The 72,089-nt window shown below is 40.1% G+C and overlaps 1 protein-coding gene across 1 annotated transcript; it reads left to right on the forward strand.

The window, feature by feature from the left end:
- Window positions 1-27,167: 27,167 nt before the first annotated feature.
- On the forward strand, window positions 27,168-56,326 carry LOC119649091 (fibrous sheath CABYR-binding protein). The gene is made up of 3 exons (XM_038051094.1): window positions 27,168-27,570; window positions 52,207-52,470; window positions 52,579-56,326. The coding sequence occupies exons 1-3, from the start codon at window positions 27,502-27,504 to the stop codon at window positions 56,029-56,031; spliced, it is 3,786 nt and encodes a 1,261-aa protein (XP_037907022.1). The 5' UTR covers window positions 27,168-27,501; the 3' UTR covers window positions 56,032-56,326.
- Window positions 56,327-72,089: the final 15,763 nt, after the last annotated feature.

Below are 72,089 nucleotides of genomic sequence, written 5' to 3' on the forward strand. Positions count from 1 at the left end.
GGAAACAGTATTAGACCACCCTACCCCGATGATATGTCTTAGACAAGTGTCAAAGAGGGCTTGAACCTATGAGTAACAGTAGTCCTGTGCAACAACCACAGAGCAACACTGAAACCGCATTAACACTGGATGGTCTGAAGTTGATCTTGGTGAGATAACTGCATTTCCACATTTTAGACAGGAGAGCGGCGGCGGATTTGCAGCTGTTGATGTGTCGAGTGATATCCAGTTCAGTGCCACTGTCGGTAGAAACCACTTTTTCTAAATATAACACGTGATCCCTCCATGGACTATTGATTAATGCAGATAGGGAGAGTGTGATCATCCGTCAAACAGAGAACCTTGATTTTGCTGGTGTTTATGTTGTACTTATGTCCTAAAATGATCCGTAGGGTGTTGACGTTGCAATAAAGATCCAGAGCGGAAAGTTTTTGATGCGTCTCGGGATTGCTTTAAATATTATCTTTGCGGCAACGCAATTATTCCTCCAGTTGTCGCACTCAAAACGGGTGTCCTATGTGGAACCTTGGCGATCATCCATCACCTCCACTCTCTGGGATTTTCGTACGAACGGAAGTAGCACATCTGTAGTAACTGTAGGTGCAGCGATGATGCAGCAGTGATGAGTATGCCGTAATCAAATCGTAATTGTTTGCAGCAACTGCTGCTTGCCGGACCAACATAGGAACTAATTGCATTTTGCAGTGGCATACACCAAGCTGCGGTAAGGTGATGATTCCATGATTCCTCGGTCAGCCAGATTTTGTGGTGCCTCGTCGGGACGTTGCCGACAAACTGCATACCACCCGGGAAAATTTTTTATAACTGTCCAATGGTCCTCGAAATTTTCTGATAATTACTCAGGGCAATCACCATCCGATCAGGAAAATAGCTCTGCCAATGTCGGACAAAAGCTTAATCATGCTAGCGGCCCATTTTGTACTTGGACGGTTGCAGCTCTCCAACACTGCGAGAATTGACAAACGCAATACGCAAGCGAAGGTAAGTGAAGGTAAGCGACCATCAGATGGTGATTCCTTTCGACGCTTATGTCACTACCCTTTTGTTACGCGCATCCAGAAGAGAACTCCTAAACCTACTACTGATTAAAAAGTGATCAACGTAATTGCTTGCACGGTTTCGGTTAGTTGAAATCTAACTGACCGTATGGCGTGCTCTTTGCTACAGCAATGGGCCACCAATGACAAAGCGATGAAAGTTGCAAAAATCCGCAAACCTGCTATAATTATCATCACATGTTCGAACCACTGGAATTCAGATCTTCCATCACGATCATAATGTCACCTTATCGAGCTTTCCTGAACTATGTGTAATTGCAAATAGAAAGTATCCTTCCCCGCTATGTGGAAAGTATCCGTTGGTGCTTAGCACAGTAAATTGCGATGCTCCTTAACCTGGAATCAAATTCTACCGTCTTTACAACAAGCAGGAAATACTTCGAGCCTCTTCTTAAACCTCAAAAGGTCCAAGTGGCAACTACCCCAAAGTTGGAATGTTAACTGCAATGAAAATGTAGTTAATTCCAATAAACCTCAATCATTGCTGAGTTGGACGAGATCCTACATAGTATACCACAAGCCCGAGATGGGGATTGTCATTAAAAGTAAACACAGCAGAAACCTTGACGGTGGTGTATACGCCGGCTAACAGAATAGCATTCGACAAGCCATATAATATACCTGGAGTCAGTCGGCTGGAAGCTTTGTGTGGGCAAAATAAGCGATATATTCGTGCACTGTTGGTATGATCATTTATTACAAAATATTGTTTTGATGTAAGAGGATGAAATTAAAGGATGATTGCCGGTGTCTCGAGTGAAGGAACAAAAAGCGGACGAAAAGGCACACAGATTATTATGCCAGTTAGATATACCACTGGACAACGAAGCTGATGTAAACACCTATCGGAATAGGGATCTGGTTCTTTTTAAGATCTGACTGTTGTCAGCCTTGGACTTGCACGTAATATGTCATGGGAAGTAAGCGATAACTATAAGGGGGGCAACACAGCAGAAGACTCATGTGTAGAAAGTCAAAATCAAAAAGAACGCCAAGATTGTCTGCAAAAACAATGAATGAGTGACCATTCACGAAGGTGTGGTTAGATCAACATGCCTATAAGGAAGTCCGCAGAAGTTTCAAGCTCTGCCAATCCGAACACGGTTATGACCATCGCGCAAAAAGGAAGAAGACGCAGATAACTCCGGCAAGTGTAATTTAACCTAATGGTTGTCTCACGGGGTAGAAAGGGGGGGGGGGTGTGGAGTTGGATTGGTTTTAACGGGAAAAAATTCTACACACTGGCGAATCCAAACTATTGTCTTTTGAAGATTTCTACCTCCTCATCAAAAAAGGTCGTAGAGACAATCCACCAAGTCTGTCATTTTCAATTCTCAATTTAAGGGCATCATACACAAGAGGATGAAATTCAAAGACGCCTCTACGGAATGAGTATTTCTGCGTCTGTATTGACCGCGATTTGGTCGCTCGTATTAGATACTCATTGCCACTAAGTACTCCATGTTCTACTTGCGGCTAACCGCTCTCCCACCTGACAGCGTCTACGACAAAAAGAGAAGCACGCTGTCGTAAGCTGTTGACTAATCGTTCCATATCTTGTGAGCAATTTGTAATGGTCTACTTGCGTTGTCATTTTTAGGGTTAAACACCACGAACGCTCGAACCACTATGCGTGTCAGTGGTTGCTAGTTGATCAATGTTCAGCTAAACTTGTTAGATGTGCATGTGATCAACTATTAGAAGGATTCCATCAATTTATCTTCAAAATTTTGGAAGAGGATTACTAAGTGCGGAAACCAAAAACATAGCATGGACTGGATAAAACTGTGATCCATATGCAAAGCCCAATAAAACTAGAGGATTATTCTTAAAACCTGTCGCAAGTGGCTCTCTTTCACGTACCGCTCCCTTGCTCAGCTTAGAAAAAACGATTTAAGACGCTATTCTGAGTATTGGCATCATCAAGCAGGCGACGTGGGCAAGACAAAATACATCATGGTTCCGAAAGCAAATAAAAAACCACAACAACTGGTCAGTTGAAAGCAATGAAAATAAACGACTTCAACTGAAAGCGTTTAAAATCTCATCCTGCTTATCCAGCACACTTTCTATAGTATTTGAAGACGTTGCCAACCAAAGACTTATTCGCGTACTTCTTCAAAAATACCGCAACATCGTTACTGAGCGTAGTCTCTCCGAGCCCGTTAAGGATGATGTTGTTCATAACATCAACACTGCTGGCTCGCCTACCTTTTCTAAAGTGCGTCAATTGCCATCGCGAAGTTCGAAGAACTTTTTAAGAAGAGTATTTGTAGACTTTCAGACGGTTGTTGGTCTTCGCCACTTTGAGATTCTGGGGTGAATATTAACATCTAAATACCCAGACGATTCCAGAAGGATACCGAAACTCATTAAAGATCTGAGAAGGTTCTTGGAATGTTAAACTCCTGCCACCATTTCTTGCCCAAGGCCGATCACCATCAGTCGATTCTTAAAGCCTGCTTGTCTGGGCCAAACAAACGCCTGATTGCACGGTACCCAGAGAATATCCAGGCATTTGAAACCACCAAGCAACGGTTGGTGAATGCTATACTTTCGGCATGCAAGATTCATGTCTAATCATATATGTAGATGGCTCAATTTTTAGGCGTTATCCTTGATCGAAACATAAGTCAAATGTGGCAGCTATTCAGCTTCTTTTCCAAGGAAGCTAATCCGTCATCTGAATGTAATTATGCCAACGATTAATTATTTGAAATAATAAAAAACTTGTTGTTTCTTTTTCGTTGGTGTAGTAGACCATCTACACCAACGAAAAAGAAAAAAGACTTGTTAGCACTGATGAAGGGAACAAGTGGTTCTCGAAATATCGGTACTTGCAATAATAAATATCTATACCAACGAAAAGAAACAACAATTTTGTTATGATTTCAAGATAATCCGGCTTACAGCACTTATGATCGTAAGTTTCTAGCGGCGTTTCTAGTCGAATAACTCCGGTATTCCTTTGAAGGCACTCTTTCTTTAGAACTTAATCTCGACAAAGCATCCCCTCGTCAAATTCGGCACTTAAGCTTTATCATCCAGTGCACTTCAATCATTCAGCAAGTGTCTGGAAAAGATAAAGTAGTTGCTAACGCTATGTCACGTGACGTAGGTCAAAACCTTCGCCACTGTCGATCCGGCAACTACGGAAACGCCAAGGGACGAAGCGGGGCTCAACGTCCAGTATATAATCCTAGACTTCAGACAAGGTATAAAAGCCATATATTCCTGCTGGTTTCCGTAAGGATGTATTTCACACCGTTCACGACCTAGTGAATCCAGCCGTGCGAACAATGAATCGGTTAGTCAACGCAATGTAGTTTTTTCCCGCCCATGAGCAAGGAATTTGATTTTTCGGCTAGACAGTACATTGCTGCTAAAAGTGCAAACATTGGAGGGGAAAGAGGTGAGCGTGTTCTCTCGATCCCCAAATGCGTCCACATAATCCACTCTTTGTGAGACTGTCACGCTTTCAGCTCTTGCCTCACAATCATTAATAGGCACATGCGGTGGCCTGAGGCAACACCTCTAAAATACATTTCTGCACAATCTTATGTCGAGGCCTCTGTCGAGAGTGGATTCCACGTTTTGGCGTACTGGCAATTATAATCATCGATCAAAGAATGCAGGATGCTACAGCAGCCTCCTTAAGAAGGTCGCTTCGAAATCCTCGAGCGGAACCCACACCATTTTAACCACAATGCCAGAGGTACGCTCAAGGGGGTCCAACTAAATCTCTTCCTCCAAGAAGAAAGCACAGTCAGGAAGGCGAAAAAGAGCCTACTTAAATTTGCTTTTTTGACGGTAACTGGATGGCGAAAGAGTCAGAACTCAAATCGCGTACCAAAATCTGCCACGAGTTTAGAATTAGTAAGGAAGGCTTTGGCACTATGCGCCACATTGAGTAACAACAGATGTGGTTTAGACGTAATGCACGCTACACATGACATAAAAATAGAAACAATGGACAGACAACGAGAACTACGAATTCATGTTATGAATGGGATACCGTTCCTCTACAGTAACAAACTGCACAATTTGAGTCTTGTTGTTCAGAATGACTTTTCCGAAGGATATCTGCATGAAACTTGTTTGTAAATTTATCTAATTTGGATATCCATTCCCTCCTGAAAAGAAAAGTCAACAAACTAACCTGGTAACGGGATACTACTTTCGGGGTTGTGAGGTCATTAAGTTCTGAGAAAATGTGCGAAGCTTAAGGAACGCTGGATTGAATCTGCTAAAATGTCAACTTGAAACAATTCAAGCTACAACACTTTCTTTCTGGTCGACGGCGGTTAATATTAGCAGCTCCTTCATCATCTGCCGGGGCAACCGCGATATCCGACTTTACTTAATATTCGGAAGACATAAGATGCTATTTTTGGCCAGGTTGAGAACTATTTTAATCGCACAGATTGTTCAACTGATGTAGAAATTGCCGAAAGAACGTCTCATCTAAAAAATTCAAAGCATGATAAAATCTAATCAAGACGTTCTAGTAAGACTACAAACCGTAAGCAGAGAGCTTACGGCAGTACATTTGCCCCCGCCGCTAGACTATTGTCCATGCAGAGAACTGGGTTAGATTGATCACGGCAATGGTATTCTATGATAATGTTTTCTCGATTACCTGCTAGATAGTGCCACTGTTTAACTCCAATGTGAAGATGGCGCAATCACGTATCCATTTCTTTGTGTGTCATCAATCTTTGATCGTTGATAAAGTATCTTACAATTAATAAGTGACCTACAAGAAATAACTCAAAAGAAGTTCTTATCCCTGTGTTTCCTTTTTGTTTTGTTAACGCGGGATGCTTTAATGCAAACGAAATGTTACGAATTCTGCAATCTGGCACAGCCCCTGTTTTGACTATGCTCATACTAATAATATTTAATTGGAAAGATTAAACCGATAATGGCCATGCTAAAGATCAAGTTGATAGAAAAAGTGGCTTTAGGTAGACAACTTTATGTGGTCAACATGTACATCCAATATAAGCCATGCTGTAGTTTCTAATTTATATTATTTAAGCAAATTGATCAGCATGCGATATCGAATTTGGCCCCAGCAACAATGGCAATATTCGCTGCTGTTGCAAACATTCCTCACTGGATGAATTTGAATGCAAACGTCTCTAATAAAAAATTCCTGATATAAAATCTCATGGAATTTTATCCAACATATTCATCCAATCTTCCCTGACAATGTACATATGTACCGTGCAATTACTTCAGTTTTGGAACAACAATTACAACGAGTAGAACAAGCGGAGAAAGCATAACGAGCGCTTGTCACGCAGAACTTTAAAATTGGAAGCTGCTATTCCCCATGTCCATCCACTGAAATCTCATATCAAATTGCACAGGAAAAAAATTGAACTTCATGAAATGACGCAATTTGCATGCGCAAAATTCTCACCTGACTTGAATGAATTTGCTCAATTTTTGGACCTCAAAGACCACAATTAACTGAATGATCGGAAAAGAATGGCAAAATGAATGAATGGAAAGTCTTGAACTTGAGTCTCGGCGGGTATCTAAATCTGCGCTCTTGAAACCATCCAGTCCAGATAATGTTTATTCTAGGAGCGTATTCGGGGTACACATTGAAGAAGACTGTACTAGGGTTTTCTTTTATTTGGCGCAATTCATATCACATTAAACATTTCACACCACGGCCCATGTCATTATGCTTTGTGCAGGAAGTTTATGTATTTGTGACGACGAGAAGCAAAAAGTTGAAACCATCGATGAGGTTCAAGACGATTAGATTGCATGCAACTGTACTTTGAGACGAAACGATAATTTTTTTCAGCCTCATAAAACTTTTATTGCATTTCAAATTGGAGGTCTGATTTAGATTTCAAATGCGCCTGGAATAAATAAGAATATTGCAAATTTCCTACCGAATCAAAAGGAGGAAGACCATGAATTAAGTGCATGATTAATAGCACTGCGATTATTGATCGGCAGCAGAAGAAGAAGAAATGATCTAGTTACTGAACCCATTCGGGGGAATCCACCGTGACACCTAATAGGTAACGGAAATGGCAATTAATTATTGGTCTTCCTACAGGCCTTTTTCTTTGGTTGACTATATTTTTCCGTCATCCATTCGGAGTTGCTGTAAATATATTGCTATGCAGCGCATTTAATATTTAAACGATATCGCGCATCATCTTAATTGCATAAGTGTGTTTAATGAAAAATACGTATTGAGCAATATCGCATTTTAAGTCTAATTTTTGATTGGCTACTGATCACAATCTTCAAAATGTTCATTATGAAAAACAACTAAGCAATAATTTAATTTTTTTCCCATCTTTATGTAAACACACTCCTGGAGGAACCTATATGAAGATAAACTTTCTTCAATTCGTAGTTACCTTCTATCAAGTTGCTCGCTTGAATCTTTCGTTTTTCGCCTCAAGTGAAATATACACACATAATAGGTGCACTTTTGGATGAAGTGTACAAGGTGGCTTTTGCATGGTCCGAGAAAGGAACGGGAAAGGGTGCATTGAGATGCAACATATGTCAAGTTTAATTAGTCTGAAGAGATTTTTGGAATTAACCAGAGAAGAAGTGAGAAAAATATTTCCCTATTGGTCAACCAACAAGTCGTTCACCGCGACCTTCCAGTACTGAATATGAAATATGAATGTTTTTATTAAATTAACATCTTTCCAAGCAAAGTATATGCCACTCTCGTGTTAAATGTTTCATAACTTTTAACTGAACAATTTCGAGGATAGGTAAGAAAATGTTGCATGCAAATTTGTTAATGAGAATAATTAATGATAATCGATTGGTCAGTATCCCAATTCTTATCGGCGATATTCATAACAATGTAGAGTTCCGAAATATAATCAAAACTCGATGTGGCACGCCTTTGAGAGTTAGTTAGTTTGAAAAGTGAAAAAGAAGAACTCCGCTTAAGGCTTTGGGTAGAACAAAACCTTATTAAAGTCGGTTTACTGTCTGTCTGCCACGGGCACTTTTCTCGGAAACAGATGCACCGATTGAAAGGTGGAAACCATAAACGCTGGCGCATGCAGAGAGTTACATTATTCCATGTGGCCCTAAGTTCCATATATGCAAAATGGGGTGTAAAATTGTTTTTCATCAAAGGTCTCGGTTAGTACTTTTCAATCCAGGCTCGGACATATAGTACAAAAGGAGGAGGACGGAGGCTAGAAAATGGAAATTTTTTTAATAACCGATTATCAGAAACTACCCAACCGAAAAATTTGAGAAAAAATCACGAAACTGCCACCGATACCGATATCTGCTCAAATAAAGTTGATAATAGTATATTACTATAATTTTTAGTCATTAATTTAGAAATTAACCATAAATTTCATCCTAGATTCATGAAGTAATACTTCAATAATAGGAGCTATAATACACAGTGCAATCCTCCCTAGTTTAGTGGAAATCGGACTAGTACTAACAAAGTTATAAGTTACAGTTCTGTCAGCGGCAGTAATCTGGCCAGAACTGAGTGATTTAAACATTTCGGTTCAATGCTATTAGCTAATGGAGAAAATTTTTTTTTTCTGATTTTAGAGTTGAGTAGTTCCGAAAATGAGTCCTGTCTCACTTTAAGTGTATCTATTTGGACTCCTTACTCGCGCACTTTACAATTCATGTCAAAACTAATATCAGTTTTGAAAAGTACTACGCGCGACCTTTCATTCGATACTCCACACGACTATATCTCGTGAAAAAAAAATTTTACAAGAGTTTTGGCTCCAAGCACCGAGTGAAGCCACAATTTGACATTTCATCGAAAACCTCAATATGGGATTTTAACTCCTAAATCCATTTCCCACGCACACTATGCCGCGCGAAAATATCAATGTCTATAGATGCAATGAGAGGAGTGAAAAACCTACGAACTTGCTCGAACGGTGATCATTGTTATGTTTGTTGTCGTTACCGCATTTTCATAAACCTCTAACCTTCAAAGCTCCTCCAGAATACAGCTTATGGTACCGCTAACTGCATTCCATACTTCTTGTGATTCGAGCAGTCGAGCGACTGGACTGGAAAACCGAAGTTACGAAGCCACTACAAGAGCCTCGGACAGGATGCATACCACAACGACAAACCCGGCAAAGATGAAGGAATAACGATTTGAGCATTTTCTCATGGAACGTGCGCTCCCTGTATAGAGATGGAGAGAGTCGCTACACCATATAATATAATGGCCATCCAGTAAACCATGTGTTCGGAGTAGGTTTCTTATTCAGCCAAAAAGTGAAACTTGTTGTTATCGGCTTTGAAAGCATAAGCGTTTACGAGGTAAATTAAGAACTATAAGCAACATTGCCGTCCACGCCTCTACTGAGGAGACTGCAGAGTTGGAGAGGGATAGCTTCGACGTGGCAGTAGGGCGAATCTTCGAAGCCTGCCCCAGATATGATGTCAAAATCATACTTGGGAATTTTAACAGCCAAGTAGGGAAGGAGCCCGTATTCAGGCGATACGTTGGCTCCCATAGCTTACATCAAAATACAAATGATAACGGACTGCGGATTATTCAACTAGCAGGGTCACACGAAATGGGTTATCATAAATACAGCCACAAACATACTTGGCCTCAGCCGCGAAAAGGGTCGAAATGGCTGGTTTGACGATAAATCTAAGCTAGCAACGGAATGGAAGAATGCTGCATACCGAGTGATGTCGCATTCTCAAAGGACGCAGGCACACGCGGAGACTTATCACGAACTCTAGCGAGTAAAGAAGCGACTTCACAGACGACAAAAGGAAGCCTGGTCTATGAACTCGAAAAGTACTGGGAGCCGCGATGGCTCCCAGACGCGGAAGTTTTACCAACAAGTCAGCAGGATGAAGCTTTACACACTTCGATGTTCATCCTGCCAAAACAAAGTGAGAAATTTGATTTCCGAAAGAATTGGCATATTAAAGCGATGGGTTGAGAACTATAATGAACTACTGAACGACCTGAACATCGGCGAGTTGGAGGTCCCGCAAACTGAAGACGACGGACAAATACTGCCATCACCAGGTACAGATGAAACAGTCCGTGCAATTCATCGGCCTAAAAATCATAAGTCGTCAGGAGCCGATGGAACTACAACCGAATTCGTTAAATATATAGGCAACCAATTACACCAAGTGGTTCATGAACTTGTGCTCAAGGTGTGGGATAGCGAATCAATGCCTGATGACTGGCAAGGAGGCATCTGTCTCATACATAAAAAGGGAGGTATCACACAGTGCAGAAGGTATCACGTTGCGGAGTACCATCTATAAAATGTTCTCCGCTATCTTGCTAGGCCTGATAACCCCATACGCCCAGAACATCATTGGTCCATACCACTCCAGGCAAATCAGTTGCACCATTTTTTCATTGACAACAAAGCCGCCTATCATAGCATAGCCAGGGTAAAAATGTACCCGACCGTGAGGAAATTAGGTTCCCGACGAAATTGGTAAGAATAACTAGGCTGACTCTGACCAATGTGAGAGGCCAGATAAAAGGAGCAGGATCACTATCGAGACCATTCGACATCAACAAGGGGATGCCTTATCGTGCGTCCTCTTTAACCTGGCCCTCGAAAAATGGATTCATGATACTGAGGTAAATGCGAGGGGTACGATCCTAACCCCTACCCAACTAATGGCCTAAGCTGACGATATCCACATTATGGTAAGAACGATCCGAGATGTACAAACTGCCTTCATCCAGGTCGAGCGGACGATGATTGGCGTGCGATCTCAGGCTGCAGATCAATGAAAGCAAGAGAAAGTATATGGTGGCAACGTCAGCAACCAACCGCACTGCTCAAAAGGGAAGAATAAATATTGGAGACTACAACTTTGAAACCGTTGATAATTTCTCCTATCTAGGGTCGAAAATCGCAACCAATAACAGCTACGACGATGAAATCCGCGCACGGTTGAGAGGGATGTCAAATTGGTGGATCTCGGCGGAAAACCGGGATGTCTGTTCCTTATTAAGGCAGGCCTAGACCGGATACCGGTTGTTGCGCGGTTGATGATGTTGATATTAGGGTAAAGTTCCCCTCAAATGCGATTCAAGGTATTCTCTTTCACAAGCAAGCGTCGTATATGCAAAGAGTACGTGCTCCGTGTCCTCATATTCACTATATCATTCAGGACAAAATGAGGAAAGAAATCCTGATCCTCTCCATGGCCGGTCAGAAACTGAGTCAAGTGATAATCGAAATCTTCATTGTTGTCCATGATCCAAAGTTGGATATTTTCAGTCAGCCTATTCGTTTGTCTGCATGATTGTACCCGATTTCTCCTCCCGCGATCGTTCTTCCCCATTGTAGTTACCGCGTGTCTTCCACAATCTTTGCATCTCTCCAGTCAAAATATCAGTAGGGACCACTGCTGCAACTATAAAAGCTGCTTCTTCTGAGGCCATTCGGAATAAACTGGTCATTTTGAACATATTCAAACGATATACTGCAGATAATTTCCTACTATAAGCCTTAACATTAAGCTCCTCCGTACAAACTGATGCTGCTTATAGCGCAATGGATGAGCAGCAGCCTTCTTCATAGTTTGGACTCTCCAACAATAGGTACCATACTAGTTAGCGCGGCTACAACTTTCTTTCAACTTTGCTTTCTCGTTTGCTTAGGTCAGTTGTTCCTCAAAGGATAATCGCTGATCAAGCACGAGGTGTTTGATTAACAGCTTGGACTCTACCACATGTTGTCCTGCAAACTTTAGAATTTCTTTCAACTTGCGACTACTCACTAATATGGCCTCAGTCTTGTGCTTCACCAACTTCAACCCTCACCGGTAATACCAATCGTTCTTTGATCGGCCTGATCGTCATCTCACATTCCCAGACAACATATCATAATTGCAATGTCGCCAGCATAGCCAATATAGTTAGCCCGTTGTGGGAGTTTGATGGGTAGTACATGCTCATATATCACATTACAGAGTAATGGGTCCAGCACAGATTCTTGAGGCACTCGGTCGGTTACCAAATATTCAACTGGTCCTACGTGGGAATCATAGAGGAGCTTTCTTTCCACGAAATTGTCCCTGATAATTAGCAAAATACACGTGAACACATTCACCTAGCCTAGAGATCATACAACATACTACAATTGTGATAAAGTGAAAGCATTCCTCACACCGAGGGTGACGCTAGCACAATATTTTTTTGGTACCACCCTGTTAGCTTATATTCTTCTGACTTTAGCTTACCATTTCACCTGGACGAGTGACAGTGGAGGAGGTCACATGCAGAAAGCCTATAAATTGCTTTGATTCTTCCACACAGGATGCAAGGGTGTTATGAGCTGAAGCAATATTGTGAGCGATATTTACTGCTATCCAGTATTCGAATTTCCATACACTCCCAGTGCACGCTACATAACATCAGTCAGTTACGAATTTCGACAAGGCATATCACAATTTCATCAAGGTCAACTAGATGACGGATCTGAATTGACCACCTTCTACCGATTCGACAACAGATTTGGGCTTTTTAGCTTTTACGAACATGACGAGATGGGTGATGACGATTCGTCCCTAAGACACCGCGCTTATTTCTATCTTCGCGGATCTTGTCACACCAACAATACGTTATGGGAACTGATTTTTTGTGACATACGATTATCTTTATCAATCGATTAGTTCTTAGTTAGCATTGATTAAATCAACGGAGGATGTCACACTACTGTGACTGGGCGTCCTTTTTTAAGGTTCTTTACGAACAGTTTAAAAATCCATTAGGTGACTTGGGTATCCATGAATTGCAGTGAGGCTGCACCCAAGGTCCATACTAAGACTTTGATACTTACTTCATCTTGGGCTGAGAGTTGACGTATAGAGACAACGCCTGTACGTTTCGGCCAGTCTTATTCATCTCCTGCCTAAGTTAGTGCAGCAAAGTAAAAATGTATAGAAATGTTTCTGGAATTGATCAAGTTTTTACGAAAACGGTTTTGATGAATTATAAGTCTTTTGTATTTGGCTGTATATTTTAGGGCTAATGAGTCGATCTACAGTAGACAGGATCTGATATTATGGCTCGTGATTGAGTGGAATCGATTACTCCTCCTTATCGCTTGCTCAAAAGTTGTATATTCGAGCAGGTTTTAGGTGCAAGATCAAACTCTCACAATTCTTATGTGCATCTTACATATGTTAAATCGGAAAAGTTAGGAACGTCAAAGAACACCAGCTAATTACACACTCATACAGAAAGCTCGATGATGTCATTGGTAGTTTTTATACTTCAACGTTTAGGGCTTATAAGAATAGTTAGACCCACAAGTAATCGAAATAGACGATAACAAACCGCTAGGTGATCAAAAGTGCTGTCTGTATGAGACCCTAGCACTGGACATCCAAAAGAACGAATTTATAATGAATGAGGTGCTTAGGTACTTAGGACATATCGTTAATAATGATTCTGGCAAAGTACACGCAATTTTAGCTTTGAAAAGCCAACATGAAATGTGTGAGTAGCTTTCACGATTCTTTGCTGACCGCGATTTTTTTAGACATGCTTCAAAAGAAGCGTTAATTTCGGTGGTCTAGAAAGCTATCTTGACTTTCGATGCTCTGAAAGCAAATATTTCTTTGGTTCCGGTCTAACGCAGTTCCTATTTCTTAGTCAATATGGTGGAGAAACGATTCTGATGCAAAAGACAGAAGAGCGAGATGAAATTCCCATAGCGTATAGTCGAAGAAACTTACTTAGGTTCATAGAAAGTACACTGTCGTTGAAAATGAGAAGTAAAACCTAAGGTGCATTGCAGTTGCGGTTATGTAGGAATAAAATGACGTGCAAGACGTCAACCAACCTGACTTCTAATAATAAGCACGCTTATCAAGTTTTTCTTCTTCAGCCTTTGTCCCGCTCAGAAGCGGGATCAAATCGTCTTCATTGATCTCGCCTTTTTGCTTAGTCAAATGCCTGTTCTGGATATCATGCCATCGTTGTTTCGGCCGCTCTTTCGGAATGGTTTACTGAATGGACACATGATTTACTGAATGGCCGCTATAATATATGGCGTACCGGCTCTTCTCCGGGAAACTGGTCCCTGTCCATCGCATCTCTTGCCACGCTGTTACATCAGCCTTATATTGGTAAAAGGTATCGGCTAGCTGGTCAGCAGCATTCGGTCTGTACAAGGAGCGCACGTTCCATGAGAAAATGCACAAATCGTTAATCCGTTGTCGTTGCCGGGTTCGTCGTTGTAAGATCCATCCTGTCCGAGGCTCCTTTCGTGGCTTTGTAACATCGTTCTTCCGTGTAGGGTTGTCAGCCCTACCCAATCCCCAACCTGGAGGACCAGTTGGTACATTTTGTCCCGTTTTTAGGTGGGGGAGACTTGCCTTCATGCTTCTCCGTCTGCAGTTTTTCATAAAGAAAGAACTCCCAGCGGTCACCACATGGAGATAGAGAAAGGGTTTGGTAATAAAGCTGTTGGTGTTGGCTCAGCAGGCGTTTCCCAGGTTTTATGCTCCATCGTGGATACCAATCCACGTTTCGCCCTGGGACCTATACTACTCTTTGACCACCAATCCATCAGCCACACCTATTACCTCAGAAACGGTTACTTCTATTAATATGAAATTTGGTAGCAAAGTGTAACCAGTGAATTCCTCGCATTTAGTGAGTATGTGTGGTGTCTGATAAAAGCTCCAGATTAGTACTTTCCGAAGTCACCTCTAGTTTTGACATTAATTGCAATGAGGAGGAGGGGGTGGGGGCTCGAGAAGGGTAAGTACTTTAAGGACCCGTTCTCAGAAACTATCCAACATAACCATTTGAAAAAAATATGGTGGTCCATCTAGCCCTCCAATACTTTCCATACAGATACCTATTTCAATAGAGCTAATAATGGCACAGTGTGCTATAGTGTACCGTTACAGTCTTAAATGAAGTACTCCAGCACCCTTGAAGGCCCTGATCCTATATGGATTATTCCACCAACGATTGTTATTATTAATAATAGTATATTTTCACATCCATTATAAGTGTATTTCTTAGTAATTTGCTGGAATCATCAAATTCAGCGGTAATATAAGCTATACTGTAGAGCATGACACTACCTGGTTTGGTAGAAATTGCGCTCAAACTTTCACTTTTGTGCAAATCAATAGCATTCTAAGTCTTCTGATGTCAGTATCGTACTAAAGTGAATTATCTGATAAACTAAATGCATAAACAATACGAACTAGCTACAAATGGGACATGCCACGAAGCCTACTCAATCGTGATTATATAAGCAACACACAGAACCACCTGAAGCGTTCAGCTTCCGGTTTCCCGACTTGTTTGACAGGTTGCTCGAAATAAGCTTTGTTATGATACGTTAAGAAAAGATCATCTGCATAAAGCAGGATACAAGGCGCTGGACGTTGGATGTGCCGTGTGACAGTGCCCACACCAAGGACAAAAAGGAGTAGTGAGAGGACGCTTCCTTGATGAACACCGACACCAATACTTCGAACTTTACTTTTCGAATCGTGGTAAAATAGTGCACCAGTGCGCCAGTACTACTGGTTGTAGGTGTTGCCGCAGAGAATGCCAGATTAGCTTGTGTGACACACAGCCAAATGTCTTCTTCAGATCACGGGAAACCGCGCGGTGTGTATCGGGTGTATGTAGCTCCCCGGTTCTTCGCAAACTCAGCTTGTTTTACGGTCATTTTAATGATATTGCGAATACGGTTATGAAGACTGTGTCCAAACATCTTCATGGTATGGAACACCAACCAGATTGAACGGTAATTTGAACATCCGTTGGACTACCTTTCTTTTTCTATATTGAAACGGTAGTGCTGCACCTCTCTCAATAACCCGATTTAATAACTCACTGCACCACAGTGTTCGGTCCCTACTTTTGGCTCTTCCAGAGCTTGGATGCGATGTCATCAGGCCCTCTTGCTTTTCCCCAAATATGGAAATGGAGGCTGAATAAATTCTTCCCCTTAAATCTGCTCGAAATATTCCCCCCATCTATCCGTCGTTGCTCGTCGATCGGTAAGCAAAGTACCGTTTTTATCATTAACGCAACACAAGTGTTTGATATATTATGTGCAACGGTGTTGGCTTTCGACAAATCGATATAAGTCTCTCTCGCCGCCCCGCGTGCCCGAGTGATTTCTCGTCTAGAAACTTGTACATTATCATTTCAAACCCAACTATCTCGGTTGACAATTCGGTTATGAGGCTTGGTGGGCCCGAGTGTTGCATGGGCTTTTTTGTGGATCGTGCTTTTAACTTGGTTCTATCCTTTTCCCCATGGCACCTGTCGCCATCTGCCTTTTTACCTACAGGGCCATAAAGATTGCCCGCAATGGCGATTGGACAGTAACGTTACCGGCCTTTGTGCCGAGTGTTGAGTCGAGTCTCTGCATCAGGTCGACCTGTCGACCTGCGTATTCATTGCGTATGCAATGAAGAAGTAAATCGAATGATCAGCTGATATTATGCTGAACTGCATCAGGCGGTCAGTGAGAATCCACTAGGTATAAGCAGCATGCGAGCTAAATACCCGCATAAGTCCACCTCCATGAGACTGTATTTCCTAAGCCCTCTAATGGGATTCGTTTTGTGATCGCTCACGATGACATTCGCTAGAATATACGGCAGAAAATTTCGATTGTCGTGTGTCTAGAATTTTAAACAAGGATGTTTTACTGAAGATTTTATGGTTTTAACAAAGCCATAGTGAAGGTTGAGGTTTATACTTACTATCTATCCCCTTACTTTTCACTTCAAAAACCCATATGGGATCGGACAGCGGAGTTTAGTTTTATTATTCTATGATTGCCTTCCCATATTTCCTCACCTGTTCATGTTTGCTCTCCCCAAATTCTCCAGTTTCATCTACCTTGGACTGTGCTTTCTCTCAATTTTATTTGAAATGATTTATGGATAGGCTGCCACTAAACTTCAGCAAATACTACTGGATGTAACACTTTTCAACTATAATACTTCGCTCTCGAAATTGTCAGTTTCTTAACAAACTTGCGGCATGCGGACTAACCTCCCGGCTATGTACCCTCAATCTCGAATCTTTTTTACTATGTGTACTCTTCTATTCAAGCACTGTAATTGCCTGATCAAAAATTCTGCTTCCCTTCGCACGGCTTTTTTCACTCTTCGATTTCAAGATTATGCGGATGTCACAAAATCACACAGTACATCTTGGTTTCTTTGACTGCTTTTCCACGCAGATGAAAATTTCTGGCTTTCTGAGTATTTTTCTTCGCTACTAAATATTTTGTTCAGATTTGAAACTCATGATAAAATTCTCCAAACTAATATTTAGCAAATAAAGCTACTTCATAAAAATATCTTGAATCACGAGTACTTATTAAAAATATTTATTTTTAGATCACTTTTTGACAATCTCTACCTCAAGTTTGAATAATAATAGTTGAATTTGAAAAAAGATCTCGGCCCACCACCGCGATAACTAGGCAGATTAACAAAATTATTCTGACTAATCAATATTATAAAATGGATATATGATTAGCTATGAAGGACTGGTGTCTACACAGTATCCGTTAAGCTAAAAGTGCGACATTTTTTCCCAAATGAACCTTATTATGTCAAACTACTTCGGTTCGCAATCTCAAATCACAAAAGATTGTGAGTCCTACCGAGTAGACTAACTCTCTTCTGAAACAATTTGTATTTTACCCTATGACTTTAAAATTGCATACGTATACATATATATATCTTCCGACACCTTGATTTACAGAGAAGTAAGTAAGTAAAGCATAAAAAGGAATGGATCCAGAAGCATCACGTTCACTTACAGCGAATATTTCTAAATCAACTTCTTTTAAATGTTCCATCCAAATATAAAATTATTCCCCCATTTAATTCACAAATCTAAAACACAAAAAAAATCAGAACAAACGAATTAGTGTCATTGCGTCACAAATCAGCGATCATTCGCGAATTTGTAATGTTCGTTTTAAATAGTGAGCGCGCAGTCTTTTTCCCATAGCAGTAGCAATCGATTGATGTAGTTTTATTGGGCTTAGCTAAAAATTGTCACATACGTACTTCGGACTCCTTCACTACAGACGACAAAAGATCCGACGATAAAACACTCGCAACGGAGAAAGATCGTAAAATTCCAATCGATTGTCGCCTCCGACACTATATCGGAATACGTAATAAGACATCTGAGGAAGAAGCCACTGTGCGAACTGTTTATCAGAAGCTGAAGCGAAGGTAAATCTCCAGAATACTAGAAAGCTAAGAAGTTACAAATGGTCTGAAGAGGAAGAAGTATTTGCCGCCTAAATTTCAGGACGATCTAGAGGACCTGATATGTGAGTCCGCAAAGAATTTGCCAACGACGATCAAGTCGCAGCTTGTGTTGCACAAAGGTCAAGATCTTGATTTTATATCTTTTCAATAGTTGAAACTTAAGGTAGATGATCCAGTAATGAGTAAGCCGAGCTCCATCGGCATACGCGTGCGCCAGCATACATGGATTATTGGTACTTCTGTGGATATTACCTGAGAGCTTACTGAAAATAATTCGCTAGGTTAAACTACCAAAGTTAGCTCCTCATAACAAGTTAATGCGCTTTTAAGACCAACCAAAAAGATGTTCATGAAGAAATGACCGAGTGAAACAATTCAACTTCAAGAATTTGATTTTGCTGGTAATATAGAGTCGTTCCCCATTTTAAATATATAACCAAGCGCCTTCTAGTCAATTTGCAATTGGAAAGCTGACTCTTTCACGGATCCTGTTTAACCTAGAAAACTTCGATTATATCCCATCGCTCCATCTCAGGCAGGGTCTGCTTCGTCTTATTTTTCTACCATAGATATTGCCTGATTGTGATTGTGATTTTCGACCGTAGATAGGAGAAATTTTCAACGGTCTCAAAGTTGTTTTCTCCCATCTTTATTCTGCCCATCTGACCAGTGCGGTTTGATGTTGTTGGTTGGTTGGTTTTTGGTGCTGGCGTTGCCACCATATACTGTGTCTTGCCTTCCTTGATGTGCAGCCCAAGACGTCGTGCCACCTGCTCGATCTAGATGAAGGTAGTTTGTACGCCTCGGTTTGTTCTTCCCATGATGTCGATATCTCAACATAGGTTAGTAGTTGAATGGACTTAAAAGGAATCGTGCCCCTCGTATTTACCTCAGCATCACGGATCACTTTTTCCATAGCCAGGTTAAAGAGGATATCATCCCTTGTCTTAGACCGTTGTCGTTGCTGAATGGTCTCGAGAGTGATCCTGTTGCTTTTATCTGGCCTTGCACACAAGAAGTCGATGAAAAGATGGTGCAACTAGCGATTTGCTTGGAATAAAGGCTTTTTGGTATAGGCAAATTATGTTCTAGGCGTATGGGGCTACCCAACCGGCGGTACTCGTCAACGTGGTACCTCCATAACTGCGTGATATCTTCCTTATTATGTATCGGACAGATAATAACTCGTTGCCAATCGTCAGGCATTGATTCGCTGTCCCACACATTGAACTTAAATTGATGAACCGCATGGTGTAGTAATTGGTTATAATAATATTAATCGTTGACGCAACAATACATATTGGATCAGGGCTTTGAAGTGTGTTAGAGCACTTCATTCGAGACCGTAACGGTACACTACAGTACACTGTAGGAGGCAATGTAGTCAGCATTACGCTCGCCCGAGACTATTACCCTGATTTGACTCAGGTACTCATTCACAGCTACGTCGACTGGTATCCGACGTCAAATCACGATACAAATTCCACTGCCACCAATGAGATTTGAACCGCGAGCTTCCGTACAACAGCCTTGTGCTCTAACCACCCAGCTATCCGGATTAGTTGCCTCCATATTTAACCAATTCTGCTGTAATTTCATCGGTTCTTGGTGACCTATGGTTTTTAAGCCGATGAATTTTACCTCCAACTCGCTGATATTCTGGCTGTTGAGCTTTTCATCAAAATGATCACCCCATTGCTTCAATATGCCCATTCTATCAGAAATTAGATTTCCCTCTTTGCCCCGGTAAAATGAATATCGAGATGATTCACTGTATGGCCACTCTAATATATGGTGTAGTGGTTCGTCTCCAGGAGACTGATTTCTGTCTAGTGCATCTCCTGCAATTCTATTACATCAGCCCAATATTGGGACAGGATGTCGGCTAGCTACTTGGCATCTCCTTTTCTGTACAGAGAACGCACGTTTAATGAGAAAATGCGCAGATTTTTATTTCGTTCAGTTTTTTTTGGCAGGTTCATCATTGTGTTATCAGTGCAATTCGAGGCTCCTGTCGAAGTTTCGTAACAAGTTGTTTCCCATTTAGCGTTGTCAGCTCTATCCAACCCGCAACCTGGAGGACCAGTTGGTACAATTTGTCCCGTTATTAGGCGCGGAAGACGCAAATGCTATGCAATCAACGGCATTCCTTGCTTTGATCACTTCTAAAATGGCAAATCTGGCCCGAAGTTACGGGAGAAACGTCTTCGATAAAATAGTTATGTCTCCCGCGATAATGATACCTCATTAATTCACAGTAGCTTGAGGTGAAAATTGGCCTGAACTTCTAAGTCAGTAGGAAGTAACTTAAACATTGCTCGAAGCAACGATAGCTTGGCAAACTAGACGCTCTCAACCGCACAGATCCATTTACGATCAAAGTAGCGAACCCGATCCAGACAAGCTGACTTTGCTTTCAAGTGAGTGAAAGGCTAATGAAGAAGCGAAAATTGCCCCAAATTGTAAGCATTCACCCATTTGTGTGGGAAAGAAACGTCATCAGTCAAAATTCAGTACAGCTTTTTTCATGCATAGAAAGTGACACCAAGGCGCACGTTGAGGACATGTCATTATAAACTACATGCAGGCTGGGGAAGGAAGATCTTGACAGTGTGGAAGGCGATATTAGTAATTAATAATAATAATCGTTGGCGCAACAGTCCATATTGGATCAGAGCCTTGAAGTGTGTTAGAACACTTCATTGAAGACTGCTATATTATTAATTACAAAGAAAAATTATTGCATTTGGAATTGTCGCCTAAGTACGTCTGTCAACTGCTCCTTTTATGATTACCATTGGCAGACGGGAAGTATATCCAAAGCTTCATCCAGGACTTCTTTAGAAGCCTACACTCCCTTATTTCCTCCTTTTCTACTCGTTTCTGCTGAATAGGTCTCATTCCTATTTTTTTTCTTTTTCCAACTAACATCGGCCAATAGTACTCCTATTTTGACAGCAGGTGAATAAGCAACTGGTTATCTTTGAAAATTTCCTTTCGTGCCTCCCTGCAATTAAGATATTTCTCAGCCTTGTTGCATTTACTCATTGATTCTATACTCTGCTTCTCTCTCTGATACTTTGAAAAGTATCCTGATCATGAAGCTGGATTCCCCCACATAAAGAAACTATTGAAGTAGATCAGACATTACTTCACGGCGTAAACGAGGGCACTAAAAGCTTAACTCCTTTCTATAATGTGAAATAGATTAAAAGTTCAAAAGAATCATTCCACTTATGGAGGGAGAGGACGACTGTCACGATAGGGAATGTTCTTGGTAAACCGTTGATGCTGCAATCTAGCTTGCTACAGACATTTTATTGCAACCAACAAAATATCGGGATCATTTCGGGCACGCATGTACTGCATCTTTCGATATTATACTCTAAGTGCTTGTAACTCTTAGATCACCCTGACGGTATACGGTAGCCAGCAATCTTCTGAGGCAGACAACCAGACTGTTTCTCCTCAGACAGGTAACAATATGGCGTGGGTCAGTTCAGATAAAAATAATTTGCTAGGTTGCTTTGACCCACTAGTATTTGACATTATGAACTCCCTTTTATTCGCCCGGCCAAGGCTTTGAACGCTAGTCTTTTGTTTTTTACTTCTCCAAGATATTTTATTGAGCATGCTTACGAAATCAGACATTCTCCTTTACTGTTCACTTGTCTTTGTGGGATATTCGACATCCACATATTTTCAGTTTTCGATTAGTCTCCGCTTCTGTTTCATTATCATCACATTTAACACTTTGCATGTGTGATAAGGTTACAGCAGACTGCTTTGATTTTGAAAATTTCATTTTTCCTTCCCGGTAAGAACAGCTTGCGTCTTATAGTTTGCTTGTTCCAAACAACTTGCATCAAATTTTTCTTCGCTAACTCAGATAAATATATTGTACTTCAGAAGTCATCATCACCATCTGCATATCCCACCACGGTCACCATTTAAGGGAACTTCAAGCTCAGCACTGACCCCTGTAAGATTTAACCGGTTGTGCTCTAGATCGCTTTCCCTAATTTGTATTGTATTATAGCCTCCTGGCAGAGAAATAATTTCTGTTAATTTTCAGTAGCCAAGGTCGTGGATTTATTTGATACAGAGTTCCCATTATATGATCCCAGCATTTTGAATTTAAAGGGTTTTTCTACATTTAGAATGTTGACTACATACCTACCTACCTCCTAGTCTTTCATGCTCTTTCAATCATATTTCCGGCGAGCTGGCTTTAAATTTTCAATCATCCGATCCTTTTAGCAACCTTGAATTTGAGGTTCCTTTTTAGTAATTTGTAAGTTTCAGTAACTTGCCCACTTCCTGTGTCATTTGATAACATCCAATCTTTCTTAAGAGCTTGAAGCCTTTGTTTGAACAGGTTGTCCAGAGGGTATAAAGTGTGCCTTTCATCTTCCTTAGTTGCTTCCCCGTCTTTAGTAGGAATAGTTTCATCATCTTCAATTAAAGTATTTTCCCTGTATGCACCTTGAGATGGTGTTAACATATACACTTGCTGCAGTTGAAAAAATCCACTTCTTGTAGGATGAAATATCACCGCAATTGGTTGTTCATTCATAAAAGCTGCCAGCAATGTGGTTTCGAACCTCTGCACAGTAAATTCCTTCCCCTATTCCACTTTGGTTTTATGTTCGAGGTGTCCTCTATATAGCCCCTTTAGTTCGCTATCAGGAATGCAGAAATATACACTCACGCATACTCTGCTACAAATGAGTGTTTAACTTACATATTTACACACGAATAGGTCAATGCACCTATCGACCAGGTCGAGATGAGCTGACAGCAGTCCTGGTAATTTATTACAGGTCTTCCTGCTTGTCTGATCGTCTACCGGGTTTTCAGGCATGCTTTATTCGGAAACCATCCTCTGCCTTCCAATTTGCCTGTAGAATTTTTCCATATTTTTTTCTGCAACTAAATTGGTGATGGGCTAAGTAAGTTCTTTTCGCTCAGTAGTTGTTGGGAATTTGTGTCATTGCCTACTTTTGCTTCTGCGTTCTCTCTACGAGAATTCCTGTTTACCCATAATATAATTGTGGGCAGGGCCATAGGGAGAAAATCCGAACCAGGAGTAAAAATTATGCGGAAAACAAGGTACGGGTGTGGGGTAAAAGTTATGCGGGCCACCTAAAATCCTTGTTTCCGTAAATTTCTATTCCGAGCCCAGGGGGAAATCCTTTCCCATCACCCTTCACCGGGCCTAATTCAAAAGGCTAGAAAATTGTTCCACTGATTCTTGCTAAACTCAGCTCACACTTTATTTTAGATGTAATGCAAACATTACCGAAGATGGAAGTTCGTTACGGTGAGTATTCATATTGGGACGTTTTGACACTGTTTTTAAGAAATACTAAGGTTGGCGCAACAATCCATATTGGACGTGTGTTAGAGCACTTCATTCAAGACCGTAATGGTACACTACAGGATTACAATACCCCGGAAGCATTATGGTCAGCATTGCACTCGCCCGAGATTATTACCCTGATTTGGCTCAGGCACTCATTCACAGCAAATTCGACTGGTATCCGATGTCAAATCCGTATACAAATTCCACTGCCTCCGGTGAGATTTGAACCGAGACCTTCCGTCCGACAGCCTCGTGCTCTAACCACTGAGCTATCCGGACACTAAAGCTAGATTACTTTGTCAAAAGCTGTGACAACTTTGTTTTATTGCCTCTGTAGTCAGTGTATTTTGGTCAATTTATAATGTAGAAAAATTTCAACTTTTGACTTAATTGCTGAACTTCGCTACACCGAGTTGGATGTTTTCGGGCAGCATCGTCGGTTATTTTACATTGCCGACAGGTTGTACTTTACCGAGGCTCTTTTAAAAAAGCGTATCGCGAACTCTGAATCTGTAGCCTATTGGCAGCTATGAGTCCTGGAATAAAAGGGAGTCGTTGCTTCTGGTCCCTACTACTTTAGTTTGCTTTGAATTTCCTTTTGAATCAACTGAGTGGCGGCAGCACCAGTATTGATTAGGGCTCTTGGATTTCTGCCGCTTCCACCGCCTATCATAGGTAGCGCACGCAGTGGAGTCCACAATCACCGGATTGCCGTCGATTGGGACGCTCCAGAAATGGATAGGGGGTGGAAGTTTCTCGTCTTGGAGTCAAGCCTTGGAGGAAGCTGAAACACATTTCATCAAACCATGAATGATGGCGCGTAAATGTGGTTGATTTGCTATGCCCCTTAGGAATAAATGGCAGGCATATAAAGTGGTTTTATTTTCATTCGTAAGGTCAGTATTGCGCTCCACGTGATTATTGCTCTGATTTGGCTCATGTAACTATTTACAGCTGAGTCAACTGATCCTACATCAAATTACGATGCAAATCCCTCTGCTCCGACACGTTATGTTTGTGTGCACCAACCGTTACTAGCTCCCGTTTGTTTAACTTATTTGACTAGTATGATCGGGTATAATCATTCTCACGGATTGAGGATACGAACAGCCGATCAACTACGCCATGTGTGTTATTGCTAATAATACCCTTCTGGCAGAACTTCCACATAAATTTCAAAACTCAAAAATTGATAGCCCCCCCCCCCCCCTTCAATATTCTCTGAGGGTTTTTGGCGCTTCTGGAATATTTCGTCACGTGAGTTGTCATCCTCAATCGGCAGATGGTTGACAATAAATATAAATCTTCTGCGGCGCTTCAAATAGATCGCCAGCGGTACTTGAAATTCGGAATCCCACGGTTCACCAAGGAACAGTTTAACCTGATATCAACTAATCCCACTGGCAATCGCATTAAAGTTGAAGTCGATGATCGCAGAATGGTTGAACGTTATTATTTCATCAAACCTCGATTGGTAAACCATCAGAATTTTGGGTATGATGAAACAATAGTTACTAAATGTTGCTGGCATTTACATTTCTTACATTTACACGTATCGGTATAAACTTCCTGGAAAGTTTATTACAAGGTACTGACGGTAATGCAACGTAAACCTCGCTGACACTCTATGTCTCCTTTCTTTCCAAAGAGGAATAATCAATCATAATGTTCTCAATGTTGTTACATATAGACAACATCATCATCATTAACAGCGCAGCAGCTGGCGTCTGGTCTGGTCCTGTCTTAACAAGAAAATCTAAAGATTCCGATTTTGCACCGAATAAACCAATTCGATATTCCCAATAGTTACCTAAGCCATCTCTTTATCTCAGGCAAGGTCTGCCACGTCTTCTTTTTCCACCACACAAATTTCCCCTATAGACTTCTCGAGCTGGATCATCTTTACCCATACGGATCAAGTGACCCGCCCAGCGCAATCTATTGAGCCATATCTTATCAACATCCAGCGGGTCGCAATATCGCTCCTCAGTGTTGGAAAGTGGGCACTTTCACATGCAACTGCTAATTGTTTAATTAACTTTTCCTGGTAGATTTTCCCTCCTACTCTCAAAATACTCATCAATTTCCAATTATATTCATCGGAAAATCTCTTATTTAAGAAATTTGATAAAGCTCAAAGTGGGCGGAAATCGAATCAAAATTCGAATATTTTGGGTTTCGAAGGCTGCATATGAGTGAGTAGCGTTGTGACGGAAGATAACTTTACTTCTTCGTGAAAATGTGAAAATGCTAGATCTGCCTTTTTCCACATAAATCATTAGGCAGCTGACAGTAAGACAGACGCAATGGTATTTTTTTTACACCACTAAAGTATGTGGAGGATCGGACCACGAAAACATTCTTTCCATATAGGGAAAGATTTAATCATTGAAAGGAAGCGACAACCAGTTTGATATTACTGAGGCAGTTAGCAGTACCCTCTTGTTGGGTTCCTCAAATTTTATGCAGCAGTATATCCTAACCGAGCCTAATTCACTGAATAGGACCTTATTTGAGTTTATTGGCTCAAAATATTTTTACAAAAAGTAAAGTTCCCTCCAAATTTTCTATATTGCACCTATATCTTAAATTCTCCTAGAAGCAGCTAATCACATAATCATCCTAAGTATTCCAGGATTCTAAGCAAAAACTTCTGTTCGAACCTAGTATAAATCTGTCTCAATTGCTTCGTCTTCAGTTTTCCCAGTTAGTTTCTTTAAGACCGACCTTAGCATTTGGATAATGTAAATGGTTATCTCCAAAAATTAAGTTGATGAGCCAAAGGACCCTTCTGTTTTGCGTCTCTAACGGTACATAAGGAAATACACTTCAGTCGATTAGTTTCAGGCATTGAAAATATGACAACTTTTCTATCTTTTCGTCTTTTCTTCTGAGACATATTTGCTAAATAGCATTATTTGAGTTGAAGCACTAAATACTGATTTAATCAATTCGCACTCAGCTCACTCAAATTTCTAGATTTCACTAAAAGATTCAGAGAAGAAGAAAAAATACTGAAAATTTCTTATATTTGCAGATAACGTTTAGATTCCATCTATAAGTCATTTTCTTCTAAGCATTCGATGAAAGTGATCATAATTAAAAAAATCCGATATTTCGCGGGTCGCAAAGTAATAATTTTATATTAAATTAGTTATAAATAATATTTCTAGATAAAATAACGCTTCCTGGAAAGACATTTAACACCGCTGCTCACTACTGGCACATTTACCTTAGTCTACTTGTCTAACATACTCTTCCAAGCTGCTGCTGCTACTTCTTTTACTTAACACCACACTGGCCATCGCTAAGACAATATTGTACCAACTCTTTAATGCGCTTCGTAGTTCAGGTGTATGGTCGGTCTCAGTACAGCAGAAGATAGTGCGTCTTTGAATATTTAATAAATTGGAAGTGCGCTATATAAATTGGGAACCCCGACCCTGAACGGTGCACAGTAAGAGTTGTCCAATCATCCGAGCCGTTTGGGAGCCGCTGAGCCAAGAGCACTTTCAGCCGGTTAACAAATCGATTTCTGGATTTATGCACATTTTTGCAACCGAAAAGGATAATCGCAATCGACATCAACAAGTGGAATAATCCCCCACCCGACCAATAAAATAAACGGAAGTTTTAAGTGACGTTCGAAAAGACTGGATTTATAGTGTACGTTCGCAAGTTCTTCAGCTCAGTTCTAAACCAAGTGCTTTAGTGAGAAAGTTTTGAGGAAAGTCCGTTGAAGACATTAAGAAAAGTGTTAATTTTTTATCGGTAATAATGTGGAGGACTGTGATAGTATTAGGATGTTGTGTGGGAGCCGCATTCACATCGCCACTTGGAGCTAAGGTTGGTGAAATTAAGATTTCCGGTGTAATTTAAACATTTTTGATTCGGTTCGGTTTTCGGTTTTCAAAATTTTTGCAAAATCATAAAAGGAAAGGATATTTTCAATTTAAAGTTATCTGAGATTAAACTTTTATCTAAAATGTCCTCACTGTTTTTCTACAATTTTAGAAAGGAAACAAAGAGCTTTCATGTCCTCTTAAATTTATCTGAAACAAGTGAATTTCATACCCAGATTACAACCTGGTTTTAAAATGAAATTAATTGGGATTTTATTCAAAATCAAATCGTAGTGCTTATATTCGTTTATTTACAAAAATTGATTTCCTGTACTCGGTCGCGAAATTTTTCTTGAAATTTGAAATTTACGGGTTTTTATAAGGCAAATCCTAACAAAGTTAACGCCTTTATATACTTCTAAAAATACAAATGGAAGCAGAAGCAAATAACAAGTTTAGTACAAGATCTGATGCTTTACATTTCCTAGATTCAGAGAAAAATGTTTGGGAGATAATATTCAGGTAGAACCTGAATTTTATTTATATTCTTTTACAATGTTTCCCTCTTTTTCCGCGTACGAGATACATCTCACATTTCTCTGATAATTGACAAATTGAAACATAAATTGATAGGTCTAATTACATGTTATTATGTAAAGTGAACCCTATCAGTTGTTACAATACCGGATGCTATTAATCCACATATTTGTTACTACACTTGTTCCCTGAAATGTAACGAAATCTGAATCTCAACCACAATGTGGTCTGATCATTCAAGATACTTAGAATAGTATCCAGAATTGAACATCGCATTTTGCAATGTAATTCAGCGTTAAGATGATGCAAGTAGATGCGGCTAGTAATTGCATTTAATTTATGTATAGTTAATGTTCTAATTAGTAACGCACTTGATGTAAGTCGATCTTCATTTCATTGTGACGGTTACTATGGTTTTTGCATAAACTTGTTAGTTTTGCCAGGAAAGCAGATTAACGGTTGAAAGATTGTTTTTTTTTTGGCTTTCATATGCTAATTGTAATTTATTTAGACAAATTCGAATTATATTTGATTCCATTTGGATGAATTACTTGATTAATTTTTTTATGGGAATTGCTAACGAACTCAATTTATCTATTAATGTCAATGAACAGATACAAAAGCCAATATTTTCATTGATATAGAAATTATAATTACAAAAGCCGTACATATATGAACTTTACTGCGTATCTTACATTATAAAATGCATTTTACGCTGAATGTTAACCATTCTCCGCGAATTAGTTATGTTTGCATAATTTAAGTCTCTTAGTCAACCAAGTATATGGACACATTTTAGAAGTATTTCCTCCCTCAATTTTTTGAATGAAAAATTCAAATATTGGCTGTTAATAATTTGAATCATGATTCATGTTGGCAAAATAAAGAGTGTTTTGTGTGGTATTCCCTTCAAAGGATGCCATTACTTTTCCAATGGCGGATATGTTGCATGAATTTTTTTTGTGAATTACAGAAAAGGCTTACTTTATTTTAAGGCAAGGTTCACACTTATACTGACAATTTTGGCGCCCCTCAGATTTCTTCTTCTATTGCTACTACTTTTTCAATTAGTTCTAACATCTAGAGAATTGAAGCCTTGGGAAGATTTTTACAATCGCAAACGAAGTTTTATCAACTTCTGATGCCAATTGCATTCACAACCCTTTTTCGTTGTTTTCTAACATCCGTGACCAGAGACTTTTCCCTAAGAAACGCGTAACTTGGCTAAGCATCCGTCCATTATAGATCATCTTGTTCATCATAGAATTTGAGGCAGAAAAGGACTTCATGGACCCATAACTAGATAAATTTTTTCAGCCTCTCCCGCTTTTTTAAAAGTTTCGATAAAATTCAATTTCGTTCACTGTCTTGTTTAAAAAAATTAAGTTAATAAATTCCAGTTTCTCTAGATTCTGACTAGGAGATGTGAGAGGGTAAGACTCCAGTCCCTCTCGTGTCATTTTACAAAAGTTTTTAGTGCCCTTAAACCAACGCGTGAAACTACGCTGGAGTCTGAAAAAACTTAGAACCCGAGTGCCAAAATTGAGAGGCAAGATCCAGGGCGGATCACATCCTGAATCGCTGCTTCTCCTGCTTTATTTTGGGTCCCCTCTTCTTTAGCATCCTCAAGCGTTTCCCGTTAGTCTGATCATCCTGCATTTAAATTCTCCCATTATAAATATTTTGAAGTAATGTCCTCTGACTAGTGGCTCCTGGCTTACATTGTGGGTATTGTATGAGCATGGTATTGTTGGTATACGGCTTTAAATCATTGATTATAAAAGCTACCAAAATTTTTGAATTTTTGAAGAGGTATTTGGTTAAAAGCATTTTTTGGTCCTTGTGGATATGGTATTTTAGGAACCAACTATCTCTTTTCCAGTGTTTTACAATCAGCACGTAATGTTCTGAAGAAGTGAATAATTGGTTCCCGAAATACAGTATCCGCATTCTACATTCAGGTTTATTGTTTGCAATGTGCATCGAGGCTCCGAAAGCCATGCGTGTGCTCTAACTGAGGTCTTGGATGAGGTCATTAGCTCACGGCCAACGAAATTCCTGATTCCACCACTCACTCTAGATGCTTTTATCACTAAATTTGGATAAAACCGCCGCTAATACAAAAATCATCAATCACACCCATGATGCAGTCTATAAGCAAATTGTTGGATAATACTTACTACTAGTATAACGCAGGTAGATTCCTATTCATTTGAAGGTTTCAGTTCTTTTTCCCTAAATATTTCACGTTTTTCAAGAACGGAACTCTCAAAGGATATTCCTGATCAAAGGCTGTAATCATAGGTTCGAAATTTGCCTTAAAATTGCTTTTATACTTATCATCCTACTTCAGACTTTGATAAAAATTGATAATATCTTTATATTATATAATAATAATAATAATCATGGCAGCGCTTTATTTTGAGACAGATTGCTACATTAATACACGGCCCCCGCCTGCAGTGGTAACTCTGATAAGTTACTCAATCCCTTACCGAGTCCGTTAGCATTTGGCATCTAGTCACAGATTTTTGACTACGTAAGCTTCCCTGCAGTGGTACCGGTCTATAAAGACCATCACACCGATGAATATGGCGCCTATCTAATTCTTTCCGGAAACAAATAGGACGGGCTTCATGTCAAAAAATTGCAACCCAAAGTGTTAGCTACAAGAAGGTTGGTCAATAGAAAAGACAACGACCAGAGCCACCATCAAACTCCAACAAACGGAAATGTTTCAAACGATCGGACCAAAAGCAGCCCTTAGCGAAAACTACTCAAGTTCTTATTGGACCAATCGATAAGAAATTTTAGATGGTATAACGGCGAAGTATACTCCGGTTGCCTCCAAACGAAAGCAAAAAAGCTATTCACGTGACGTTTCAAAACAAAGTGGAGTTCTTCTTCAGTGACATATTGTCCCTACCACCCGCAAATAAACAAATCACAAAAAATTAAATATACGAAAAAAGTTTAGCACCGAAACGAGCACTCCTCAAAAGATTTGGCATGGAATAGAATAAATACAGGTTAACGTGAAAATCCGCTCTTTCTTGAATGGAATCGAAAAACTAAATATACATAGATGGGATAATATGCATAGTGCATTATCCCCTAGCACCCCTTTCTTGCACCTCAATATTTTCTTCCAATATTTGCAACAATATTCAGCATCGAACCTCCTAAAAAAAGTTCACTAGAGTTGCCAATAAACGAAAGATGTCATTTATATTTCAAATTTACAAGTCTACGGTGACGGAAAAGCCGTACTGCCGAATATTTGCCTCTGTGAGCTGTCTGATTACGTACGCAATGTAAGATCGAAACTATGTCTAGGAGAATGCACCATTTTTCAGGTCAATCAGGTAGTCCCTCATGATGTATTTGCACCCCCAACACATTATCTTCTCATGAAGATTCTATCACGAAAGCCATTCATCTGAAATGTATCCTAATGTTGTAAGCAGCATCTAAAATAAGTCAAATCCGACCATCCAGCCTTATCAACACAATGCAGGCTAATTTTCGCTCTGCATCCTGCATCAACCACCCCTGGCAGCATTGTGGAGTAGTGTGCAGAGTTTAGATTTCCACTGCATCTACTTTTCATCGATTTATAAAAAGGATTTCGATAAAAGAAGTAAAGAGTTTAGCTGAACTGGTCCATTTTCTAAAGAAACCAATACTAATATCGGAGAAACATATGATAGCGCAAAATACCAACTGTTACATGGTGATAAAATTGAAGTTGAAAGTGGAATCCGCCAGAATTTCATTCGGTCACCGATCCTTTGTCTTGTTGGTGTTGATGATGTGTCGCCTTTGCAGGAAAACGTGCCACTACTGAGCCATAGATCTTGGCCAAATAGTTCTAGACTTGGATGAAAGAAACTAAGCAAAGATAGACTGAAGACAAGTACCAACCGAAACAAGGTTTTCAGTCTGAAACTCGTCCTGTTTGCATTAGCGGGCAAAACATTGAATATGTTAATCACGCTTATCGTAATAGCGTCACTTCTGCATGGTAAGAATTCGCTTTCGTCGTTTTATGCAGGATATTCCCTGTACTTCTGTAAGCGGATAGCATATGGAAAACGACCTCCACTATTATTCGCGCAAATATTGAGGAGGATGGCAACTCTATTACAAGATATGCTACACCGAAAAATCGGAGAATACGATGCAAAAGAAATTTAAATGGAATGTACTTTGAGGTAGTTTTAAAATAGAGAATTGGAATAAGTTCCCTTCGTATGGTTAAGGTAGCAAGAAGTGTAAATGTATGCATCTTCGACAAAGGGTACCAACTCTTACTTTTCGGAATTTTCTAAAGGAAAAAGGATGAAGCACCCAGCAAATCTATACGATTTACAGGAAGCACTTCTATTATACTAGAAATAAAATCTTTGTGCCTTTGAAAAATAAAATCCAATAAATTCCAATTCGTTAAAGTTCCAAAAGACTATCATATTCTCTGTACAAAAGGCTCAGTTCTTAGGTATTTTCACCATCACAGACAGAAATCCTCCTTTCTTATGTACCTCAACATTCCACGAAGCAGTCTTTTGTAAGTAGAATCGGTAGGCATATTGTATATTAAGGACAATAACAATTCAATTCATTTATGACTGAAATAACTAAGTTAGACCTAATAAAAACAAAAGGATGAACGAGCTTTGTTATGAATGTTTTTAGCCTTTTTCAATTCTCTTCATTAATTTTCAAAAAGCTTAGCTTAAACAACATCAAGAAGGTTGAATTCCGCTCTGAATCCTCCTGCACTGACCACATCCACACCCTGCAGATAGTTTTTAAGCAGTGCACGGATTCCAGATCTCCACCTCACCCGTTCTTCATCGATTTCGAGAAGGTCTTCGAGAGCTTGAGCAGCAAGCGTATTGGGGGGCCTATGCAACCTCTTCCAGCTTCCATTATGGAGAAACTGATAGCTACTATCAGAGCGTATATGATGGTGGAACGTATCAAATACTGACTGAGATATCATTTCAGGACAAGTTTAAAGCGATGTCCAAAAAGGTTGCATTCTGTCGTCGATATTATTCCTTGTCACATCTTTCCTCAAATACATCAAGTACGCTGAGAACATTTCTTTGCTCTCTCACTAAACTGAAGATAAATACCAACAAAACTAAGTTTGTCAGTCTGACTGGTCATCACACTCTTCCTATCTACATCAGGAGGCAGAACATCAAGGGTATTGATTAATTTATCTATTTTGGTGGCATTTTTTTTTTTGCCCGCGATGGCACCGTGATTGACATTACCCGACGCATTAACAGTGCAAGATGTGCTGCGAGTAGGGCGCTCTAAAACGACAAAGAACAGAAGAATACTGGATAAATTAGCACACTCGGGAAGACCTGAAGAGAGTGCATTTCGTAGGCTATGCTTCATCTGGGATATTTATTATTGCTATTTTCAGAAAGGAAAGAAGAAAAGATATTCCCAATTGACTTTCATCATTCGTCATTTTGACCGCTAAAACAATTTCACGGTCTATTAAGATTCAAAGATAATTTCGGTAACACATATTCGGTTTCCATTTGTTTAAGTCGTAGAATGCCACCCACAACCTTATATAGAACTTCGCAGTTTCCAAAGCGCCTTAATGGTATTTCTCATCGTTTACATTATGGCCACTCAATACAACCTTCAATATGACCCCTAGTCTAATATCAAATCATAACCGCGTTTCAAGGGAAGTCAACTTAGCTCACGAGAACCGCTGCGGCAGTAAGATTAGGAGAATCAGATGAAATTTAGGGCTTTTGGAAAAAAAAATTGCTCTTGCTGGTCCTTGATTTTCAAGAAATCTAATGTAGAAAGTTAAAAGGGATTGGAATACAAATTGTTCTAGGAAAATGGCATTGTGATGATTCCCATAAATTAGAATTTTAGAGTGCGACAGTACAATCATTTTTGGGATGCCTAGCCAGCTAGTTTCAATTGAAGTAGTATATTTTTATTGAGAAACGCAAAGTGTTAATGATTTTTAAATAAAACAAATAAGATAATGTCGAAAACCTCACATACTTGCCTCTTATTAGTTCTAACTGGGTGATTAACAACAATATTTTCCGATTTAAGTAAGATTATACTACTTACTTTTATCTACTTGTTTTTACCGAGAAAAAGTTTCTAGCAATTTTTATCTCCACGACTATGTTTAGTTACAGAAATTTGTAGAGAATCTATTTGATAACGATTCCGCAGCATAGTATGCGTAAATATCAGAATTAGTTTAGTTTTCATAGATTTATATATGTTGCTGCTATTCTATTAAAAATTTGCATTAAGCACAGTATTTCCTTCAAAATGACCATTACTACGACTTCAATTTTTTAAGTTCATCATAAACTTAAAAAGCATCATGCCCAGTCTTCGATTAAAATAAAACCCTGGTGCGTACTAATAAAGACAATCACACCAGGTCGACGCCTATCATCAATTACTTAAGAGGATAAAGTACTCACAACCATAAATTGTCCCTTGCTCACAAAAAAGTTGTTTCAATTGCCATTACTCCAACAATTTCCTCAACTAACAAATTCTGGGGCAAGGTTACGAAAATAATTTACGCTAGATGCAAAGCTTTAAACTGTAAATACCTTAAAGATTTTTAAATATTTTTGTGACACAGTGCGGAGAGTAAAAAAATCCAACAAATTTTAGGATTGTTATAGCAACAGTCGCTTCCAATATTTTCTTATTACGCAAAGTTCAACAAACCTTGAAGATTGTTTCTACGAAAAACTTTTGCTACGATTTAGTGACCAAATTTGCTCGCGCCCAGGCTTTCTATCCGTCGCCATAATGAGCAATGGTAACTTGAATACGAAATAAGGTGTAATTAGGTCTTGCGAATGAAACAAAAGTAATCGAACATTATAGTATGCTAGTTCTCTAAGTGCCCTCAACTAATTTCGATCAGCCAGATACTTGGTGTGCTGGTACTTAAGTGCATTTGGAATGATAAGTGAAAGTAGCTACATCGATATGTTACCCACGAGGTTCGGTTATTACGATTTCTTGATTGCCAACATTTATCAATATATTTATTTAACGCAAAAACGTATGTCGGTTTACAAAAAATTAATTGGCGTGAAGTAGGCGTGAGAACTCTGGAAAATTCAAATGTCAGCTAATATATCAGCAAATGCCTGAAACCGAGGTTCACGTTTAAGCATTCCTATTTCAACCGATTCGCGTGGAATATAGTATCTTCAATATTCCCAAGCGACTGCAAATTCTTACTTTCCTCTGCAAATTTGCAAAAAAGTTCTGGCGTCAGTGCAATAAATTTCTATTAGGTATCACGGCGCCGATTGAATTCCTAATTCGCGCATTTCATTCATAGATTGGCTCCGACTAGGTCAGTTCAAATAAATCTTCCCACAATCACGCAGTAGATAAAAATAATAGAATTGAAGTATTCATGCGATGCACATATGTATTTCCCATGTTCGATGAATGCTGGCTGGTGTCTCGTTTGCAATCTAATTAGGATGTATGGCGTTGAGCGAGGATGAGCTACGTGAGAAATTATTCTCAAACTTTTTTTTCCAGCAAACATAATGCAGGCATTTCCCCATTCGCTTGGGGGCAGAATTATTGTTCCTACATTCGTGCCCAACCATTCCAAATAGCCACAATCAAATCCAGGCCAGAATTGTCGGAATTGATATTTTGATTGAATGTCACACCTCAAATATTTGAATTAAAATGATAATAAAATATTTGCATGCCTCGTATAGGAGAGGAATTCCTAGTGGGGTTATTTTGGGAAAAATTCTTTTGAATTGCGTAATTGTTCCTTCGCTGGAACTGCTTCTGTAGAATTGATAAATGTGATTGGTATGCTATGTTCGAATGGGGGTTTCCTTAGAAAATAGCCTGTGGGAAATAGAGTTGTGCCATCATGTCTAGCTGGTATTTTGGACATTTGGTTTTCTATAAGAAATAACGGTTAGACTTATTCTTTCCTTTTATTAATTTAAACCTTATTCGTCCGTGATTTTATCTGCCAACATAGAATAGTTAAATAGGAGCTTCATCATGTCCCATCATGGTAATGAATCATAATTAATCTGCCTTGAAAAGTTTTTATGATGAATGACATAATTTATGTAAGCAATGGTAAACGGAATACCCAGAAGAATTTCTACTTCGATTTCTTTAGTCTTTGTCCCGTACTGTAGTGGGGTTTGCCACTTTTCTCGATCGCAGACTTGGTCTGCGAAGAGTCGAGAAGCTCTTACCCTCTGGCACAACAAACTATCGCTGTTTCAGCACTCAAACGAATTTTATTCCCTTAAAATTATTTCTCTATTCTACAATACAAACGATGTTTTCTTTGATTGCAGGCAAAATTGCTTTTTTGTTTTTTTATAAATGGAACGTTTCCATTTGATTACTAAATTAATGAAATATTATTCACTTATTATTATTAAATTTAATTTAAGACAATCTCATTTACAAAATCAGGTAAACAAGAAATTCAGAAAATAACGACATGTTTTTCAATTTTCAAATTTATAAACGCTCACCCTATGCTCTTCGAAAAAGATTGAAAGATAAAATATTTTAAGATATTTTTTCTTATTTTTCAACATAATCTCCTTTCAACTTTGCACAATCTTCAAAGCATGCTCCGATTTCTTCAAGCTGTCTAAAAAAGGAGGAAGGGCCTCAAAATAGGCAAATGTTTCGGCAAAGACCTCGTCGTTCATTGTGAAACGTTATCCTTTGAGCCATTTTTGTAAGTTCGGAAGCTTAAAGAAACGGAAGCCAATTCGAGTGAATAACGTCACATAATACTGTCCAGTTATATTGTTTTTCCATCTTTTAAATATTTGGTATAGATTAGATAAATAGATTCTACGCGCATTCCATGAGGTCATAATTCTGCCGGTATATTTCACCTTTCTTCGCTTTGCCGGAGGCGATTGGCCTTTAAAACCCCCTACTTAGACTGTTCCTTTGTCTCTGGATTGCAATAGTATATCTATGTTTCGTCGATAATAACGTATCCAGCCCGTTTATTTTCTGCTGGTAGCATACACATCACCCATCTTCTTGAAAACCTTCTCATGGATTTTAACTTGAACTCTGTACACTTCTAAGTCTCTCAACAATTCCAAAATATAATCTCCATTTAAGTGGTTCACCTGCCCAAGACTTCCGTTAGTAGTAGACTCCCCCCCACATCCGGACGAAATTCCTCGAGCATGGTTACCTTGCTGATAGAGAAACTTTCCATTTATTCCAAAGCTACTGACAAGTTTTCATTGGTCAAATTCAAATAAATATCCTTCATACTTTATCAACGATGCGAACAAGTCGAAAACCAAAAGCTGGACGCTTCATGTAGGAAAGGTTTTGTGTTTTCCTTGTGTAATTACATTGTAGTGCAGAACTTCTCCAACGTAATATATATGCAATAAGCATGTCAGATTACCCACTTTAGTGTGTTATTGATATTTAGTGTTTTGGGTTGAAGTAAATTTACACGAAAGAGAGAATTTTGAGCTATCGTAACTTTGTTAGTAATAGTTCGATTTTCACTCAAGTTGAGGATATCATGCCCTTTACATTACATTACATCAGTCATCCGATCAAGTGGGAAAAATCTTTTGAATGATTCCCTGAGAATCGTGCCTGTCACTTTCGGTCATTCTGCTACTAGGGTATGAACTGACCCTGCCTTGGATGGCCACCACTGGTCTGTTTTTAAAAATTAGGTACTTATCCCGAGAAAAGAGCGCCAAAGGTCGGACAAAATATGAGAGAAAATTTCTCTCGGAATGATCCAGCCTACTGTCAAGTGAATGTGGACTTATGACTCACTCAATCTTAAAAATGGGAATATTTAGTAAGAGTGTTTTCATTTTTACCTCTCCAGCCAGTTTTTCGTTAGTTTAGATTCATTCGGTCGGTCGTATTAATCAAACCAAGTTTCACCACCAGTTTTGATATTGTACAAGATGTTTCGGTGTCTTTTGGTTCCCTAATGATGTCCTTTCAATGTTGAGTTGACTAATCAGTTTGCGGAGAACCGAGCTAAACAGCCGTTTTGGTCCAAATGGGAAAAATTCATATTTTTGAGATATCACTTTCATCAATTTCACTGAATTCACGCGCAATTTTTCAAAAATGATTTGAATGGTATAACCTGCAATGTAAAATATCGATATATGATAAATAACATTTTTTCATCATTTCGAGAAAATATAGTTTTTTTTGGCTCTTCTGAAAACAAGCCGGACAAAACAACATACACAGTTGAACTGTTTTATAACATGCCGAATTATTATCCCAATACTGATAAAAGAAGCACCTTGCCCTCGAAATATCGGCATTTACGGAAAATAATCTTACTAGCTTTTATTTTACTACGACACTATTTTACATTTTTAGTTACCTTGATGGGGAAACTTACAATTTTTTTTCGCTTCGTTACAACATTACCACTACCATCCAAAGATATCCTACTCTCAAAGCTTTTTATATGATTTTTTGACACTTTAGCATATTATCAAAATTTTCAACCATTACTCGGGAGTATGTCAATGTTTTTTCCTAAATAAGGTTACGTAATTTGAACTGTTTAAATACGAGACATAATTCCTTCCGTATGAAATTAAGTCTATGTTACTTGCATGATTTACTAATTGCACAAAGAAATTTAAAATCAATGCTAACTAATCTCAAAATATTACTGCACCCTTTGCAGTTCTTCTTAACTTGTTCATCATAAGCAGCCATTGAAGCTTTGAAAATGTTGTCACCTTAGGGACTTGGGGGTCGTCATATATATCGTGCAGCTCCCCCTCTCACATCAGGTGCATCAGCCTGATGTTTTTACGTTGGGTCATGATCCTGGCTTTTTGTTCATTGACATGTAATCCTACCCGCTTTACTGCATTGTCAAACTTCATTAAAGTTCCGTTGCTACGGAGAGGGACGAAGCGGGACAAGATATTAATGTCAAGGACATACACTAACACTTGCGCTGAATCATAGAGCAGTATACCTTTGGTATCAACAGCGATTTTTTTGGTTACCTGCACAAGGGACAAGTTGAAGACAATTTCGACCAGTCTGTCCCCTTGCTTGAAACCATTCTGAATGCAGATTAACGAAGTTGACCCCGTAATTGTTGCTTTTGTAAGACAAGCTAGTTTTGCTGCGATCAATACTGCTGTACGCTCATTTGAAGTCGACGAATATTTGATAGAGGATGAAGTCGAACTCCCAACACTTGTTCCACATTGAAGAATTGATACGTTGTTTAGCGCCACCTCTAAAGCCGTCCTAGTGCTCTCCAATACTGCTTTTCACGTAGGACTTTCTTTCAGAATTTTTGTGAATATTTTGTAGGTCAAACAAGGGAGTAAGTTATGCATATAATTGCAGTTTGCCAGCTTGTCCCCTCTTTTATAAATTGAAGAGATGATTCCATCCTTTTCAATGAATATGTAGTTGAAAGTTTTTCGCACACACCCTGTTGCTTTTGTTTGCTTCTGGGCCCTTTATCGTTGAATCAGTCCTCTGAAGGTATATTGATCGACTAAAGTATCACTGTATTTCGTTTGTGGAATTGCCTACTAATTTACATTGATACTGTATCGAGGGGTTGAGGAGATCGGCAAAGTACAGCCTTCATCTTGCGTTTTCCGCTGATGTTGTTTCTTTATTTATGTCTGCACATACCTTAAATACATTTTTGATGTCCAATCTTTACAGTTTTCGCTTTTGTCAAAACTTTTCTTATTACCTAGAAAATCGTCATTAATGTTCACTAGCACTTTGTTAAAATAGTGCATTTCCTTTTCGCTCAATATACTATTGGCTATTCTCCGAAGGTCATTCTATTGATCTCTATAAGTTCTATAAATTATTGTATATATTTTCTGTAAATATAGTTTTTTCTATCCTTTATTTCTCACAACTCCTCGTCAAACCCCCGTTGTTTCCTTTCCGACGACCCGTTCTCCTTGTTGCCTCCGCTGCGCTTTAATAACCTCACTCTCATCCATATAACATAGACGGGTTTATTTTCCTTGTGGTGGGGTATAGGTATCAATTTATTTTTCAAAATAGAAATATGTGTCTACCACTCTGGATTTGAGTCCCTTAATAGAGCTAGATCTGTTTTCGTACAACGTAGACATGGCACATCCAATAACTGGGTTTCACAGAATAGTGATCTGATCGTTATCGGAGCTCACCACCCAAGTATTGAAAGAGTGTTTATAAAATTCTATTGATGATTAACCTGAGGAGAAGATTCTGGAACTTTCGTCTGGAAAGTAGGATCTAGTTTTTATATTAGTGCAGGCATATCCGACGATTTAAGCACATACTATTAGCTATTATATAAATCTGACAAGTGTCTTGGAAGAATGGTAATGTTTCGGGAATAATACATTCAACATTTCCGCAATCAACGATTGTACGGTGAAACCAATGGAATATTATCATGTCTAGTACGCCTTTTTCACCTTTTATCTGTTTAGGTGCTTTGGACACGTTGATAATAGTTGTGGGGGGAGCAGTTAACCAGGCTTGAAAAAAGTTCGAGACGTCATTTTCTTCCAGTTATTCTCTGAAAGAAGAACTCGTTAAAAGGGAAAACCATGGTTAACACACATCTATGGGGAACGAACACCTTAGCTTTAAAGGAAGTTTCTCAATCCTGTGCAAGCTTAGACATATAAACTTTACTTTCTCGTTTTCCATTTAGACTCTTGTTAAGGAAAGGCAAAAAATATGAGGATAGATGAAGATTTATCCACACTGTCGTCTTTCGTGCTGTTATTTATTCGAATTTCATTTTTAATGGGAGTACGCTTCAGGTTCTTTATCATCATACCTAAGACTTTGCAAGTGATAAACTTAAAACAGCAGATATAGCACAAAATTTATCACAAACATCAACAACATGATGCAATTAGTTTTTTTACCAGGGGGCCAAAAATCGCCCAACCAACTCGACAATCGCACCATCATAATACAGACATAAAAAAATATGAATGATTCCCAAGCAACTATGTTCCGCAGTTAAACTTAAAATAACCATTATTTAATTGATGATCATATGTTGTTGGCTGCCTATCCTAAATTAATAATTGATCGGTGCTTGCTGGAAAGTTTAGTCATTAATCTTAGGCATAATCGGAAAAATATAAACATTTCATAATAGAAATGCAGTGAATACTTTGAAAAGTAAAATTATGTTATCGAAACAGAACGAAATATTTTGTACGTCCCACACTTAATGAAAACAAAAGAGCAAATGCAAAATACGAAAATTATCTTGCACACAGACACTTTTTTCTACATCAATGAAAAGATATTGACTAATGGAGAAAATAAAATATTTATCAAAAACAGTAATGATTTGCTATTATGTGAATTAAACGGTTATGCAGAAAAGTCAGATTCAGTCACACAGTTCCTGGTCTTCAGATTGATTAGGTATGTACCATCCTACAAAGAGCTAAAGCATAAACATCATAAAACAATCAAAATCAAATAACAAGCTTTGTTAATCATTTGAAAAAGTAGATGCTGAAAAGTTTATTAAATTACAACATATTAAAGGAAGCAACAATTTGGATATTGGATATTCACTATATTTCGTACGAACAAATTGCGAAAATTACACAGATATGTATCTAAATGGTCAATACCGGAAGAAAAATGTTATAAGGCACGCGTAGGAAATTATTGCAATGTATCTTAAACCAAAGAAACAGTATCCAATATGCGATACTTAAATATTACAAAATTATTAAGTGTAATTTTGCCATGATGTGGATAGGTAGCATATCTCGCATTCGGCCCACAACAATTAATAAAATACATTTCTATTAATTATTGTAATTAATCTGCCCAAGAAATAGTAAATAAAAATAAGGACTCTTACTCAATGAAACTTTGACGCCAACCATGGAATGGAAAAACCGCCCCCAATACATAAATTAGTGTATAGATAAAGGGATCTTCACTTTTTAAATCCGTTAAACAAGTAATTCTTGATAAATTAATTATCTTTTTTTTACTAATCCATCAATGATGACTACATTTGCTATAGACAAATAAGCTGGACCCTTATTTATTATTTACTTATTATAATTGAGGCATATGCTGAGGGTTCATTATTTAGTTACTGCTCTGCAAACTTGCAAATTTAAAGCTGCGTAGAAGATTGATTACACTAAATTTGGGAAAGCAAAACTGAAGTAAAAGCGATATATGGATCTCTCCTTCTTCCTGACCTTTGAATATTGAGAATTTAGAGAGAAAGAGCGATAGTTGCATTCACTACATTTAGATTGGGGTTGGTCTAGTAAAGTGGTATATAGATTGTGCAATAGACGGAAAAGTTTGGGAAAAATGGAGGAATGCTTTAAGAAACTTTAAACGCCGATATGTCCGTGAAACATAATCGCACAAGCACTTGGCCATGGAAGTAGCCCTTCGGGTCGAACATAACGAAGCATTGCCCACTACAGATGTTTTTGTCTTACCCAAGAGATGCCGCTGACATTGGGACCAGCTACGTCTATGGTGGGTCATCCAATGGCTTTCCCCACTTTCATTTCGCGCCTAATTTCTCTAGAAATTGTCACATTATCTTCCGTGTGAAGGGATCTATTTTCACATGATAGCATTAGACCAGTAGCGTCCGCATCACCAGCATTCCTTCTTTCACTTTCCCCTGGATGTTGTTTTCTTCCACATTAGTAGTGGAAGTTTCCTTATGTCGATCCTTCCCCTTTCTGGTACACAAGGTTAGGTTTCAGCGATAATCTATCAGGGAACAGAAACCATTCGCTCTATGTAAATGCGTTTCACTTTCTTACTAATAAAAAAGTAGTTAGTCATTTAACCATTGCAAAATCCTCACTTGATGTCGGTATGATACTATCAAAGGCCTCCTCCACAAAAGTGCATAGGACAATTACTTGGCGTAGATAGCCTGTTAAATGAACAGATGGTACTTGATAATTGAAAGCTTATGTACGATATTTTTGAGAGTCATAGAAATAGGTTTATCTATAGCAGAATATTTCTAAGGGGAGGGGAAGGGTTAGAAATTGGTCACTTATCTTAAAAGTTTAAAAAAGTCAAGGTGCTGTCCGTATTATATTTACCCCTAAAAACACTCTCCACGCCGACATCTGCCTAAAAAGTTAAAAATAGTATATTACCATACCATACCATCTCAGAACTGTAAAGTAAAAAAAATAGATTAAGTAGTAATATATATAGAGGACACTTTATTGAAATTTTTGATGGAAACAAAGTTATAATATGTCCCTTTGAAGTGAAATTATTACACCCCATTTCATTATCACATTGACGCGAATAGACCGACATGGACGCTACGAGGTATGTATTGGCCTGGTGGCCTGGGGATCGTAAAAAATATGCAAGTTTGGTATTTATATATTTGATTTGTTACTCGCCACAAATGCCACTCAAAACGCACTGTCCCATTGTTCCCCGCTAGTTGAAGCTTTGGGCTTGTGTACGTCACTCTCTTCCCGGGAGCGCAGATTATGTTATATGACAACCTCTTTCAGTGTAAATATACCAAGGTTCCTATACTAGCAGTTAGGTATTAACTGTTGTTAGAAACAAATTTCTTCCGAATTTTCTATTAACACGAGACATCGCTGCCCCTTCCTAGTAATATACTTAAACTCTCTTCACGATTTTCTGTGGAACTTGCAATCTTCTTCCACCGTTTAACACCAGACAGTTCCGGGGCGACCCACTCTACAGGCACCTTAGGATAGTGTTCCATAACATAACATAACCGCAATGGAGTCATCGCCTGGCGGAAGTGTGTGACTTATCCTCTGCCACTTACGTTTTGTGATCAACACGTTCACAGGTACTTGATCCGTACGCCGACGAAGTTCTTCATTAGCCATTGATATTGGTAATATTGAAGTCTATATGCACCAGCGTTTCTACCTACCTATTCTCAAGTGATCTGGAGTTATTTTTAAAAGGGTTCCTGATAATATAAGAACTGTAAAGTCCGTCAGTAATTTGGCGCTTGATCAATGATTCCCGGTACTGGGTTGGGCAAATTGATATGCAGCATTAGTTTCCATTTTTGGTTTGAACTAAGGTTGCTTGCACAAAGACTATTATATTTTTAACCCAAGTTCCGAATTTTTTTCCATGGCCTTGCCCTACACGTGTAAATTGAAAATTCGCTAAAAAAAGAAAAAAATACTTACTGGCCTTTGTAGCTATACTACCTTTTGCCCCCTTTATGTTATATTATTATTTAGAAAACTTTATTAGGAGGATGTTATTTGGTTCAAGATTTTTACTTTCACCCAAATTCCTTACATCCCCTTGAGAAATTCCATACCCATCTCCCCGATTAGTTACAGGCCCTTATATGGAAGAGAATTGCCTCTAAGCGTGACAATAATTTTCAGATTTGCAACAAGGGGTACAGTGGGAATTCAAGTGAACTTCAACTCCAATTGATGATCTACGTCTTCCACAAACTAGCATTATAACATTCGTTCTTGAGAATGTTCATCTTCCTCTAATATAGTGCGCGTTCATAAAATCCATATTTAGCATTGATTCTATTATCAACCCAGTCGGTCTTCCACTATTTTAATTTCCTTCCTGTTATAGAATTTACATACAACAGCTATCTGTTACTGCCTCTGGCACTATATTCCGAACACTATTTATTATAGATATGATGAAAGATAGCTTGCTCTGTATGCCTTCATAGTTAAACAATTTTGACGAACCGAGTTGAATGTGTTTGCATTGCAGGTCACCTGTTTTTAAATATCAAATGGCATCATGAAAATGGATCAGATTCATCCTTAACTTTGTTAAAGCTCATAGAACCTAGGTTAGCAGAACGTTATCATTCGCAGCTGCTAATAATCTTTGCATTGGAATTTTTCATTTTGATCTATAAATATTTTTAGAAAGTTACACTCCACTGTAAACTAGCTGATAATGGCCTAAATGACCTCATATTAAATTCAACAAAAAACTGCCTCATTGTATCATGGAAATATGGGATTTTTTAACAGACAGACGAAAAATCAAATGCATCCGATCGAAGGTGTAATAAGAAGATGTTAATTAATTTATAGGTAAAACGTCAAGGACATTGAGCTTCGAACCACCGGTTTACCATTAACACTACAATAGCCCGCTCTAAATCCACTTTTAATTGCCCAATTCTAGTCACTTGAATCATCCAATGTCAATGTTTGGGAAACAGTATCAAGAAGCCAAAAATGTCCTTCCTTCCTCATTGTGCGTCTACAACCGGATATAAATCGCTTTCACGACACTCACCTCTCCAAAATCCAACATGCATATCCGAATTTTCATCTACTTAACTGCTCAGCTATTAGTAAATAAAGTTGGCTTAATTAAACAAATTACCCGAGCAAAGATCATCGAACTGACTTGTCAATAGTGCACGTTTGAAATTCGGGTGAATTTTTATAGCTTTACGATGATGTTTTGCAAATTAGATGGATTACGCGACTCTAGGTGGCTCCTAGAGTTTGGCATCTTGAGAGCCACCTGCTTGATTTACATTGGATATTCCATGGTAATGCGTGGTTAAAAATCCAAGAAACCAAAAGACGTCAATGGCACGTAGAGTGGTATTTAAATTTCATTTGTCTAACAGTAGCTATTTTAAGCAAATTAAAATCTACCCGTGGCAATTATACTTTGAGAAAACAATGAACTTGAAGTTATTGCTTATTGGTATTCAGTGTTGTGTGGGACTATAAAAATGTTCAACATTTTTCTGATGATTTATTTCATATCACTTGATAAGATCTCTGTATGGAGCTAATTGAAAGTAGAGAAATTCAGATTGATAACTAATTGATATTAATTGATTGGTTGGTAGAGTGGAGCGTGTTGGAGGAGTGGAATTTGTTTTTGGCTAGTACGAGAAATTTCAGGTAGTCGTGATTTTTATAAACTTTTACTAGACTTGGGTGTGCATTAAGCATTCAATTGTTTTAGGGTTGTTCTTCGTGGGAATGTGAAAGCCATTGAAGAACGGCGGACATGAATATTAATAAATCATAATTTTAGATACACATACTTCATGGGAACCTCAAGCGCTAGATTACTCGTATACTATTAATACTTTCACTAACGAATATTGTACTATCTTTACATAGCATAAGCACCTCGAACTGTTACTCCAACATTTTATAACTTTGATGCGCACACTATAGCTCATTGATAAAATCAACTTAAAGTCGTTCGCTTTTCAAAAGAGACAAATCAATTTAGAATTGCAAAGCATTTTACAACTTAGAGCTCTTGATAGCTAAGAAACCTTATTCAGATTATACAATATAGAAACTACAATATTCATACCTTCGAATGATTTCATGGCGGGGGGTCTGAGATTTCAAAACCTCACGGCCTTTGACATTACTCCCTGGTAGTGAATTGGAGAACGGTTTCTGAGTGGTTAGGTTAAAGTTTGAGACATGGAAACCCTTCCAGAACGTCAAGTGATCCTGTGGTATCTGTTTACTCAGACAGTTCTCTACCTACTCCCGGGCTCTTACGAATCAAAGGCTATCTCCTAAAACCAGATGTTGAAGAAGCTCCACAGGTGCATTTGAAGTGCAGGGCAGTCTTCCTCTCCATCATATATGCTAAATATAGCCGAGCATATCTGTCCATTTTTTTGCAAAACTGTTCATATTTGACTGAATAAAAGAATTGCAGGTTGCGGGACTGACTTTCAGTAAGGAAAAGTCAAATATTTCTACTCAATTCTTTTGCACGATAGCGTCTCAAATTCGAAGATTAGTTAGTTATTGACGCAATTTTGCAGATGGTTTGGTGCAGTAGTTTTAAGAATCTTAATTGAACTCTTTGACTCGATAAGATAAAGCTTCTCGTTAATCGACGTTATCTAGCTGGAAAAGAAACTAGGTGAAGGTTTTAAACTGAGCCTGAGCGAATTTCATAGAGATATTGGGATGAAAATGTCGGTCTGAATTTCGAGGTATTTACCTAAAAACCAATCAAAGTGCACGATTTTCCGCACTGCAGTTCTACAGTACAAAGCCCAATAATTTATCAATTAATGAAATGACAAAATTTAAAAATTTAAATTAGCTTCTAAAATGTTAAATCTAATTAACTTTGGTAAAAGTTCAGTTGAAAAAAACAACGCTTCTCTCATATTCATGCATTCAGTTTTATAAAACTATCACCGAGTAAAAGAGCTTAGTAGCTCAGACTAGAATTCCGAAAACGAATAGATATTCTTAAATATCGAATTCGTTGATAGGTAGGTTTGCTGTTAAACTGTTGAGTGTAAGTTGTTGACAATCCCAGCGTTCAAATCGGTCCCATTGGTCTCATGCGCACAATATGCCACTGCCTAAGAGTTGGCCATCATTCTAGAATCACATGTGATCTGCTACTCAATAGGTCCCCAATATCGATGCCAAGTGTTTCCGCTGAAGAGCTCCATGTCATCAAAAAAGTATCAATACGCCTGAAACTTGGACTTGAGAACATCTGGCTCCAAAATTTGTTAGTATGCCTCCTGTTGACTCCTTTGTAGAGTATACGGCACCTACAGGGTTTTTTCTTACGCTCTGCTTCAGGTTTATTATCATCACAATTAATCCTGTGCGTGTAATACGCCTACAGCAAAGGGGCAGCACAAAGATGAACGAAGTGGTATTGGAACCCGAGAGAGGAAGGTCGTTCAACCAATTCGTCCATTGCAGCATAGAAACTTTCGATAACACATTTTTTGGAAACATGGGGGTGCGGAAAAGTTGATAACTACTATATTGAGAACTACGAACAACTCATTAAAAATCCCCAACTTTTGTTTATATTCCCAAGCAAACGAAATTCAAGGGAACAAGGTGTCGACATACTCGTAAAGGAAAGATTGCTGTTTGGAAAGAAAAGTCAGCCCAAGTCATGGATACGGGAAAAATTCCTTCCTTTTAGCAGATTTTTATCTTGTTGATGGAATTTAGTGGAACTAAAAATATATCGAAAACTAGCAAACCAGGTGCGACTGTTTCTTTAATGTCTGTTTCAATTTTTCTCAAGTCAGGATGCACGTTTTCTGATGCAAAAGCGCAGAAAGCCATTGACGCTTATTTTTAGACATAGGCATATCCGTAAAGTACCATATATCCGTGGAAAAGATCTTCTACAGTGCAAATCTTCACTACCTACTTGTTTTCTTCAATATCATCATTGTATACATCGCATTTTCCACGTTTATTTATCAGAATCTGCTTTTACTCTGATGTAAATTGTGATTTTAAATTTTTCGAATTAAATTGTCGAAAATTTGAAATTATGAGGTATCCCAGAATATTGTTATGTCAATAACAGATTTCAGTTGTAGCGGCATGCCAAGAACTGAGCAATTTAAATACCTTAGGTCAATGCTATCCACTATCCAACGGCAGCATGAAATTGAATAAAGCGGTGTCCAACAACTACCGTCCTTTGTGATCGACACATCAAAAAACGTCTTAAAATCTACGACAGAATCGTTCAGTCTGTTGCCCTGTATCGGTTTTGATTGCTAATCGACTATCCAAGACAATAAACGCCGCCCCACGGTAATAGGGACAAGATGTATGATCATGTCCGGAATAAGGATGTCCGCGATCGATTAGGAGTTTCACCTATCGTGGAAAATATAACTCACGCTAACGATAACTCACTAGTTAATATTGGCCTAAACATCGAAGTTTATGGGAAATGATCAAAAGGCGATAGCTTGATAAGCTAGATGGTTATTTCAAAGCCTCTGGTCTTCGCCCGAACTAAGCTTATGGCCGAAAAAAGAAGCGAATTCAACCTAGTTGGGCCGCCTCTGTTACTAGACGAAACAAAAGCTAAAGAAGATGTGTAAAACATTTGCTTCTTTATCTCATTGCTTCAGTCTCATTATCATCCTACATAATATTATACATTTACTATAGCAGTGTACAAGCAAAAAAATTGAAAACAACCATAGTACAACCGAGAATCAAACTCAGAACACGAATGGAAGGCTTACCCTTAAACAAGTTGGGCACCGCGTCTCTGCGCCAAGCTGTTCGGCAAAATGCTATTGCACTACCTAATGTCGTTTGTGGAAAATACCTTCTCCAGTGCAGATCTTTACGTTCATAACATCATGTTATAAGTGCATACGAGTTATTCAATATTTTCTCAAAGAAATGGAAAGAATAGAAGTAAACAGTCACAAATTTAGTTATTATTTATTTTCATTCCCCCTTTCCAGCTTTTTCTGTATTTTGGGATTATGATTGAAAAGTTCTGAAAAGCATGTCATTGCTACATAAAAAAGTCCAAGTCTTTTACAAAATTTACAAATTTCAAGAAGCCTTTAAGCTTTTAAGAATTCAGAGAGCCTACTTTGTAAAGGCGAAGGATTGTTTACTCCTTCCACAAGAGGGTAGATCACAAAGTTTCAAGCCTCTTCTAAGTGGTTTTAGCCAGAATTCGTCTTATATATTTCTTCAGTTCGTTTATATTCATTTATAGTCTCCCCAAAGTGAGTCAACGAATGCACTACCTGTAAGGCAAGTTCAATCTATCTACGTCATCAAAACACAGACTTTACGGGCCATCTCCAAAGTTTCAGAGGGAGAACTAGATCAATTCCATTTGGGAACAAGGCCATTCAACGTGACTCTCAAAAGAGGATTTCTTTTTGACGAAGAACTAATGAAAAAGAAAGAAACAAAAATCAACCTAAATTTTGCCAACTTTCATTCGCACTGCAAGTTGATTTTTGCAAATTATGCCTTTTTCTGCCTTTATTCATTCATTTGATAACCTATAGCGAAACCCACGGTAAATAACGGTTACGACGTTTACCACTTAATAATAATTGCAGAAATGTAGTCTTTCTATATGTTAGTTACTCGTAGTATCAATGCTTGACTATCGCCTTCAGTAGAGAGGCGAAAAGAATTAACCTGGAAAATTATCTAATGAGCAAGTGTGATCTTAGCTAAGCTCGCCAAATTGATATCTTGAGTCTACCTGAGGAACTCTAGGTAGACCCTGGATGATTTGTTAATGTTTTGTTTAGGCTGCTTTTCAGTTTCATTATCATCGTTTAAATCATAAAGGCAGACACCGGCATTTGAGACTAACGAGGTTGAAAATGTGGTGACAAGTTAGGCAGACTGACGCTCAACCATTTCGGTGATCGAAACGTCAAAGGTAATAATGAAAGGAAAAGCCTTTGCTATTAGCTCACCTAGAGATTGGTGCGGCCACCAAGCTTAGATGGATAGTAATATGACTTTGAAAACATGAACAGGAAGTCTTTGTAGGAAAAGAAAAAAAGGTACAAAAATATTTTCTGTCTTTTAATTACATTGTCCAAAAATAGTAGAGTATAAACGACTGAGTCCAGGAAGAAATCTATCCACCAAGCCTTTCCGGAGTACCTGTTTCAATCCTTTATCTAATTTTGGACATTTTATCGCATTTATCTAGACACGTGATTTTGTTAACGATGCAATTGAAAATGCAGACCTCATTATGTCTTTTTATGTTTTCTGGCCAGCAATGTCTTCACCTCAACAATATTCAATTTAAATTTCATTTTCCTTCTTCAACCACAAATCCATTAATTCCATATTTAATTTGCACACTTCAATTCCACCATCCGTAATACCATTTAAATGAAACCCCATTCATAAATATCATAATTGTTCAGTTTCAAACATGACAGCCTAGTTCCGTTGCGTATTCGCGAACCGCTTTCGATGACCCTTTCCTCTCTTGAAACAATGCTTCTCCATAGACCGTCATCGTTATGTTATTTGAAGGCAGACATCGAAATGTGGAAGTAAGAGTTTGTTGACTCAACGTAAGTCCGCACATGTATCATACAAATCTAACTGCAGTGGATTGAAATCTGAAGGTGCGATAATTTGTAGAAATTAAAACAAAACCTTTGCATACGAATTACGTACTTTTGATAGATTTCGAGTTAAATAATATTCTGCAAACCAGTAAAGCGAAGGAAACTCTCGACTCGATATAAATCATTTATATCACAGAATCCTAAACAGACTCCATCTCGCAATTGTAGGGTTCCAAAGCACTGTCTGAACTATAAAATCCATGCCGCCTCACCTGTCCAGGCTTCCTCTGATTCTTAGCATTTCCGAGTATTTCCATGTGCATTCGCATACGGAATGAATTTTCGTAAAAGAATTGCGCGCGCACCACTTGAAATGCGATTTGTATTCTACACCTGCGATTCTTGTAAAGTGCCAAACGAATATTTTTCTTTTTTGATTCATCAAATTTGTAGCTTGGCGCGACTCATTGTACTTTTTTCCGGATGCCGGTCACGTCCTTTAGCGTCTGTCTTAGTGTCTACGGGGTATCTTTTGCAGCGCTCACGAGAATTTATATTTCTAACTAATGCAATTGAAATAGCCGAAAGCCTATGAAAATTGCAGAAAAATTTATTAACTCAAAGGAAATTGTCCATCTGCAATTGACGTTTATGGTTCCCAGAAGAATTTATAAGTTTGGTGGAGTGTTACTGTTGGGCGGTGGATTGGTGTGGCGGCAAACGCTATTGAAGTGGGTGGGCAAGCTACCGATAAGGTGGTAATCAAAAATGCAACTACCCTTGCTTGAAGCGGAAGATATTCGCAGAAGCGGCAACTCAAAAGTGATTTTTAAAAACGAAAGACTTAAGCCAGTAACTCGAAATAAAATTTTATAATTTATACTGACGTTTCAAAAAGTGTGTTATTAATGCATTATACCCTACAAATCGATTAATGGCAACCATATAACAAACGACAGTTTCGTATTCACATATAATTAGTCAGGAATAAGTATGTAGTTGCAATTTCGTGCATTTGAGGAAGAGATATTCATACAATAATCCCATGGATCCTACTCAGTAAAAAAATTGTTGAAACGTCTTAACTCTATTAACAAAATATTTTCTATTTCGAAGGCAACCTTTCTAACTGTTTTCTTATTTCATTTTCAGGATATACCAATGGTAGATGACGAATTAATTAGTAGAAAGACTGAAATAGCTATGTCGACACTAAACCTACCAAGTAACGCTACATCGATACGTGCCGACATCACAGACAGATTCAATTGTGATGGCAGATTGTATGGCTACTATGCAGATATCGAAAATGATTGCCAAATTTTCCATGTGTGTTTGCCAGTAACATTTCCAGATGGAAAGGAGAATGTCTTCCGGTGGAGTTTTATCTGCCCTGAGAACACATTGTTTAGTCAGGTAAAAAAAATAAATATTTTAGCGAAAAGCATTTTTAATGTCGTTACTACTGCAGCGGCATATCAGCTAATTTCGAAATATGATATTGACATCGTTTTTTACTTTCAGGAATCCTTTACATGCGTTCGTAGTTTAGATATGGGCTTTCCTTGTGCTGATTCAGTGCGGTTCTATGATCTCAATCGAAACTTCGGCGTTGCACCTGAAATGGAGATGGAAAGGCATGACTTACGAAAAGAAGCCTCGATTGATGCAGAAAAAATGCAACAAGAGTCGAAACCAGTTTTATCAACAACGACTTCTGTACCCTTGCCAACGAAAAGGCGTACGGGAGAAACGAACTATAGACGACAACCCACCAAAGCTGCTGCTACTGCAGATCCAATCGTTAAGGCCAAACCCACTAGATTCAGACCCCAAACTACCGCAACCCCTATTGAAATCAAACCTGTATTGAATAGAAATCAATATATCGCCAACCATGCAGTCAATGGTTTAAGGAAAACACCAGTTCGACCAATCCCTCCGAAAGAACAACTGAAGCCCATCGTAGAAGACAGCGAAACACAACTTAGAGCCGAACAGATGCCTGTTGTTGAAGAAGAAGTTAAAAAAGTGTCACTACAACCAGTAGAGGTTGTACCAGTGGAAAATCATGACATTCCTGAAGTTACAGAAGCTGCGAAACAGGAATTGCCACTTGAGTCTGACAAACCCATTGAACAAATTCCCATTGAAGATAATATGACTAAACTCATTACTCCTGCAAATGCACCTGAAACCAATCTCTTATCTGAACAACCTTCAAAACCTTTCCTGGAAACAGAATCAAATACAAAGGCTTCGTTAGAGGCAGCTGTTGTTCAACTCCTTGATGAGATGCCTCAAGCTGAAGATGAAAAGAAAGAGCAGGTGCCCATGCCTGAATTGCTTCCGGCATCTGCCGATAGTGAAATGTTAAAAGTATCAGACGATTCGACACAGGCTGTAATTGAAACTAAATTGACTCAAGAAATGGCAGCTCAATCAGATGATAGCTTTCCAACACTGACATCAGCAGCTGCACCTGCAGAAAATATGATGGAAACAAGTGCTAGTATTTCTGAAGACAACAAACCTCTCCTTCCTATGGATAACACACGCGCAGAAGAAGATCAAGCCTCTTTGTCCTCCACTGTTCAGGAAATGCAGCCTCAGACCGAAGAAGCGCCACTAAAGCCAGACATGAGTTTGCCACAATCTGAAGAACAATTGAAGCTGGTGGAAGAGCCAACTCAAGCCCCGGAACCTGCACTTCCGTCGGTAGTAGAAATTCAGGACCCAGTAGTTTTGCACGTTTTGAAAGCTGATGCTGAAAGCTCGGAATCAGTTAAGCCAGCAGAAGAAACAGCGCCGAAGGGTGAGGTTGTTTCGCAGCCCATATTAGATGAGTTTATTCCAGAACTTCCAAAAAGTGAAGCTCCTATCAAAAAATTAGACCAAGAAATACTTGCTGCAGAGATGGCGGAAAAGGAACCCGAACAAATGTTAATGGATGCAGAACCAGTACTCCCTATCGAAAGTGAAATGCCAGCAGAAGCATCACAAATGAAAGACGGACTTGAAGAACAAGTTAAAATTGACGAATTAGCTGAAACACCTAAAGAAAGTGGAGAAGAATTGAAATCTAATATTGATGCGCTTCCAAAAGAACCAAGCTTACCAAATGAAGATGAAATGTTAAAAGAATCATCGCCAATGCCGGAAAGTAACCCAGAGATAATGGAAAATAATCCAGAGATGCCAAAAAGCGACTTAGAATTGTCCAAAGAGCCTCAAATTTTAAGCCAAGAATCCGGAGCTGCACAAGAGGATGCCATGCCAAACATGGACGCACCCAATAATGAATTACCGCTAGAAACATCCGAAATCTTGAAAAAGGAACCGGCCTTATTGAAGAGCGAAAACGAAGCGCCTACAGCCGATGCAGCACCTAGCAATGAATTGCCACTTGAAGCTTCCGAAATGTTGAAAAACGATCCTGCTGTTCAGCAAACTGAAAACGAAGCGCCTGCTGCCCAAGAAGTGTCCAGGGACGAATTGCCACTAGAAGCATCACAAATTTTGGAAAAGGAACAAGCAGTACTGCAAAACAAAAACGAAATGCCTGCTGCGGAAGCCGAGACGATCAAAGACAGACTAGAAGAGCCCCAAGAAAAACTAGATATTGCAATGTCAGAGGAAACCAAAGGAAAGCTAGAAAACCCAGAACTTGATACACTAAAAAACGATCCAGCTCTAGAAATGACCTCAGAAGAACAGAAAAATGACATAATCAAAACGATTTCAAGCTTAGTGACGCTAGCGACACAAGACACTAACATGCAACAGCTCTTCCCTACAGGGACATCGGTGAAATCAGTTGAAGTTGCCGCCGAAACTCCTGCGATGGTTCAGGAACTTAATGAAGCTCCAGCAGATATGCTTGAAACGTCATCTCCCTTAGCAGATATGAACACATTAATGGCGGCACCTGCATTATTAGATGATCACATGAAATCCGAACTTCCCATGTTCATCCCTGTTCAAGTTATCACTGATAGTGAACCGTTAAAACAGGAAATTAACTTGCTCCAGGCTCAGTCCGTAAATGAATTGAAAAATCATTTAGATGAACATATAAAAGAGGCGCAGGCGCCAAGTGAAGGGAATTCGAACGATTTGGAAAATCTTGGGACCAAAGTAGCTACAAGTGATCCAATTGTGGTAGAAAGTCCCCCCGCAGAAGAAATGATCGTTAAAAATTTGGAACCTGTAATTCCTGAGAAAGAAGTGACTCAAGTGATGCTTGAAACTGAGCCAGTTGAAATGAAAGATAGCCTGGGCGAAGCTGAACCTGTAGCTTTGAAAGCGGAAATTTTACCAGTGCCCGAAGAAGAAGTGAAGATCATAGAGGATCAACCTAATGTCGAGCTGGAATCTGCCCAAATTGCTGAACCAATACAATCGCCAAAGTTAGACCAGTTGAAGCCAGAAGAACCATCGCTGCCCATGCCTGAGCTTAGTAAAGATACATTGTCTCAAGAAAAACCAGCTGAAGAAATGCCAGCTCAAGAAATGCAAGACTCGCCAACAGCAGAAGCTAAACGCTATTATCAACAAATCGTCGAATTAGCCTCAAGTTTAGTCAAGGGCGAAACCATGTCGGCATCGGCTGAAGATCAGCCAGTGGTTCACGACCTCGATGATTCAGCAAAAGCGGAGAACGATGAGCTCTCAGCGACTTTTTCCAAAAGCGCCCCAGCTGATGATGATCTCGGTGGAATTCAGGTGGCTAGCGATGATCGTGCCCAAGAGCTCCCCGCACCTGCGGAACCGATCGACGAGGGGGAAAAACAAGATGATCTTATGAATAATATTCTTCGAATTGTCGCCGCGGAGAAGATCGGCGAATTAGTTGAGCGCACCGATCTACCCGACGCCGGAGCCGCCAACCGAATTGATCTGGCCCGCAGTCTGCAGAGGAAGATCGATCCAAGAAAACGTAGATTTCTTTTCAAATCAGCAACAAATACCAGATAAGAAGAGCATAATGAAGTTCGTGTAATTTTATTATTTTTATTATTACTTATAATAATTATAATTATTATCATCAAGTGCCAAGAAATGACAAATTGATAGGCTACTTTAGCTATTGTGGCGATCTGGCCACTTTGCGTGTCAATATCATATTATTCCAATAACTTTGGTCTGAAGACAAAGTTAAGGTTGACTCACAGCACCTTAGCGTGCTCTTTTAACCTTAACTTTGCCAGCTCCCTTTGCAATTTATTATGTGCTTTTTAGGTGTCCAATAAATTATTGATTTTTAAATATATTTCACCGTATTTTACTTTATAATTTATAATGGGGAAGAAATAAGTTTTGGGCCGAGGAAGAAGTGGCTTCTCGCTACTCTAGCTAACTCTTCAGTGTCGTCCAGGTTTTATGTTTCGACATCCAATCGCATTTTTCTGATCGCTCCTGCGCAGGTACAATCTCAAGACTTTTAAATCGCCATCCAGCGCATCAAGCCACCGTTGTTTCGGCCTTCCTTTTGGTCGTTTACCATCTACTTCGATGTTCAGACCAATCATGGCAAGTGAATTCTCGTTAGCACGGATTGCGTGACCATACCATCGAAGAAGACTCTCTCGCAATTTTTCCACGATCGGTGCAACCCCTTAACGATCGCGAATATCCTCATTTTGGATGCGATCAAAACGTGTTACGCCACTAATCCAATGCAACATCTTTGTCTTCATTACCGCAAGAAACCGTTCACTGTCTTTTATAGACGTCCAACACTCAGAAGCATAGAAAGTGACAGGACGGACGACATTGCGGTAAATTTTAGATTTGAGGCGTTTGTTGATACGCCGATCACAAAGAACGCCAGATGTGGAGCGCCACTTCATCCAGGTTACGTTAATGAGTGAAGCAGTTTCATAACGCAGTTCTCCATTGGCTAATCGCATTGATCCGAGGTTTTTGAATCGCTCAGTTCTGGGCAGATCACTACCGCTGACAGTGATTGTGCCTGCTTCATAGCGATCGGTCGTCAAAAATTCAGTTTTGTTTAGATTCAATCTGAGACCGTGTTGCATGAGGCGATCATTCCATTTTTGGGCAAGTTGCTCGAGATCATTTTTGCTATTAGATGATGGGAAAACATCATTTGCATAACGCAGTGTGTAGGGTGCTGGACGTTGGATATCCCGTGTGACGGTGTCCATAACAAGAACAAAGAGGAATGGTGAGGGGGTGCTTCGCTTCCTTGATGAAGACAAACAGAAACACGAAGCAGTTTTGACACACCCGCCATACTTCGAATTTTACTTTTCGGATCATGGTAGAGCAAATGAACTCAGCGCTCGAGTTCTTCTGGCACTAAGTGTTGTCGTAAAGCATACCACATCCAGAAATACAATATTAACATGGCGATGCTTCTCACGGTAGTCCTCTATGAGTAACCGCGAAGCGTACATTGCGTCAGTAATTCCGCAGTTTTTGACAAATCCGGCTTGATTCACGATTATTTCAACGATTTCGCGAATACGGTTGTTAAGAATGCGTTCAAAAATCTTCATGGTATGGGAAAGTAACCACATCGGACGGTAATTTGAACTTTCTGCTGGACTATCTTTCTTTTTCCATATTGGAACAGTGGTACTTTCTTGCCAGTCAAATGGTGTTCTTCCTTCCTGAATAACCCGATTAAAGAATTCACATTGTTGGGTCCCAGCTCTTCGCTTTCCAGAGGTCAGATGCGATATCGTCAGATCCTGTGGCTTCACCTGATTTCATTCGTTTTATCCTCGACTCCAGTTGCGCTGACAGTTAAGTCCTTGAGGGTTTAAAGTGAGCACCTATCTTGCGACTTAATCCCACGGTCTTCTTAAGACACGGATTGACTTTGTGACCACAATCAGAGCCCCGGTGAGACAAGCAACAACGGTACCAGTCTGTGCCAAGTGTATGGCTTAGCATTCATACTGGTGGATGCAAGAATTACCTAAATCTCTACCGAACTAAGGAGTACGGCACTCGTGTTGAAACGCAACACCACGCCGAGGCCCAAAGGTCTCTTCTCGCCTGAGCACAACCACAAATATAACTGAGCTGTACTCACATACAACGGGAGTTCACCCGAAGTATGAGAGTTCAGGAGCTGTCCCGGTTCCCATGGTATCAATATACCCCTAGTAAGGTTTCGTGGCCAATTATCACTTCAGATGAGTCCCCGTGCAGACTCGGGTCTGATCGCCCTGATTAGGCCTTTGGAGCATTCGCCTACTGCATCACGGCTGGCAAACAAAAGTGAGTACAGCGTCTCCCGGTGCCACCACTATGAAAGTTCTCCTCGCCCACTTGGTTTTGATTTGGCCGACAGGGTTGCCGCCCCGTCTTCCTCACCGCCACCTCTGAGCACCAAGTTGCATTGACAGGTGGAACTGGTCCAAATGTCGGCAATGATTGTGGAAGTGGAGGATGAGCAAATTCTTCAGTTGAAATCTGCTTGAAATATTCTCCCCATCCATCCGTTGCGGCTCGACGGTTGGTAAGCAAAGTACCGTTCTTGTCATTAACGCAACAGAAGTGTTCGATATCTTATGTATGTTCGTTACGGCTTTTAGCAAGTCGATACAGATCTTTCTCCCCATCCCGAGTGTCCATTATCGTAAAGATTTTTGTAATAGTTCACTCGGGTGACAGCTTCCCGTCTGTGGTGCGTACGGGGTGAAAAAGTGAATAGTGCGATCAGCTGATATAATGGTGAACTTCATCAGCCGATCATCAAATCGTTCGACTTCTTTAATGGCATCACGGAAACCCTCTGAGATGGCAATGCCAACACCATATTGAGTATGTGGGCTACCTAAATCGAGAACTTTATAGCCATTTTAACCGCGTTTGCGTTCAATGCTACAGCTTTTGGCACCAGACCAGGGGGTTTTTTTGCAGAGCGCAGTTATCAATGCACTTTTTCGAAGGGCTCTTGCGAGTTCCTCCGTCTTTCCAGCTAGGGTACCAATATTTAGTGTGCAGACACTCGTTTTGTTCGGACTAACCTGCTTACGTCCTGACGTCGTCCGTGCGTCAAGAACCCTTGCCCATTCCTCAACAGGACCGGGGCCCGTCCTGCCGCGTCGACTGAGTTGGACGCCCTAGCATTTCTCCGAGGCTTGTGACTCAATCCGATCATCATGTTTGTAACGACATTGTGTGCATTTTTTTGCTTGGCATGTCGCGGGACCTGTCACCAAGAGAGATCAGGTAGGATTGAGCATAGCGAAATAACTCCAATTATGCTCTATTTATCTCTTTCCCTGATCTCAGCATTTTATTTTTGTTTTACTGAGGATAGTAAAGAATACGTTGCCTCAAACCCTCCTCCTTTACCTGGGCTTGGGACCAGCATACTATTTTAATAGCATGGCGGACTTAGATTTGCGTGCTCTAATCTGCCAAAATGGTAATCCGAACAATTATGACATAAAATGTCTCTCATTGTCCGACACCGTTTTAATAATATAAGGTCCATCATTGTCCGAAACCATTTTCAACTCATAATACGCTTGTAATGGCTCACGACTGGAGCAGAATGCTTGCAATGGCGCGGGTCTGTTAGCTTGCCAAATTTGAATATTTTCAACCATTTTTCAATTCATTCAATCATTTGTCATATAATTTTATTTTGCCCATTTTCAAGGGGTTCTGCCACTATGGATTAGGATTGTGATGTGAAGAAATGTAGTGTTCGTCGTTCAAGGGGAAACTAGATTGCAGTAATGCAAGAGGTTGACAACTTAAAAATTCTGCTGATTGTGTAACACTAATTTCGGTGAGTGATTTAATGGGCTCCCAGCCAAGGTAACTGGGGAAGAACGAAAAGGAAATCTTTCGTATTATCAACAACCAGGGATTTTGACAATAAAGGGCTCCATTTATTCATTTATTTATAGACAAATGAAGAGAGTAGTTCATTGAGCCAGTAGAAAAATAGTACAAATATCAAGGCGCCAAGGGAGTAGAAAATCCGAATGAGGGAGATTTTTCGCTAACATTTAATACCAGCTTAGTTATAGAGTACCAGCAAACCCGAATTTCTATGTATGACTGCAGGAAAGCTATTGAAAGAAAGAGTCTAAAACCATCGGGGTAAAAGAATCAAGGGGCAATGAAGAGAGATAGAAAGTCGCTGGTGAAGAATAAAATTAGTGGTGGACCCAGAATAAATCCTTGCAATCTCCGATAGAAGCGCTGCTGGAACGGTTGGAGAGGTAGATATGAATAAGTGTCAAAAGTAAAAAGTCTCTTCGGACACCACCTTGTCGTGGTGGGGGAGCCCATAGTAATTTGCTACAATACTAAGAGTGTCAAAAAACATGAATATGGAAGCTATGGATTTGAAGTCTCCAAGTGGTAAGGAGTCATACAAGTCGAATCACCCACTATCATCAGCAATCAGGTCCCGGATGAGACACGGATTTTGGAGGCCTCACCAAATTTATGTCCCCTACGGAGAAATCTGTAGGAATCATGCTTTCCAACTTATTGCGAAGCTTGCATTAAGTGCCCACGACACAACTAGCCAAAAAGACAAGTACGCAAGTCACCCCTTGGGAGAAACTCTAAATCCGACTAAGGGCAGCCCATCCGTGGTACTACTACCCGCAAAGCTAGGCACTAAGGAGGGGGGACTACAGGCTGAATCATGCCTCTCAGAACTTTCTCCTCCCTTCTAGGATGCGAAATCTTCGGCGGAAGGTGTAAACAAACTGGTAACCCTGGTGGGACCCACCCTAGGCGCAGCCAACTCCTCTATCAGCAGTATTTCACGCAAGAAGCGTAAGACTAAAACATCTGTGGTGGACATATTGAGCTCCGCGCCATGGTCTGCATCCGTGCATCTCGTTGGATTCTGGTGATTACAGGACATAACATGTCGGGTGTTGTATAGGTAGCCCTAAAAAAAAGCAGTTGACATCATCCGCATTGTACATGAGCATAGACTTCGGACACTGAAGGGTTAAGTTCATGAATGCAGGAAAGACCAATCCAGAAACGTGGAGGGTTTCAGGTTGATGTTCTAACTGGACCAAAAGAGTCTAAAGGTGCTCGCGGATAATCACCATATGGAGATTCACTTTTTCCTGGAAAGATTCAAATTCAATCATATCAGGAAACTGTAGAGCATGCTTTTCATTTTGGGAGTCAAGAAGAATTATAATCTTCGACTCGCACAAAATATGCCAAATTGCAGCATCTTCGGTACGCTCTCCCACAATGGAACTACGCGCAATGGAACTACAGAGTAAATACTAGCTGTTGGTAACTTCTCTTACGCTATTTATGAAACAAATGAAAGAAAGCGAAGCTATAGGCGTGAACGGAACTGGCTCGATACCAGGATTGTGTGATCGGATCTACGCAAACCAGTAAAGGTTTTAAGTGGAAAACAGAAGAATACTCTCCGTGATGAGATGAGATACTTTATCGAAGAGAGCATGGGTTGCTGCACCTCCATATGCGACAATTGTCAAAGAAATCATGCATGGGGGGATCGAACCTCTAACGGTACGGTGTGAGGAAAAACTGGTCACACGTCGACCATGGCACATTAGACTAAGCTTATGTCAAAAAGCATGAAGGTTACCCAAATTAACCTGCAGCTTGCCAAAGCCTCCTCCTATCTGCTGGCAGCGAGGTTGACAAAGTAGCCCATGATTCATGACGGTGGTCCTATATTTTTCTGGTGTAAGAGCCATAGTTTAGAGAATAGATTCTGTGGCATTCGATCAGTTCATGGGGCTAGGATCTTCGACGATGAAAGATCCACAAGACTGAGAACTTGTTTCCTAATGTCAAGATAGTTATAGACAACCATGGCGAGACAGTTCTGTCACCAGGACCTAATTACGCTCATCGTATAATACCAGATTAATGGCGAGAGGAAAAACCGCAACAAGAATAAAGACTGGTTAAACTTCCGGAACTCACAGCGTGGAAATAAAAGGCTCGTTGAGTGTTCGAAACGAAACACCTTTAGAGCGCACTGTGAGGAGCTGGAAAGCGAAGAGAGACTGTGCAGAATCCTTAAAAGGGATAAGTTGGCCAAGTCGGACTCTCTTAGAAAACCAGATGGAACTTTCACTAACTCCAGGCTGGAGTCAATACAGACCCTTATGGAAATACACCATCCGGGAGAATTGATGAGAGAAGTGAATGACGAAAGTTGGTAGATCCTGTAACCCCTTCAACATGTGAGTATTGTAAGGCAAGTTGAAACATTGCGAGAGCAGTTAGTACCAACGAGAACTGAGTGTGAGAGTGGACACTTCAAAGCACCTGGCATGGACAACATCTATCCAGCAATGCTAAAGGAGAGGGTGCGGTTGTGAACAACATTTTTCTAGAATGTCTTGATTTGCACTATTTGAGTCAGCTCTTCATTCTTTGGTACGCGATGGGGTGTACCGTAGGCTATGAAAAGGCGTTTAACTATGCGCCGTTCAATGATTAAGTAGATCTATGCTATGCTAATGCAGAGATTGATGTGTACCGAAGTGGGTGTCAATTAGAGCAGAAGCGAAGAAAAGCTACCCTCACAGAAGGGTATTATCACTGGCTGTTGATCGGGATCTCGAAACAGTGTTATACATCGTCACGTTGGTTTAATTGACAGTTGGGGCCTCAGGCATAGACTTTCAGTAAATTCAACTAAAACGACATTTATATCATTTACAAAACGGAGAAAACTAGATGGACCAGAGATGAAAGTTACCACCCTTCAACTCTCCGGAAAAATGAAATATCTATAAATTATTCTAGATGAGAAGCTTGTTTGGAATAAGCTTGCTTCGACTTGTGTACGCAGGCATCATATGGTAATAAGAGCATAGGTTACCATTACTAGGCCACTTCACTTATGCATTTGCAGTGTAGTGGGTTAAGGTAAGACAAAAAAGTTTTCATTGTAAACTAGTGGCACTGTAAATAACTGCATGTCTGGATATTATCGGTGCCATGAGCACAATATTCAAAGCAGCTCTGGATGCATTACTTAATTTGCAGCTCCTGGATATATTCATTCACTATGGGGAAACAATGGACGTAGGAACCATAGACCACTCGAAGAGTTATTGAGGAAACTGGATCCAAATCTTACGATGCATTCCGATTCTCGGGTCTCCATACATCTGCTTGGTGGGAGATATGAAGTTATCCTGAAAAATAGAGCGGATTGGGAGAAACGGGTGGCGGGATATACGAAGGTCTTCTACCCCGATAGCTCAAAAACAGAACAGGGTTCCTATGCAGCCATAGCCCGGTTGCACTGAGGGCGTCGAGTAGCCTTTTGATCACCTCAAAAATCTATCAGGAATCGAGAAATCATTGAACTCTATTTCTAGATTTAATTCGGTGCAACTACTGAGGGTGCTTTGTCACTGTGGGGAAGAGAGACATGAAATCTCGGATTCCTTAAAAGAGGAGAGTCCAATTTACCCCATGCCGGGAAAGGAACTACCAATTTGTGTAATAGTAGCATTGGCCAAGGTGTCCCATGTTGATAGGTGAAAGGTCGCTGGCTAGAATCGACGTATCAACGAATGTTTCAGATCCAATTTTTACCGCAGTTTTGTTTGCTCTTCCGTCAGTTCTGAATACTGATACTGATGTATTCAGTAGCTAACACTATCCTGAGCATTGATATCGGTAGGAAACGAAAAGCCTCCCGTTCCCACACAGGGTATCCAACATTTCTTTCGTTGTTGAGTTGTTCAATCCGAAGACGGTAGAATACCATCTGACTGCACAAGAAAGTACCACTAATTCGGAAAAATGAAAAGTAGTCTAGCCGAATGTTCGAAATTACCGTCCGTTTCGGTTGCCGTGCGATACCATGATTTCAGAACACAATCCCCTAACCATATTCGCGACATCGTTGAAATAACCGTGGATTAAGCCAGGTTTGTCTAGAACTGTGGAACTACTATATTAACGCAATGTGCAATTACTCATGGAGAAACACCATGAGTAGCATCTCTCTCTTCACATTACATCTGGATCTAGAGAAGGCGTTTGACCGTGTGCCACACGAACTCATCTAATGTGCTCTGCCGCATGATCTGAAAAGTGAAGGTCGAAGTGTAGCGCTTCGTGACTCTGTCAATGTTCATCAAACAAGCGCACTTTCACCGCTTTTCTTTGGTCTTATTGTGAGGACATCCAACGTCCAGCGACCTATAAACTGGATCCAGATGATGTCTTCCTAGCGCCTCGTAGCAAAACTGATCTCGGGCAACTCGTTTAAAAGTGGAATTGACGCCTCATGCAACATGGTCTCAGATTGAATCTGAATAAAACAGAATTTCTAACGGATGATCCCCATGAAACAGGCAGTGGCAGTGCCCAGAACTGAGAGATTTAAATATCTTGAATCAGCTCTATCAGGCAATGGTATACTGCGTTATGAAATTGCTTCACACTTTAGCGCAACCTGTATGGAGCTACAGAGCGGATCCTTCTAAATTCTGTACACCACTATGGGACACATTTATGTTATCGTGTTAACCACGGGCATGTTGATAGTTTCATTTTGTCTACTTTTTAATCCAAAATGTCACAAAAACGAACGACCTCATTCTTTCAGTCTCGAAACTATCACGAGTTTGCTCACGAAGAGGCTTTTTGAAACCTGCCGACCGTTTATATAATTTACACACTGTTACACGGATCATTAGCTTAGAATATACAAGGAAAAAATGCAATAATTGTGCTGATCCGCATACGGCTAACTTTTCAGGGTGTATTCTATTACAGTGGGCTCCACAGCGCTCCATCCCCAGCTGAAACCAGGGGACTTCAGCGAAAGTCCAACGCGTAACTCCCCTGGGAATATTTTGTCTCCCGGAAGAGAGGCTTTAGGGGAGCAATTGTTACCTTTTTGAGCACGCCTCCGATATCCATGATAAAGTGGTGCGGCCTTCGCTCAAAGACTTCGTGAGGTCCATCGTATGGTGACTTTAACCGCCTCTGGGAGGAGACGGTGCTGTTCAAGACGTGCATGCACGACTCAAGATCACTGGGCACGACCGATAATTGGTGGATGGCGGTGGTTTGATCCGGCTCACGGCGTCTGTGAACAGACGTAACAGGCCGGTTGGGTTGATGCTCGACCAAACATCGAGCTCTGCGTCGCTGGGAAGTCTTAGGTACTCCCCGTACAGAAGGTTCGCGCGACTTGCAGCAAACTTCGCTCGCGGCTGACTGCCCGTAAGCCAAGTAGGACGAAGGGCAGAACTTGCGACTAGGAAGGACCGGCTCCCGGTTTGGCTCACTCAGGAAAATGCTAGAAGCATGGCGTCCACAAGCTGTGGCTTGGTTGACTCAAATGGCTGGATAGCCAATATGGATCACTCAATTAATCGGTTGCCTTTGGTTTCCGCCCCGATAGATAATTGTTAAAGATCGATTGATGGTGGGCGGGCCTGAGCAAGAAACAATAGTGGAAGTTTAGTATGCCCAAGAACCTCCTGAGATCCTTGACAGTTTTGGGAAGCAAGAAGCTCGCAATTGCTTGCACTTCGTCTGGGTCCGGTTGGATACCATTAGGGGAAATATTGTGGCGAGAAATCCCACCTGCAGTTTGAGGAATTTTGCACTTTTCAACTTTGAGAACAAGACCCGCCTCAAGTAGACGATAAAAAATGCACTTGAGGTGCGCTATATGCTTAGACTTTGAAGAGGAGGCGACCAGAACGTCACCCATGTAAACGAAACAAAAGTTTAGGTCCCGTAGAACAGAATCTCTGAAATGTTTGCGCCGCATTGCATAGTCTAAAAGTCATCCTGGTGGACTAGCAGAGTCCGAAAGTTGTGCATATTGCCGTTTTCAGAATGCCTTCAGGAGCTTTGGTGGTAAGCCTTGACTAGATCTAACGTAAAAAAAATACGGCTAACAACGGGAGAATGCGCAAAGTTATGGATGAGCGGTGTTGGATATCGGTCTAGAATAGTCTGAACATTTAGGCGTCTATAGTCGCCACAAAGTCTCCATTCACCGTTTGATTTAGGGACCATGTAGGGTAGCAAAAACCAACAGCTGTCTAAGGGCCTGCATGTACCCTGCTTGAAAAGGGCTTCAAACTCTTTCCGCGCAACAGCGAGCTTGCGCACTGATACTAGACGCACCTTGGAGAAGGTAGGAGAGAAGGTGTTGTTGATATGGTTACGGTTGGTTGCGTTACTGACTCGGAGAGATTACGCTCTGAGGCTATTTTGCAGTATTTTGAAAGAAATGCACGTGCTCGGCAACATCTTCGAAAATGATATATTTAGTGTCGGATGGGCAGGTCGAGGTCCAATACTCAGGTTAGCTTGCTTGTAGCCATAAGTGCGGATCGACGCTGAATGAATTCACTGCCGCCAATGTTAACGCCAGAGGCGTTAATCTATGGTACTTGGATACAGGGAGAATCAAAAACTCAGCGGCTGTGTCAACCAAATAGTCGCAGCGGAAAAGTGACATGGTGTTGTACTTCCGGTAGCTGTCGCCAAGGCCACCGCTGCCGCTGCCGGTGGTACATCTTGTGGCGCGAAAGTTTGGCAGTACCAGCATAGCTCAATCGAGAGTCCTGAGGAACTCTACCCGAGTGCGTATTTCGAGCAGCGGGATTCGATCAGTTTCGGGAGCAGCAACGGTGTCGACTAGTTTTGTTGCGGTGGTTGCCAATGCAATCATTGAATATTGTAGTTGCGTGGGTTTATCCGGCGCATCGCTCGATACCTCACTAACTATTGGCCGGGAGTGCAGTTCATGGACTTTGTCGGCGGTTCAGGAAATCAGAGTATGTGCACGTCAAAATGGCACGAGTGCCCTCCGGAAGCCGCTGCAACCACAAATGTTGGAACAGAGCCATTCCCACCATTTCCCTCTGGAGCTGCTTCATTTCCCTAAGCAGTTCACTGAGTGTGCGGTCACCAATCGTGAGATCTATCAGCAAATGATTCAACTCACTGACATAGGCCGTAAAACGGCGCTCTTTTAATATTTCATATGATCCCTGCTTCAACACGTTGAAGACGATCCTCATAGATTCCTCATCTAGCCGAACCAGCGCATGGCTGAAACATGTGGCGTCAGAAGTGACGCCAGCCAGCGCAAATTGTTCCTCGAGCTGGCGTGTGCGGGCCTGGTTGCGCCCCTTTGTTCAGTGGCCATCGCTAGAGTGGAGTGTGGTGGAACACACACGAAGCGAAAATTGCAACAACGGAGCACCGGCGCGTTTCTTAATTTTAGCATTAATTTTACACCCACAGCGACGGTCTGCCTCTGGTTTCGTTGGGGTGAGAATGACAATATCACCAGACTTGATGGCCTTGGGGTTCTTCTATATTTGATGATCTCCTTGATATTGGCGGTGTGACAATCCAAAACTTCGACGTGTCACCATTGTAGTAGTTTTATTAGCAAGAGTATCTTAAGCACCTAGAAGTCTTATTAATAAATTTACACATGAACCCTGTCAATTCAGTTTTGAATTTATTATCTAGTAATTACATAATACTGTATTTTAAAGTCTTTATTTTTCATTGCGACTGTCTCCCTGTACTATTCAACGACTTCTTTAACAGCCCTAGTTACTAAACTTTTCCTAACTACGGGATTCATAATAATAATAGTCGTTAACGCAACAATCTATTTTGGATCAGGGCCTTGAAGTTCACTTCATTTAAGATCGTAACGGTACACTACAGTATACTGTAGGAGGCAATATGGTCAGCATTGCGCTTACCCGGGATTATTACCCTGATTTGACTCAGGTACTCATTCACAGCTGAGTCGACTGGTAACTGGTAACTGCCACCAGTGAGATTTGAACCCCAATCCTCCGTGCGACAGCCTTGTGCTCTTAACCACTCAGCTATCCGAACACGGATTCATGCTGTGCCTTATACGATAAGTAATGGAGTAATACCTATAATTCCTGATCGACCTATCGTCATCGAAGATCTGTTACCAAATTGGACGAGCTTCTCGGTTGTTTTCCACAGTCACCTGGTATTAGTAGACAAGATTCCACACAGGAAGATGACTTGATTCCAGAAAACGACGTACGATTGTAATCGATGTCTGTATCCTGTTGTAAATTTAAATCTGTGCCGCGGTAGTAGGCGCAGATGATAAATGCATTGAGTTAGTTCTCCCAAACCATATAATGCTTAGACCCACAATGGTAGTTGACAATATCACCGTCAAACCATCCAAAGGCGAACATCCACTCTCGATTACATATAAAACTACGTCTATATCACAAAACATGAAGTTTGGTCGGCTAAACTTCCAGAATGCCAAAGCCCTTTCCTTCCACTGGCAGCAAAGTCGATAAAGTTGCAGGGCGCTACACTGAAACAATTGTGTGCCTTGGACCTAGAATCTTACAATACAAAATTAATGGCATAGTTACCTCTGTATACCTACTAAATGAAGTATACTGAATCCAGTGATCTTCATAAGTTTTGATACGAACGCTCAATATACTTGAATTGGCAGCTCCTGCAAACTTCTGCTTCGGAAAGATGTGTGGAAATATTCAAGAAATTATTGGCCCGATTGACAGCTGATACGTCAGACACAGGCATTCTTCAAATCCAAATAAAATACCCAATTATATTATTTACAAAAGGAAAGAGACTAAGAGACTGCTACCAAAGATGAGGGGAATAACTTTCAAATTTCAGAAGACGTCAAATATTTGGGAATTATTCTAGATAAGAAGCTCTTTTTGAAAAACATGCTGGCGGCTATGGATATCATGGGCCATGATGGAACAAAAATATTTCGCTGAAGCCGAACACCGTAAGTTGGGGCTTAAGAATACACTCAAAGTCTTCCCAGCTTGTCGTCAGAGGTGACAAAAAAGGATTGAAATTTGTGGGCTAGCATTCTGCAAATTTTGAAGCTCTATTGTTACCGAAACGTCAATAACGCCTTGAATAAGGGTTGACCTCGACAGCGACCTTTTTCTATTGAAAACGGAGTATGATGTACTCCAGGGATGTGCACACGTTTCTGGGCGTCACGGTAGCGGGGGTCCCCAGAATGCTCGTTTTCCCCAATTTAAGCGAGGATTCCAGCGATATAAGTTGGACATTCTGCGCTTATGTGAACTAAGATAGGGGGACTCTGGAGAGTACTCCCACCCCTCTTGTGACAATGTGTTTTTGCACTCTCGACTGTCAAGTGGTAGCAGACGCTAATTCGGTATCGGGTTGTTTTTGACAACTTCTGCGAGGCGCGCTCTCTTGGCCTAGGACCCAATTTCTGACTGAGTTCTATATGCGAGATTCCAGCCCAGATTAAGGAGCTTCACAATTATATTATACGTTAACGGAGATATTGTATTGGATAATGATGTTTTCTACTAGCTATTGAACGCAGTTCAGTTAACATTGTGATCGTGGTGGGTGATCTTAAACCTTATGTGGCATCTGACAACAACTTGCTCGGACATGTGATAGGGAAACACGGTTTTGGTGATCGTAGCGGTAATGGTGCGAGTTCGTGCATTTCTGTAACTTCCACCGCCCCATCATTGGTGACACATTGTTGGAGCACAGAACCTGCCATAAGGTCAGTTGGATTTCAACGGACCGACGCCGTACGAACAATCAAATCGACCACTTCGGAGTCAGCGGTAGATTTAGGAATTATCTCCTGGTCGTGCATAGCGAAAGAGGCGCGGACATTGGCCTCGAAATGGATCACCATCTGTTGGTCGCTTACGTTGGCTTGCGTGTTGCGTCCGCCACTTTTCGCAAGGTTGGGGAGCTGCGACCTCCTGAGTGCAACATCGACCACGTGTATGTTAAGGGGTAGAAAGAACACTTCACCACGGTACTTAATCGTATCAAGTACAGTGAATTTCTTCCTCTTGCAGATGAAATGATTAGTCTTCATAACATGCAGATACGGACTGTTCCTTGAAGTAGAAGAGAAATCATTTCGGCCATCAATGCACTCAAGCTTCACGGTTTGCCCCAGAGTTATTGATCGCTGCACATGCAGTTGCTGCAGATCTACTGCTTCCACTCAAACATAATTGTTGGGAGTCCAAAACCTTTCCCGGTGAGTGGAAGAAGGCGATGATCCGGAAGAAGGTGACCCGTTTCGAGTGTGACAATTGGAGGGGTATCTGCGTGCTTCCTGCGGTTGCAAAGATAATAGCCAAAAGAATCCTGGAACACATCAAAGGACATCTGGAAAGCTTGATCGATAGAGAGCAGGATGGTTTTCGCTCCGGACCCTCCTCCATTGATCACATTAATGCCCTACGGATCATTTTGGAGCAGTACATGGAGTTTAGATCTTTGCCGCACCTGCTTTTTATCGATTTCGAAAAAGCTTTCATTATTGTGAATCGGGGGTGTATCTGGAGTGATCTACGCACGAGGAGCATTCCGGAGAAACTAAAAACTGTTATAAAAACAACATCTGATGAAGCAAACTGTCACGTGCGGCACTGAGGCAAAATCTCAGACTAATTTTAGGTCCAAAGTAAAATTCGCCAGAATTGCATCCTTTCACCGATATTATTACTTCTTATTGCCGATGACGTTTTTCTTGCTGGTTAGTCCAGAGGACGTGGAGGAATTCAATGGGCAATGCATCTTTTCTCAAGCACCTCCACTACATGGATAGCACCTGTTCGCTTTCTCACCGGGTCATGTACCTTGGCCAAATGGCTCTGATTTGGACAGAGAGGCAGGTCAAATTGAACTGAAGATAAGGACTATCAAAACTAAATCAAAACTAAGGTTCTCAGTCTTAGAGGTTATCGCACTCTCCTTGTCTGCAATACTGAGTTGAGTTTCGAAAGCATCGATGAATTCGTATATCGGAGAAGCGTTTCTGTTGACGGTGACACCGAATAGCACATAAACAGCATTATATCCGCTTTCGCTGCCCTGTCTAAAATCTGGAAACGCAATTATCTCAACACCAAGATCAAATTGAGACTGTTCTGCGCTAGTGTTCTTTCTTTGTTGCTATATGGAAGCAGCACAGTTAAAGTAAAACCAACCAGCAACACTGAAACAAGTGGACTCCATTGTTACTCAAAAGCTCCAAGCTTTCATCAATACCTGTCTGGGACGTATCATTGGAGTGCGCTGGCCTGACACTATCTCAAACGAAGAACTTGGTTGGGAGACAGGCGTGATATGTGAATGTGATAGCAAGACAGAAGTGACAATTGATAGGTCACAAATTAAGGACAGGTGACAATTGCATTGCGGATTGTATACCGACTGCTAGGCGTGAATATATGTACACACTACAACGAGAGCACGCAAGCTAGTTCGTTTAAGTATATGGAGAAAAAACGGACTTGGAAGGCACCAAGCATTGGAAAAAACATTAAAGGAAATAAATCCAGTTCCTGCAATACCTTCTATTTTTCAGATCGCCATACATCTGTTTGGGAGGAGATTTAAAATAAGTTTCAAAAGCAATGAGAACTGGTATTGACCAGAAGGATACTAAGATCTTTGAAAGTGAAGGCTTATAAACACTGCTCTGGAGCACGGATTCCGCAGAAATCGCTCATGAATACAGACCTCCATTTAAATGTGTACCCTAAATTCAATATTGTGGAATTATTGTTGCGGCATAGGAATTCTCAGATGCCTTAGCAAAGATGGATGCGATTTGTTCCATGTCGAGACTAAAAGCTGCAATTAAAGTATCATTGTCATCAGTATCAAAAACTGAGAACAGGCTTATCATATCCTAGTCAGAACCAAACAAAGGTACTACAATGTTCGTCCTCTCTAAAAGCAGAAATATGCAAAATATTATAGGCATTCTGATTGGCTACTCCCTAGCTGGAAATATCTTCAGAATAAGAGTTTTACAAAATGATAGGTGCCAAACCTGTAGTGAGAAAACGGGATCGACAGAAGTGTCAATGTCAAATTCTTGAGAGTGATGAAGTTCAGTTGCCAGGGTTAGCATCACATACACTGATGGGAATTCTGCACATCTTTGATTTTCCTTTACCGTTTGAGTACTTGGGAGTGACCCCTATGCACAC

The sequence above is a fragment of the Hermetia illucens genome, chromosome 2 (genome assembly GCF_905115235.1).
Source record: "Hermetia illucens chromosome 2, iHerIll2.2.curated.20191125, whole genome shotgun sequence".
Taxonomy (NCBI): Eukaryota; Metazoa; Arthropoda; class Insecta; order Diptera; family Stratiomyidae; genus Hermetia; species Hermetia illucens.

Coding starts and splice junctions, on each gene's coding strand:
- LOC119649091 (XM_038051094.1), top strand. CDS start 27,502: ATGTGGAGGACTGTGATAGTATTAGGATGTTGTGTGGGAGCCGCATTC. Junction 27,571..52,206: donor CATCGCCACTTGGAGCTAAG/GTTGGTGAAATT, acceptor TTTCATTTTCAG/GATATACCAATGGTAGATGA. Junction 52,471..52,578: donor AGAACACATTGTTTAGTCAG/GTAAAAAAAATA, acceptor TTTTACTTTCAG/GAATCCTTTACATGCGTTCG.